At 44.0% G+C, this 72,089-nt stretch overlaps 1 protein-coding gene across 1 annotated transcript; it reads left to right on the plus strand.

Annotated features, from left to right (window-relative positions):
* Positions 1 to 16,206: 16,206 nt before the first annotated feature.
* On the plus strand, positions 16,207 to 30,488 carry SKP1 (S-phase kinase associated protein 1). The gene is made up of 6 exons (XM_075856338.1): positions 16,207 to 16,449; positions 23,851 to 23,947; positions 24,972 to 25,045; positions 27,884 to 28,027; positions 28,231 to 28,371; positions 29,397 to 30,488. Exons 2-6 carry the CDS (start codon positions 23,851 to 23,853, stop codon positions 29,430 to 29,432), a joined length of 492 nt encoding a protein of 163 aa, XP_075712453.1. The 5' UTR covers positions 16,207 to 16,449; the 3' UTR covers positions 29,433 to 30,488.
* The last annotated feature ends 41,601 nt before the right edge of the window (positions 30,489 to 72,089 follow it).

The following is a 72,089-nucleotide window of genomic DNA, read 5'->3' on the forward strand; positions in this document are numbered from 1 at the left end:
ATCACCAGCGTGGGAAGGGCCACGTTTTTTTATCCCTTCCCAGCCTGGTAAAACCAGCCTGTGACCGCCCTGCTGCCTTACCGTCGCTTCAGATGGTCGGGTACTGGATCGTACTCCCCTCGCGGCAGTGAGAACCGGGGTAATAATAGGGGTTCGTGATAGCCTTTTTACTGGCTAAGGGTATGTTCACACGGCCTATTTACGGACGTAATTCGGGCGTTTTTGCCCCGAATTACGTCTGAAAATAGCGCCTCAATAGCGCTGACAAACATCTGCCCATTGAAAGCAATGGGCAGACGTTTGTCTGTTCACACGAGGCGTATATTTACGCGCCGCTGTCAAATGACGGCGTGTAAATAGACGCCCGCGTAGAAGAAGTGACCTGTCACTTCTTTGGCCATAATTGGAGCCGCTATTCATTGACTCCAATGAATAGCAGCGCTAATTACGGCCGTAATTGACGCGGCGTTCAAGCGCCTGCACATGCCGGTACGGCTGAAATTACGGGGATGTTTTCAGGCTGAAACATCCCCGTAATTTCAGCCGTTACGGACCCCCGCAGTGTGAACATACCCTAACACTAAGCCCCTTAGTAATGGACGCTCTCAATCAGACAGCAGCCATTACTAAGGCCATAATAAAGTATTAAAAAAAACAGACAAGAAAAACTTTTATTGAAATCTAAACTCCCCCATGCAATCCTCTTTCACCATTTTATTTTATTTTTTAAAAAGTAGGTCATCGGAGTAGTCCAATGAATCTACGACGTAGTCCAAACGCTCCAGCGGAACCTACCAAAAAAAAGGAGTATAAAAATTTTAAAAACTTAAAAATTTGCCACAATAGTCACTCAATATAACTGTAATCACTTATATGGTTTGCAGATATCTTGTGTATAACTGGCATCTACCTCTATAAGGTCACTATATGGTGGTAATATTGGTCTATATATAGTGTGATTTATTCACTAACAGTGTGGTGGGTTTTTTCTGACACAATGTTGTAGTAATATGTGATCATGGTTTGGTAGTTTTATTCAGTAACCGTATGGAGGTATTATTCAGTAACAGTATGGGGGTATTATTCAGTAAAAGTATGGAGGTATTATTCAGTAATAGTATGGGGATATTATTCAGTAACAGTATGGGGGTATTATTCAGTAACAGTATGGGGGTATTATTCAGTAACAGTATGGGGGTATTATTCAGTAACAGTATGGAGGGATTATTCAGTAACAGTATAAATGCATTATTCAGTAACTGTATGGAGGTATTATTCAGTAACCGTATGGAAGTATTATTCAGTAACAGTATGGGGGTATTATTCAGTAACAGTATGGGGGTATTATTCAGTAACAGTATGGGGGTATTATTCAGTAACTGTATGGGGGTATTATTCAGTAACTGTATGGGGGTATTATTCAGTAACAGTATGGAGGTATTATTCAGTAACTGTATGGAGGTATTATTCAGTAACAGTATGGGGGTATTATTCAGTAACTGTATGGGGGTATTATTCAGTAACTGTATGGGGGTATTATTCAGTAACAGTAAGGAGGTATTATTCAGTAACAGTATGAAGGTATTATTCAGTAACTTTATGGAGGTATTATTCAGTAACGGTATGGAGGTATTATTCAGTAACGGTATGGAGGTATTATTCAGTAATGGTATGGAGGTATTATTCAGTAACGATATGGGGGTATTATTCAGTAACGGTATGGAGGTATTATTCAGTAACAGTATGGGGGTATTATTCAGTAACTTTATGGAGGTATTATTCAGTAACAGTATGGAGGTATTATTCAGTAACAGTATGGAGGTATTATTCAGTAACAGTATGGAGGTATTATTCAGTAACAGTATGGAGGTATTATTCAGTAACAGTATGGGGGTATTATTCAGTAACAGTATGGGGGTATTATTCAGTAACAGTATGGAGGTATTATTCAGTAACAGTATGTGGATATTATTCAGTCACTGTGGTTATGGTGTGGCGGTATTATTCAGTAACAGTATGGGGGTATTATTCAGTAACAGTATGGGGGTATTATTCAGTAACAGTATGGGGGTATTATTCAGTAACAGTATGGGGTATTATTCAGTAACAGTATGGAGGTATTATTCAGTAACAGTATGTGGATATTATTCAGTCACTGTGGTTATGGTGTGGCGGAATTATTCAGTAACAGTATGGGGTATTATTCAGTAACAGTATGGAGGTATTATTCAGTAACAGTATGTGGATATTATTCAGTCACTGTGGTTATGGTGTGGCGGTATTATTCAGTAACAGTATGGGGTATTATTCAGTAACAGTATGGGGGTATTATTCTGTAACGGTATGGGGGTATTATTCAGTAACAGTATGTGGATATTATTCAGTCACTGTGGTTATGGTGTGGGGGTATTATTCAGTAACAGTATGGGGTATTATTCAGTAACAGTATGGGGTATTATTCAGTAACAGTATGGGGGTATTATTCAGTAACAGTATGGGGGTATTATTCAGTAACAGTATGGGGGTATTATTCAGTAACAGTATGGAGGTATTATTCAGTAACAGTATGGGGGTATTATTCAGTAACAGTATGGAAGTATTATTCAGTAACAGTATGTGGATATTATTCAGTAACAGTATGGGGTATTATTCAGTAACAGTATGGGGGTATTATTCAGTAACAGTATGGGGGTATTATTCAGTAACAGTATGGGGGTATTATTCAGTAACAGTATGGAGGTATTATTCAGTAACAGTATGGGGGTATTATTCAGTAACAGTATGGAAGTATTATTCAGTAACAGTATGTGGATATTATTCAGTCACTGTGGTTATGGTGTGGGGGTATTATTCAGTAACAGTATGGAGGTATTATTCAGTAACAGTATGGGGGTATTATTCAGTATCAGTATGGAGGTATTATTCAGTAACAGTATGGTGCTATTATTCAGTATCAGTATGGGGGTATTATTCAGTAACAGTATGGGGTATTATTCAGTAACAGTATGGGGTATTATTGGTAATGTTGGTCTTACAATCTATGTACATTACTGTGGTGGGGGCTGTGGGGAAGTGTGAGTGTGGCAGCAGATGATCAGGCTAAGAGACAGTCTGCAGAGTGGCATGTGATGTACTTTGCCATGTAGGTGATACTTATGTGTAGGATGTGGGCCCATAAATTATGTACAGCCCAGGGCCAAAGATCATATTAATCCACCACTGGCATCGAGCCAGCCCAGGCAGACCACTACAATACAGCAGGTAGAGCAAAGAAACCAGCCCAGGATGTGCCGCTTCAAAACAGCGCTAAGCGCGATCCGTCCTGGACTGGCCTGAATGTAATTGCAGAGAGTGACGACGCAAATGAGTCTGGCTGCCGAGGAAAGATATGGGGCAGTGCAGGGCAGACTGTACTATTTGCACTGCACTGATTGGCAGTAAGAATAATTCTTTAAATATTTTCCATACTTCAAACAGCACTTTAAGGCTATGTTCACACGGAGTATTTTGCTGGAGGAATATCTGCCTCAAAATTCCGTTTGGAAGTTTGAGGCAGATTTTCCTCTCCCTGCACGCCGATTTTCGCAGAGTTTTTCGCAGCATTTTTCGCCCGTGGGCATTGAGCGCCGATGGCATAAAACACAGTGAAATATGCTTTCTCTGCCTCCCATTGAAGTCAATGGGAGGTCAGAGGCGGAAGCTCCCGAAGATAGGGCATGTCGCTTCTTTTTCCCGCGAGGCAGTTTTACTGCTCGCGGGAAAAAGACGACGACGCCTCCCATTGAAATCAATGGGAGGCATTTTCGGGCCGTTTTTGTCGAGTTTTGCGGAGCGGTTTCCGTGCCCAAAAACTCGTCAAAATACTCTGGTGAACAGGGCCTAACAAATAAACATCAAATGTTTTCCTATTTAAAAAATGTATATATTGCGTGTTTGATGTGTACAGCTAGGAATGAGAAAACTCTGATAGATTTTGGGGGGGGGGGGGGGCGCCTTTTTATAGTTCGCCTCAGGCGGCAGACGGGCTAGGTTCACCCCTGCCTCAGTCTATCAAACCACTGCAACCTGAAAAAAGAAAGGTTAGAAACATACATTCCAAGGGACATACCGTCATTATAATGGTAGCTTCTAGATAGGGGAAGCAAACAAGCCAGTCAGGGAGCCTCAGAAACACTGTCATCACTTAAGAACTAAGAGTCCAGCACCAAACACCAGCACTCTCAAAGCGTCACACACACACACACACACACACACACACACAGGCTCTATTGAAAAAAAAAACACAGTGAAACAAAAAGACCCCTGCTGAAGAAATACAAGCATCACTGATGGGCTAAAAGGAAGGATACTTTAACGCTCCCCTCGTCCCGGAGGAGATGATCTTTGCCTCCATCGTTGTCTCTGCGGCAGCGGAGATCTGGACCTGTCCCTCCGTCTAGATCTGATCCTCCCGATGTACGACGGTCCAGGCAGATGATCCACTTGGAAGGACTCCCAATTCGGTAATGATACATCGGGCAGGCCCAAAGCCCATAGAAAAGCCGGAAGATTAGCATAAGCAGACAACGAAACAGTTTTGTCCTCCATTCTCACATGTAGCGCAAAGGGAAATCCCCAACGATAGGGAATACCACGTTGTTGCAAAATGGATAAGAGGGGTCGCATCAAACCTCTCTTCCAAAGTGTTCTTCTCGCCAAATCCGGGAACAGAAGTAGATTTGCTCCGTCAAAATCTATCTCATTCTGCAATCTCGCTTTCTGCATAATATTCTCCTTCAAGCCGTAATAGTGGATCTGACAGATGACGTCACGCGGTCTCGAAGAATCAGCGCTTTTTGACCTCAAGGCCCTGTGTGCTCTATCAATCTCAATGTGGGTATCCACAGGTCGATGTAGCAAGGTGTTGAAGATCCCCGTCAGTGTAGGAATCAGATCTGAAGTACGCTTTGCTTCCAGCAAGCCTCGAATTAGTATATTATTGAGACAATTTCTGTTCTCTAAATCATCCAACTGCGACTGAAGCTGGACGTGCTGCGAAGCGTACACCTTCTGAGCCTCCTGTAGTAAGTGAATGGAAGCAGACATAGACTCTTGCAGGGATTCCAGCTTCACTACTTTAGATTGCAGAGTAAGTCACGTCTCCACGCCATTTTCAAGTCATTGGCCAGAGTGTCCATATCCCGTTTTGAGGGAAAGAGCGCCAATAGTGCCTGCAGCTCCAGGTGACCTCTGAGAGTCTGGGCAGCGATGTCTGGCGTCGGCAAATCCGCCATCGGATTTCCCTGGGAAGAAGGCAATGGAGACAACACCTCTACCGCAACTGCCCGAGATCTCTGAGGTAAGCATGTCACTGGGGGTACACCCCCATCATCCGAGGACGAGGTCTCCATATCCAGCATAGCAGCAACTGGTGTTGAAGGGGACAGAGATGGCGCTGGTAGAAACAACCTCCATGGCACCGAAGCATAGTGTAACATAGACTCCTCTCCCAGCTCCTGCATTAGCACATGATCCGCCTCCACACCATCTCCCTCCACGCTCTCCTGTCTCACCTCCTCCGCTCTCAGCACAGAGCGGCCGCCATCTTGACTCTGCCTCGTGGGACCTCCGTCATTCCGAGGTAAGTGTCTCCCCAGCTCTCCAATCGGCCCCTCACTTGCCGTGTCTGTCGGGATCCCACCCAGCCACTCTCCAGTCCCAGGGGACCCGGTCTGCACCTCCAGTCGTGCAATCCATGCAGGGTTCTGCTCAGAACACATTGCCGGAGTGTGCAGTAATGGCGGCATCGCTGGTCTGTCCGACCCGGAATCGCTCCTGCCCATGTCGCCGAGCGGCTAGAAAAAGTTAGAAACCGATCCCCCTGTCACCTGGGACCCTCTGGTAGTCTTTTTGGAGTGGGTCTTCCCCATTTTGCTACGGGTTTGTCCCTGGAAAGCCGAGGCCTAAGCGGAGCTCACCTCACACACGTCTGCTCTCCAGCCCGCCTAGCCACGCCCTTTAACGGTTTAATTTTGTTCCTATAATAAAATACTTTTTTTTAATTTTTATATTTTTTTTATTTATAACTTTTATTTTTATACTTTTGTACAACATTTTTATTAACTTTATTGACCTCTTTTTTTTTTTTGACCCACTAGGGGAAGGCCTGCACCTCCGATCTTTATCCTAATACATTGCACCACCCACGTAGTGGAATGTATTAGAGCGGTTAGTCGTACACTGACAACAAGCCTATTAGGCTCCGCCTCCGGACAGGGCCTAATGAGCTTCCATACGTCGCAGACCAGGGGGCCATTATTAGGCCTCCGGTTGCCACAGCAACCACCGGCACCCCCGCGATCATATTGCAGCGATGCCGATCAGCCACAAACCACCAAGATGCCGCGATCGCTTTTGATTGTGGCATCTAAGGGGTTAATGGCAGGTATTGGAGCTAGCTCTGTTCGCTGCTGCTACAGCAGGGTGTCAGCTGTAACATACAGCTGACACCCGCGGCTGATGTCGCAAGGCTCAGCTTCTGAGCCCGCACCATCTTCTTCTTGCGGCCGGAGCACACTCCCGCTCGTTTAACTAGTTAAATGCTGCGGTCAATAGCGACCGCAGCATTTAAATAGTTAGAAAGAGGGGGGCGACCCCCTCTAACAGATTGTCGCGCCCCCCGCAACGCAATTTTCTGGGTGGCAATGGTTGCTATAGCTGCCTGGGTGCCTTATGAAGGCCCCCAGATCCGCCATCTTTGTGCACCTATTAAGGGCTTAATAGATGCCTGTCAGAATCACGATATACTGCAATACATTAATATTGCAGTATGTCGTGCAAACAATCTAATGATCGCTGGTTGAAGTCCCCTAGGTGGACTAATAAAAAAAAGTATAAATTAGTTAAATAAAGGGTTTTTTTATGTAAAAAAAAATAATTTCAATGAAATGTTCAAAAAACCCTCCTTTTCCCATTTTCCACCTAGAGCATAGTAAAAAAAAAATAAAAAATAAACATTATTGGTATCACCGCATCCGTAAAAGTCTGAACTTTTACAATATATCCTTATTTAACCCGCACGGTGAACGCCGTAAAAAAAAAATTGTAAACGCCAGAATCTCTATTTTTTGGTCACCTCATCTCTTACAAAAAATGAAATAAAAAGTGATCAAAACGTCGCATGTACACCAAAATGGTATTATTAAAAACTACAGTTTATCCCGCAAAAAATAAGCCCTCATACCACTTAATCGACGGAAAAAGAAAAAAGTTATAGCTCTTGGAATTTGGTGACACAAAATAAATTTTCTTTTTTACACTTAGGTTTTTACTTGTAAAAGTAGTAAAATATAGAAAAAACTATACATATTTGGTATCACCATAATCGTATTGACCCACAGATTAAATTTAACATGTTGTTTTAATTGCACAGTGAATTCCGTAAAAACGACGAGCAAAAAACAATGGAGGAATCGCTGTTTTTTTCATTTTCTACCCCACATATCATTTTTTTTCCGTTTCCTAGTACATTATATGGCACAATAAATGGTGCTACGAAAAACTACAACTCGTCCTGCAAAAAATCAAGCCCTCATATGACTATATTGATGGAAAAATAAATAAGTTATGGCTTTTGGAAGGTGGGGAGGAAAAAACGAAACTGAAAATCTGAAAAAGGGCTGCGGCGGGAAGGGGTTAAGGCGCAAAAGTTATGTTTGTGATGTGTTTCTCTTTATTACAGGTGTTAATATAACATCATATATCCACGTGAAAATCCAGATCCGCAATATCATCTTAGTTGTTGGTTCCCATGGTCTTAAGCCTGACACCCTGGAAGTTATGCCCATACATCATACCCCCTCCACCCCAATTCTCCAGCCTGCAGCCCCTCTTCCGTCCCGCTTTCTGCAAGCTGTGGTTTCGGTGAGAGAATGAAACCTATAAGTTGCTTCAGATATAAAGCATGTGTGTGTTTGTGTGTACACATAGTGTTTAGTCTTTAACCCCTTCCCGTCTCAGTCACTTTTGGACTAAATGATAGAGCTCCATTTTTAAAATCCGATATGTGTCACTTTATGTGGTAATAACTTTGGAATGCTTCACCTAGCCAAGCGATTCTGAGATTGTACTTTATGTCAGGGGTAAAATTTAATCGATAAATTCATTGCTTATTTGTGAAAAACACCCAAATTTTGAGAAAAATTGCAAAAATTTGCATTTTTCTAAATTTTAATGTATCTGCTTGTAAAACAGATTAGTAATACCACACAAAATAGTTACTAATTAACATTTCCCATATGTCTACTTTATGTTTGCATCATTTTTTGAACATCATTTTATTTTTCTAGGACGTTACAAGGCTTATAAGTTTTGCAGCAATTTCTCACATTTTCAAGAAAATTTCAAAAGCCTATTTTTATAGGGACCAGTTCAGTTCTGAAGTAGCTTGAGGGGCCTATATTTTGGGAAACCCCTATCAATCACCCCATTTTAAAAACTGCACCCTCATAGTATTCAAAACAACATTTAGAAATTTAGAAAGTTTCTTAACCCTTTAGGCAGAGGCGTAGCTAGGTTCTCCAGCACCCGGGGCAAAGATTCAGTTTACCCCCCCCCCCCACCAACCTCTTTCCCGACATCTCCTTCCCCCTCGCCGTGTTTGTTTTCTCTACCAATCGACGTGTCATTTATTTTTATGTAACGCGAGCATAAAAACATTTGTACATTTTACAAGCAATATGGTTCTATACACAACACCAGAACCAAGCTCAGTACATATATACAGCCCCAGAAGCAAGCTCACTACATATATACAAAACCAGCACAAATACAGCTCAATTTAGTGCAACCCCTGCCGTATAGGTGTGTACGGCGTAAAACTACAGCTCCCAGCATGGCCCAAACAATGATAAGGATATGCTGGGAGATGCCGTTTCACAAAAAATAAATTCTATCATAATCATACCACCCATCATCTCACTGCAGATCATACAGTGACTACAGTGTTGATTAGAGGCAGAATAAACATTTACATTAAGTGACTCACCGGTGACGTCTCAGATTCTAGTTCTTTTTCTCCATCCGGTCCAGACCTCTATGGTGGCTTCTCCCGGTCACAGACCATTTCTGCAGTTTGCCGCTCAGATGTCTTCAGCTTTTCACTTTTCCAACATTTCTGCACCTATAAATAAATATAAAGTTATCAGTATACCACACACTACGCCCCTAAATATAATAGCGCCATACACTGCACCTCTAATTATAATAGCACCATACACCGTGTCACACACACACACACACACACACACACGCACGCACACACACACACACACACACTTTGCCCCCTGTAGATAGTGCCTGTCATAGAGCCCCCTGTAGATAGTGCCTGCCATAGAGCCCCTGTAGATAGTGCCCCCATATAGACCACCCCTGTATATAGTGTCCCACAAATAACTCTCCCTATAGTGCTCTACAGATAGCCCACCCCTGTATATAGCCCCCTGTAGATATAGCCCACCCCTGTATATAGTGCTCTACAGATAGTCCAACCATGTATGTAGCCCCCCTGTAGATATAGCCCACCCCTGTATATAGCCCCCCTTTAGATATAGTCCACCCCTGTATATAGTGCTCCACTAGATAGTCCACCCCTGTATATAGTGCTCCACAGATAGCCCACCCCTGTATATACTATATACAAGGGTGGGCTATCTGTGGAGCACTATATACAGGGGTGGACTATATGTACAAGGGGGCTATATACAGGGGTGGGCTTTCTGTGGAGCACTATAGGGGGAGCTATTTGTGGGATACTATATACAGGGGTGGGCTATATCTACAGGGGGACTATATACAGGGGTGGGCTATATCTACAGGGGGACTATATGTACAGGGGGACTATATACAGGGGTGGGCTATCTACAGGGGGACCATATCTAATTATAATAGCACCATACACCGTGTCACACACACACACACACACACACACACACTTTGCCCACTGTAGATAGTGCCTGCCATAGAGCCCCCTGTAGATAGTGCCTGCCATAGAGCCCCTGTAGATAGTGCCCCCATATAGACCACCCCTGTATATAGTGTCCCACAAATAACTCCCCCTATAGTGCTCTACAGATAGCCCACCCCTGTATATAGCCCCCTGTAGATATAGCCCACCCCTGTATATAGTGCTCTACAGATAGCCCAACCATGTATGTAGCCCCCCTGTAGATATAGCCCACCCCTGTATATAGTGCTCCACATATAGTCCACCCCTGTATATAGTGTTTAACAGATAGCCCACCCCTGTATATAGCCCCCCTTTAGATATAGTCCACCCCTGTATATAGTGCTCCACTAGATAGTTCACCCCTGTATATAGTGCTCCAAAGATAGCCCACCCTGTATATACTATATACAAGGGTGGGCTATCTGTGGAGCACTATATACAGGGGTGGACTATATGTACAAGGGGGCTATATACAGGGGTGGGCTTTCTGTGGAGCACTATAGGGGGAGCTATTTGTGGGATACTATATACAGGGGTGGGCTATATCTACAGGGGGACTATATACAGGGGTGGGCTATATCTACAGAGGGACTATATCTACAGGGGGACTATATACAGGGGTGGGCTATCTACAGGGGGACCATATCTACAAGGGACCATATCTACAGGGGGACCATATCTACAGGGAGACCATATCTACAGGGCTGGGCTATACACAGGGCTGGGCTATACACAGGGCTGGGCTATACACAGGGCTGGGCTATACACAGGGGGACTATATCTACAGGGGTGGGCTATATCTACAGGGGTGGGCTATATCTACAGGGCTGAGCTATATCTACAGGGCTGGGCTATATACAGGGCTGGGCTATATACAGGGGTGGGCTATATACAGGGGTGGGCTATATCTACAGGGGTGGGCTATATCTACAGGGGTGGGCTATATCTACAGGGGTGGGCTATATCTACAGGGGTGGGCTATATCTACAGGGCTGGGCTATATACAGGGCTGGGCTATATACAGGGCTGGGCTATATACAGGGGGACTATATCTACAGGGGGGGCTATATACTGGGGTAGGCTATCTATGGAGCACCATATACAGGGGTGGGCTATATCTACAGGGGTGAGCTATATCTACAGAGATGGGCTATATCTACAGGGGGCTATATACTGGGGTGGGCTATCTATGGAGCACCATATACAGGGGTGGGCTATATCTACAGGGGTGGGCTATATCTACAGGGGTGGGCTATATCTACAGGGCTGGGCTATATACAGGGCTGGGCTATATACAGGGGTGGGCTATATATACAGGGGGGCTATATCTACAGGGGGGCTATATACTGGGGTGGGCTATCTATGGAGCACCATATACAGGGGTGGGCTATATCTACATGGGCTATATACTATATAGCCCCCCCTGTAGCTATAGCCCACCCCTGTATATGGTGCTCCATAGATAGCCCACCCCAGTATATAGCCCCCCTGTAGATATAGTCCCCCTGTATATAGCCCACCCCCTGTAGATATAGTCCCCCTGTAGATATAGTCCCCCTGTAGATAGACACCCCCCATAGATAAAGTCCCCCTTGTAGATAAAGGCCCCCCCCGTGTAGACAAAGTCCCGTCCCGTCCGTCCCCCCCCCCCTCCGTCCCCCGCAGATGCAGCCACACACTTCTATTACAATTTAAAAAAAAAAAAAATATTCAAACTCACCTTATTCCCGCTCCCATGCCTTCCGGCAGCCATGGAGACCTGCTCCCTTCTGCGCAGGTCTCCAGGGGGTTGAACACAGCGTCTATGAAAGGCGCTGATTGGCTGGGCAGGATGACTTTCCCTGTCAGTCAGTCAGCGTCTTTCATCGACGGAAGCTTCACTGGTACAAAAGGTACCAGTTGCTTCATTCGTGGAAAGGCGCTGAATGGCCGGGCACGGAACGTGCCCAGTCATTCATTGCTTCTAATTGTACCTGTGTCCTTGCGACACACGTACAATTATAGTGCAGGAGGAGGTGGGGCTGGCGCCCCCCTCTGAGCTGCGCCCGGGGCACATGCCCCGCCTGCCCCCCCCCCTAGCTACGCCCCTGCTTTAGGCGTTTCACAGGAATTGAAGCAAAGTGGAGGTGAAATTTTCTTTTGCAGAAATTCAATTTGAATCCAGTTTTTCTATAACACAGAAGGTTTTACCAGAGAAACACAACTGAATATTTATTGCCTAGATTCTGCAGTTTTTAGAAATATCCCAGACGTTGCCCTAGTGTGCTAATCGGCTGAAACGCAGGCCTCAGAAGCAAAAGAGCACCTAGTGGATTTTGAGGCCTTCTTTTTATTAGATTATATTTTAGGCACCATGTCAGGTTAGAAGAGGTTTTGTGATGGCAACTACACCCCTCAAGGAATTCATCTAGGGGTGTAGTGAGCATTTTGACCTCACAGGTGTTCCATAGATTTTATTAGAATTGGGCAGTGAAAATGAAAAATAATCTTTTTTTTCTACTAAGACGTAGCATTAGCTCAAAATGTTTCATTTTCTCATCAAATAAAGGAGAAAAAGCACCGTAACATTTATAAAGCATTTTCTCCAGAGTACAGAAATACCCCATATGTGGTAATAAACTACTGTATGAATACACATCCGGGCTCAGAAGGGGAGGAGCGTCATTTGGCATTTGGAGTGCAGATTTTGCTGGATTGATTCCTGGGCGCCATGTTGCATTTATAGGGCCCCTAGGGTACCAGTACAGTAAAAATCCCTGAAATGTGACTCCATTTGGTAAACTACACCCCTTGAGGAATTAATCTAGGGGTGTAGTAAGCATTTTGAACCCACGGGTTTTTGCAGAATTTATTACAATTGGGATGTGAAAATAAAAAAAGTTCAATTTTTCTCCAATAAGATGTAGTTCTTGCTCAAAATTGTGCATTTTCACAAGGTCTATAAGAGAAAAGCACTTCAATGTTCGTAAAGCATTCTCTCCAGAGTAAGGCAATACCCCACATGTGGTCGTAAACTGCTATTTGGACACACAGCAAGGCTCTAAAGGGAAGGAGCGCCATTTAGTACTTGGAGTGGAGATTTAACAAGATTCGTTTTTTGACACCATGTTGCATTGACCTAACTTAAAAGTACAGTGGAAACCCCTGAAAAATGACCCCATTTTGGAAACTAGATCCCTCAAGGAATTCATTTATAAGTGTAGTGAGCATTTTGACCCCACAAGTGTTTTGCAAAAATTAGTACACAATAGATGTTGCAGATTGAAAATTGCCATTTTGCACTGATATGCCATTTCAGAGCCCAATGTGTTGTACCCAGCTTGTACCACTGGAGACACACACCCCATATTTTGTTAAGCGGGTTCTCCAGAATGCAGTAATACCCCACATGTGGTCATAAATTGCAGTTTGGGCACATTGCCAGGCTAAGTAGTAGGGCCATTTTAATTTGAAGCGCAGATTTTGCTTGGGGTTTTACTGGTATTTCAGCTTATAATGTCGGGGCATATGTAAACTGTGGGGAGTACATCAGGGTATATGAAAGCTGGGCGGAGTACATCAGGGTATATGTAAGCTAGGCGGAGTACATCAGGGTATATGTAAGCTGGGCGGAGTACATCAGGGTATATGTAAACTGTGCGGAGTACGTCGGGGTATACGTAAGCTAGGCGGAGTACATCAGGGTAAATGTAAGCTGGGCGGAGTACATCAGGGTATATGTAAGCTGGGCGGAGTACATCAGGGTATATGTAATCTGGGCGGAGTACATCAGGGTATATGTAAACTGGGCGGAGTACATCAGGGTATATGTAAACTGGGCGGAGTACATCAGGGTATATGTAATCTGGACGGAGTACATCAGGGTATATGTAAACTGGGCGGAGTATGTGTAAGCTGTGCGGAGTACGTCGGGGTATATGTAAGCTGGGTGGAGTAAATAAGGGTATATGTAAGCTGGGCGGAGTACATCAGGGCATAATAGGATGATGTAATAATGAATACTCCATGGATTGGTGTGGTACTCTTTGAACCAATCCTTTATGCACAGGCCGGGTATTTTGGGTATTATACAAAATATCTGCGCTCCAGTATTGCCTAATCTTTGACTTCTTCACTAGCTCTGTAAGCAGCAGAAGGCCCTAAGGTTGAGTTTTTTGCAGGAGGAAAATCTGCCTCAAAATTCCATTTGGAATTTTGAGGCAGATTTTCCTCTGCCTGCATGCCGATTTTCACTGTGTTTTTCGCCCGCGGTCATTGGGCGCCGCGGGAATAAAACACAGCGAAATACGCTTTTTCTGCCTCCCATTGATATCAATGGGAGGTCAGAGGCGTAAACGCCCTAAGATAGGGCATATCCCTTCTTTTTCCTGTGAGACGGTTTTTCCGCTCATGGGAAAAAATCGCCTCCGCCTCCCATTGAAATCAATCGGAGGCATTTTCGGACGGTTTTTTTTATGCGTTTTGCGGTGCTTTTCTGCGTTAAGAAACTCTGTGTGAACTCCCCCTAAAGTTTCTTCATCTCTGCTGCATCTATGGGCTCTAGCAAATGATGAATTTAGTAAAAAACGACTGGACCTAAAAAATGAGTCTGGGCTGTCATTTAGCATAAATTTGCTTCATTGCGTTCTGAGAGTCATAACGTGTTATTTTTCCGTTGACGGAGCTGTGTGAGGGCGCGTTTTTTGTGGAACGAGCTGTAATTTTTATTGTTCCATTCTGGCGCACATGCGATTTTTTTTCAGCACTATTTATTCAATTTTTTGGGACATGAGGAAACAGAAAAACAGCAATTCTAGCCCATCCCCGTGCCGTCCGGTGGCATTGCAGATCTGCTCTCTTCCGAGCAGGTCTTCTGGAGCTGAACGACGCAAGCATCGTGTCGTTGAAAGGCGCTGATTGGCAGGGCAGAATGACTTGCCCCATCAATTAGTGCCTTTCAAGCAAGGAAGCGGCGCTAGTATCGTTGAAAGGCGCTGATTGGTGGGGCAAGTAATTTTGCCCCGCCAATCAGCGTCATTGTAAGGCGCTGAATGGTCGGGCACGGAACGTGCCCGACCATTTAGCGCTAATGCATGTATTTGTACTTGCGTGCTATAGACGCATGTACAATTACTGCAAGAGGGGGTGGCTGTCGCTAGCATCGGGGGCCCCCTCCGGTGCAAGCGACGCCTCCGGGCATGAGATGGCCCGTGCCGCCCAACCCATAAATGTTAGAGGCTCGGCGGCGCGGGCCACGTAGTAGCGTCACTACCGCTGTAGCAGCCATAACGGCTGCTACCAGCGCCACCGGGCATATGAGGGGAGGGCGTGTTGGCGGGTGGCACGGGCCCCCTCAAGCCGCAGGCCCCGTAGCAGCCGCTATGGCTGCTACAGCAGTAGTTACGCAACTGCACCAGGATGCACTGACTATGGGAAGCAGGCGGAGGAGGTATAATGCTCTGGGCAATGTTCTGCTGGGAAACCTTGGGTCATGGCATTCATGTGAATGTTACTTTGACCCGTACCACCATATTGTTGCGGACTAAGTAAACCCCTTTATGGCAATGACATTCCCTACTGGTAGTGGCCTCTTTCAGCAGGATAATGCACCGTGCCACACTGCAAAAAAATGCTCAGGAATGGTTGGAGGAACACGACAAAGTGGTGAAGGTGTTGACAATGAATCCAGGTGTATTTGTGGGAATTTTGTGACATTTATGGTAGGCATGTGACAGACGCTCTATATGGGGGCTGGCACTCACATGAACACATTTTTACATGTTGGGGTATGTGTTCCATATAATTAAGGACACTGGAAAATTACATATATAGTGATTATATGTTATATATCATAATTTATGAGCTAATTCACTGCAGTACGCCAATGGACTCCGGATACGGTGCCGTTATTAACCTATTTTAGTAAGTTTTGCGCGGCATTTTGAGAAATTTGTCCACTGAGGGCACAAAGAAAACTATTACACAATACTCCTTCTTTTCTATTGTGAGTGACAATGCACAAACGCCATACTCTTAACGACTGTTGCCAGGCCAGAACCCAGCTGCTCCCCTGGATACTATCCGGTGCCTCGCCTTAATTGGCTACAGTTCCGTTACGTAAAGGCTGTTCTGTTACCTTATTGGTTGTGCACCGGCAGTATCAACCCTGTGATTGGCCAAAAATGTCTATGACGCATGAGGTACCCGCCTTATATTCAGAACAAGCATTAATTCCCTGTATCCGGTTTCGTCACCATTTTCTTAGAGACCAATATTGCGATCGTTTATCTAGAAACGCACTCGTTTTTGGAGACATATTTTGTACCCTTGTTTAAGATCTAGCATACAGGACGTTTTAAGAGTCCCGCCTATTATTGCCTCTTGGCTTAGGTGACGCAGCTCCCTAGGAGGTGGAGTAGTGTGGCCGGTAGGCAGCGGAAGAGTTAAGGCCTTGTGTTTTCTATCTGTGGACGAGGTGAAGCACGGTGAGTTTATGGCCGGGTACAGAATCTCGTCCTTCAGTCAGTAACGTCGGTTTCTTTTTCCTTCTCCGGGGCCTAGCCATTTATGGATGCGGGCCTGCTTCACCCACAGAAGCCTGAGTTGGTGTTGCTTCCCTGGTTGTATTGGGTAGAGAACACTAGAAAAAAATGTCCTATACATGTTATAAATTACACTTAGTTTGTGCTGTAGTCCATAAATAGTAATTAGAGGAGCACTCTTTACTAGCCAGGTCTCTGCATTTATAAGCCCAGGGTTCAGTTATGACTGTTGCTGTCAGCCAGACCTTCCTAGTTGAGTTATGGCCCATAATAACTAATAGCCTTTAGATAGCGATACAGGATGTGCTGGGGAAGCGGGAAACCTACAAAATGATATAAAAAAAACCCATCCATACATTTGACGATGAAGGTCCATGTCATAAGAGCTTACAATCTAAACACTGGCAACAAACTGGTAGAGGACACCTGACCCGGCAATGTTAACCCTTTCAGGACTGAGCTGTTTTGTTTTTTTTCTTACTCCCTGTCTACCAAGAGCGATAACTTATTTATTTATTTTTTTCCGTCAATAGAGCGGTGTGAGGGCTTGTTTTTTGCGGGAGGCGTTGTAGTTTCTAATGGCACAACTTAAAGTACCGTATAATGTACCTTTTTATGTATTTTATTACTTCTACAAAGAGGAAATTATTTGTTGAAAGATACTTTTGTTTCACTACATTCTGAGAGCCGTAACTTTTTTTTTATTTTTTTTTTTCATTGAGCGGTGTCCAAAAACATTTTTTCTTTATTTTTTTTGCATATATATATATTTTTTTTTAAAGAGGCTCTGTCACCACATTATAAGTGCCCTGTCTTCTACATAAAGAGATCGGCGCTGTAATGTAGGTGACAGTAATGCTTTTTATTTAGAAAAACGATCTATTTTAAACCACATTATTAGCGATTTTTTTTTTTATTTTTTTCCCCCAGCTTTATGCTAATGAGTTTCTTAATATCCAAGTGGGCGTGTTTTTACTTTAGACCAAGTGGGCGTTGTACAGAGGAGTGTATGACGCGGACCAATCGGCATCATGCACTCTCCATTCATTTACACTGCAGCATCGCGTTCTTACTAGAACACGATGTGCAGCCACATACACAGACATTAACGTTAATCAAGTGTCCTGATAATGAATATACATGACCTCCAGCCTGGACGTCATGTGTATTCAGAATCCTGACACTTCTGAATCTTTTCTGTGAGATTTTCAGCAAGTGAAACGAAATCTTGTTTACATCGTAATCTCGTGAGTTTACGCGTGGCTTGCTGGAATCTCACAGAAAAGATTAAGAAGTGTCAGGATTCTGAATACACATGACGTCCAGGCTGGAGGTCATGTATATTCATTATCAGGACACTTGATTAACGTTAATGTCTGTGTATGTGGCTGCACATCGTGTTCTAGTAAGAACGCGATGCTGCAGTGTAAATGAATGGAGAGGAGTGCATGATGCCGATTGGTCCGCGTCATACACTCCTCTGTACAACGCCCACTTGGTCTAAAGTAAAAACACGCCCACTTGGGTATTAAGAAACTCATTAGCATAAAGCTAAAAATCGCTGAAAGTGGTTTTAAAATAGATAATTTTTCTAAATAAAAAGCATTACTGTCACCTACATTATAGTGCTGATGTCCTTATGTAGGAGACAGGGCACTTATAATGTGGTGACAGAGCCTCTTTAAGGTGTTCGCCATGTGTTAAATCTTATATTGTAACTGTTCTGACTTTTACAGACGCAGCGATACTAATTTTGTTTATTTGATATTTTTTCCACTACTAGAAACGTAAGCTTTTTTTTTTTTTTTTTACATTTTATTAGTCCCTCCTAGGGGACTCGAACCAGCAATAATTAGATCGCTGGTTCAATGCACTGCAATACTACACCGCGTTCCAAATTATTATGCAAATGTTATTTTTCGCTAATTTTCCTAAATAGTCGATGCAAATGACAGTCAGTATAATCTTCAAGCCATCAACCGTTTGAGTATAATGCGAATTTTATTGAGCAAATCTCCTAATAACAGATTTTTGAAAAAATGCACTGTTTCACATTATTATGCACCACAGAGATCAAAACATTTTAAAGGGAATGTGTTGGCAACAAAACATGTTTGTTTTTTTTAGTTAGAGGCTCTGTCACCAGATTTTGCAACCCCTATCTGTTATTGCAGCAGATCGGCGCTGCAATGTAGATTACAGTAACGTTTTTATTTTTAAAAAACGAGCATTTTTGGCCAAGTTATGATCGGCACCAGAGGCTTCAGTTGATTCTGCAGCAGCATCGGCGTTAGCAGGTAAGTCGATGTAGCTACTTACCTGCAAACGCTGATGCTGCTGCAGAATCAACTGTAGCCTCTGGTGCCGATGTGTCCTCGCTCGTCTGACACGATGCAGGACCTGTGAGTGACGTCACAGCGTGATCTGGCAGAAGCTGGGCGTTCTGAAGAGAAGTGGATGATACTTCTCGTCAGAACGCCCAGCTAGTAAAAGTATTAAAAACGCCCCGATGTACGCACATAATACACACCCACTTGGACTTTTGCAAGCCTCATTTGCATAACTACAAAAATGATCATAACTTGGTCAAAAATGCTCGTTTTTTAAAAATAAAAACGTTACTGTAATCTACATTGCAGCGCCTATCTGCTGCAATAGCAGATAGGGGTTGCAAAATCTGGTGACAGAGCCTCTTTAAACAATTAGTGTGTAGGTGATTAAACATTGTTCTAAATTATTTTTTTTTGTTTTCACGAGTCAGGAAATATTATAAATTGGATTCAATTTATAATATTTCCCAGCACTGGTCACTAGATGGAGCCATTCCCAAAATTGCAGCATTGCATGTGGTAAAGCAACCACATTGCTTTATGCTGCAAAATTGGGTAAAAATCGCTCGCTCTAGTGAGCTCTCAGCATCCCCCCCTCCTTTATCCTGGCTAGTGCCGGGAGAAACGAGGGGTTTGAACGGTCTAACCTCCTACACTGTGTGTCGCCATTTTTTGAGCTAACACACAGTGTAGAAGGTTAACATACAGCAGTAAACACACTGAAACACGAACATACATAGAAATAACTTACCTGCTCCAGTCGCCGCCGCTCCCTCCGGTCCATCCGCTCCGTCTGCTGCCGCTGCTCCATGTGCTCAAGTCCGGAAGCCGCGACCGGAAGTAGTAATCTTACTGTCCGGCCGCGACTTCCGGTCCACAGGAAAATGGCGCCGGACGGCGCACATTTCAAATTGAACTGTGTGGGAGCGGCGAATGCGCCGTTCCCACACAGCTGCGTACACGATAGTGGATGGAACGGGCCCCGTTCGCAGTCCCTATGGGACTGGAGCTGCCGTATTCCATGTCTGTATGTGTCGTTAATCGACACATACAGAAATGGAAAAAAAAATGGCAGCCCCCAGAAAAAGTGTAAAAATAAAAAAAAGTAACACACAAATTAATCCAAACGTTTTTAATAAAGCACTAACATCTTTAACATATTGAAAAAATTTTTGGGGTGACACTGTTCCTTTAAAGGTTGTAAAGAGAACTAAAATCTTAATTTGTTGCATTTGCAGCATCAGGAGGTCATATTTACAGAAATCAAAAGCTTTTAGTAAAAAAAAAAACATAGCAGGCCCTTCTCTGATATCACCTTCACAATTCTTGAATCCATTGAATTTGTGAGTATTTGGACAGTTTCTGCTTGAATATCTTTGCAGGATGTCAGAATAGCCTCCCAGAGCTTCTGTTTTTATGTGAACTGCCTCCCACCCTCATAGATATTTTGCTTGAGGATGCTCCAAAGGTTCTCAATAGGGTTGAGGTCTTGGGAACATGGGGGCCTCACCATGAGTTTCTCTCCCTTTATGCCCATAGCAGCCAATGACACAGAGGTATTCTTTGCAGCATGAGATGGTGCATTGTCATGCATGAAGATAATTTTGCTACGGAAGGCACGGTTCTTCTTTTTGTACCACGGAAGAAAGAGGTCAGTCATAAACTCTGCTTACTTTGCAGAGGTCATTTTCACACCGTCAGGGGCTCTCTCCCCATGATTCCAGCCCAAAACATGACTCCGCCACCTCCTTGCTGACGTCGCAGCCTTGTTGGGACATGGTGGCCATTCACCATCCATCTGGACCATCCAGGGTTGCACGGCACTCATCAGTAAACAACACGGTTTGAAAATTTGTCTTCATGTATTTCTGAGCCCACTGCAACCGTTTCTGCTTGTGAGCATTGTTTAGGGGTGGCCGAATAATAGCTTTATGCACACTTGCAAACCTCTGGAGGATCCTACACCTTGAGGTTTGCGGGACTTCAGAGGCACCAGTGGCTTCAAATACCTGTTTGCTGCTTTGCAATGGCATTTTAGCAGCTGCTCTCCTAATCCTATTAATTTGTCTGGCAGAAACCTTCCTCATTATGCCTTTATCTGGACGAATCCGTCTGTGCTCTGTATCAGCCACAAATCTTTTCACAGTACGATGATCACGCCTAAGTTTTCTTGAAATATCCAATGTTTTCATACCTTGGACACTTTCCCGCTTTTCAGCAGCAGAGAGATCCTTTTTCTTTCCCATATTGCTTGAAACATGTGGCCTGCTTAATAATGTCTAACGTCCTTCTTAAGTAGTTTTCCTTTGATTGAGCACACCTGGCAAACGAATTATCACAGGTGTCTGAGATTGATTATAATGATCCAAAGAGCCCTAAGACACAATACCATCCATGAGTTTCATTGAAAAACCTAATAATTAAATGTTTGACACTTAAAGGAACAGTGTCATCACAAATTATTTTTTTATATGTTAAAGATGTTAGTGCTTTATTAAAAACGTTTATATTCATTTGTGTGTTTGTGTTTTACTTTTTCTTATTTTTACACTTTTTCTTCCCTATGGGGGCTGCCATTTTTTGTTCCATTTCTGTCTGTGTCGATTAACGACACATACAGACATGGAATACGGCAGCCACAGTCCCATAGGGACTGTGAACGGCTCCCGTCCCATTGACTTCCGTGTACGGCGTCTGTGTCGGAACTGCGCATGCGCCGCTCCCACACAGTCCAATTCGAAATTGGCGCCGTCCGGCGCCATTTTCCTGTGGACCGGAAGTCGCGGCCGGACAGTAATATTACTACTTCCGGTCGCGGCTTCCGGATTTGTGCACTTGGACCAGCGGCAGCAAACGGAGCGGACGAGCAGGTAAGAGCTTTCAATGTATGTACGTGTTTGTGTGTTTACTACTGTATGTAAACCTTCTACACTGTGTGTTAGCTCAAAAAATGGCGACACACAGTGTAGGAGGTTACACCGTTCAAACCCCTCGTTTATCCCGGCACTAGCCAGTATAAAGGAGGGGGGGATGCTGAGAGCTCACTAGAGCGAGGGCTTTTAACCCAATGTTGCAATGCTGCAATTTTGGGAACAGCTCCATCTAGTGACCAAAAATGGGTAGTATTATAAATTAGAAATAACTTATAATATTTCCTGACTCGCGAAAAAAATAAAAAAAATTTGAACAATGTTTAATCACCCACACACTAAATGTTTAATTTTTTTTTAAAAAACATGTTTTTCTGGCAACACATTCCCTTTAAATCCAATGTGCATAATAATTTGGAACACGGTGTAATGTATTGTGGTATATTGTCATTTTTACGGTCTTCTACTAAGCCTTGTCAGAGGTACAGCTTAACAGGGGCAGAGTGAAGGCAGACCTGGGAGGCACCCACGATCGCCTCTGGGGGGGGTAAGCTTGTGGAAGGGGGCCCCCCTTTTTTAACGCCTCAGATGCGTCCCCGGTGTCAGCTGTAATACACGCGTGAGCCCGCTCCATACCTCATCCCTCACACGCATGCACACAGGAAACGTAAAGTAGTTGCCCATAGCCAACCTATCTGGTCACTGATTTAATTTTCCGGATGCCCTTAAGGTGGAATCTGATTGGTTCCTATAGGTAACTACTCCACTTTTCCTTTGCAGCAGTTTTGATAAATCTTTGCTTATGTCTTGCAGTTTTCTGCCTCTATTAGTTTTCTTGGCATCACGGGAGTGTAAATCCTCCTATCTTAGGGCTCGTTCACGGCGTTCGCTTTCCGTTGATCGGTTCTGTCGGAGCTTTCCTTCTGAGGAACCCATCAACGGAAAGGCAAAAGGAAACCATAGCTTCCATTTGCATTACCGCTGATTTCAATGGTTATTGCTAATGGTTTCCGTTTGTCTCCGTTCTGTTTTGAGGGAATCAATAGCGCAGTCGACTGCGTTATTGATTCAATCAAAAGAACGGAGACAAACGGAAACCATTAGCAACAGAAGCATTACCATTGAAATCAACGGTAATGCAAATGGAAGCTATGGCTTCCATTTGCCTTTCCATTGATGGGTTCCTCTGACGGAAGAAATCAACGGAAAGCGGATGTGAACGGGCCCTTTTAACGCTTGTAAAGGGGAAAGTTACAACAATGAGTCTTAAGGAATCGCTGCACTTGCATCAGATATTTATCACATAAGAGGCTCACCAAATAGGGTGACTGTTAATGATAAGCAGGATTAATAGTGTTAGCTGAAGTTACACTGGCATCTTAGAGGGCACTGCTAGTACAGCTAACTGTAGTGCCCAATACTGGGATTTCATATCTAAATGCATGTATAACTGATCAGATAAATGGGCATTTGGTTTTAGACATTTGGCTACTACATTTGGTGTAGATCCCCCCCCCCCCCCCCTGACTCTGTCTTTGTGTCTTTTGGCACCTGCATTCTGTATGTGTTTAGTAGTACAGAAGTAACATTCACTTTGAACTTCAGATTATTGGCCTGGCATTCTGATCATGACTTGCACAAAGCTTTGTGGGTGTCAGTTTATTGCTTCACCTTCCACACTGTAGTATAGGGAGATGCCTGTACTGTGCTGCCAGTCAACCTGTATTAAGTTTAATGTACACTTCCCCTTTTTCCTGAAACATTTGTTTTAGAGCCCTGGTTATCCTGTTTATTAACAAATTATTACAAAAGAGGGGTAAATTATTGTCTAAAGTGGTCGGGCTTTCAGTCATTTTTAAAGATGTACTCTGATACATGTATGTGATTGCTGTACTACAGCTTGTACATACAGCACAGCGGGGCCGGTCACATGACGAAGAGTCTTGTCGTTATGAAGGAAGACTGCAACTAGACTTCCGGTCCAACTCCGCAGCGCTATTAAAAATCTATTAAAACCTCATAATCAGTGCGACGGGGGACAGGAATGTATATTAGCAGTGTACTCTCATACTGCGGTGCGTACACTGCTAATACTCTTTTGTCCCCACGTAACCCCTTCAACTGTCCTGATTCTTGTTCCGCAGATGCCTTCAATAAAGTTGCAGAGCTCTGATGGAGAGATCTTTGAAGTAGATGTAGAAATTGCAAAGCAATCTGTCACCATCAAGACCATGTTGGAAGGTGAGTACATAACTTCATGTCCAGTCTCCCTGAATTCTACCTCTGCTTACAACTCGTAACTGCAAGCTATTTGCCATGTACCGCTTAATATTGGATTGTAGGTGGCTTTCCAGTCAAATATAATATACTGACATATGGTTAGCACTAATCTGTATTCGGTAGAGCACCCAATTGCAGTGAATAAATTCCAGCAATCCACTTAGATATAAATATATAAAGATTCTATTCAATGGAACTACACACTGTATATTCCGGATAAATATTCCACACACTGTCTCCAGGAAAAGTTCATCACCATCCCCAATATCAAGGAGGTTCGATGTGGTAGGTGAAGTGTCAGAACACACTTGATTTTTCTACTGCCGGGTCTCCAAGCCTTCACATAAAGTGGTTCTTTGCAGAATAATTTTGCACATAATTTTTATATATGTATTTCCAGTAAAAGAGCAGGGAAAGGAGACTTGCAATTGTTTATCAGCCCGTGACTGCTGCACCATAGACAAAATACAAAGTCCTGAGTTCTGCGGACATATGAGTGTTGAGCAGCCCTAATATATATATATATATATATATATATAGCAGATATAAAATAAAAAAATGGCGACAGCACCCTGCAACACTAATGCCACCTAAACCACTAAATATAAATAGATATGCACTAAAGCTCAATCTACCTACAAATAGGGAGGTTCTTGGTGCACATTTTGATCAAAAAGTGTTAGCCCACCTGCCACGACAAGGCGACCTCTGTAAGGTGGGAACCTACGCTGCACATACACCCAGAACTGGGACTAAGCCTACATATATACCTGGGGATGGTAGGATCCAGCATTGAACTGATTAAAATCACCCAGGGCAGAGTGGGAGGAGTGCAAGAACAACAAGTGGAGGCAGTCACTAACCCCACATATATGGATACCATAAACACAACAAAAATTGAACAGCACATTCCAACTAAATGATACAAAATACGCAGGTGCATATATATATATATATATATATATATTATTATTTTTTTCTCTAGACTTGGGCATGGATGATGAAGGAGATGATGACCCTGTGCCTCTTCCTAATGTTAATGCAGCAATTCTTAAAAAGGTAAAACTTGATATTTTTATTTTGAATACCGGTAAAATACCTTTTCCAATTACTTTACATTTATGAAAATGATTGTATACATCTATTGGGCACCTAGTACAACAGTCCATCGTACCATGGTAACTTGAAAGACCTTGTAGTGATTACTTTGTTTGTAGGCCAGGAATTTACTCTGACTTTTGCGTAGGTATAAAGATATAGTTAGGCTTTACTTTTGCACTTTTTTTAAATATCTCAAATATGTTAAATTTCATATTTCGGCCTGTTAGCACATTGTCTTCTGTTATGTGTGATCAGCTTCTGATGACTCCTGCCATACACACATCCATTCACAGATAGTGTGTAGCAGTACATCTGCATGTCCTGTCGGATACAGGTCCTGTCGGTGTTTTAGTGATAAGTGAGCCACGACTACGCGTTTCACACAGCCACTTGCTCTAGCACAGTTTCTGTGCACTTGCCCTGTTGAACGCTAGAAGAGGCCGCTGTGTGACGGAGGATGTGTAGGGGGTAGTTATATATTGTTCTGTCGGGCTCCCCTAAAAAAAAAAAAAGAAAAGAATCTAGGGTAAGGTGTTTTTTTTTTTAGTTTTTTTGGGGAAGCTTTCCAGAACTAAAGATGTCCATAGGCTTTATATGGTGGTCTGCTGAACAATTGTTTGACAGACCGCTATTACTCCCAACTCCCCTGCTCAGACACATGCATGCTCAGACGAATACTGATGTGATTTAAATAGGAAGAAGGGAAAAATGTTTTATAAAAAAATGCTGCCAGATTCTTCTGACATCGGCTTATCTACTAACGAACAAAATAAGTAGGCATGTTAAAATTCAACATGCCCAACACTTCTTTCCCTGACCTCTGCTATTCACATTAGATGGTTGGCTGGTCCCAGCAATATTAGTGGACTCGGCTGACATACAGTGAAGGAAAGAAGTATTTGATCCCTTGCTGATTTTGTAAGTTTGCCCACTGTCAAAGACATGAACAGTCTAGAATTTTTAGGCTAGGTTAATTTTACCAGTGAGAGAGAGATTATATTTAAAAAAAAAAAAAAAGAAAATCACTGTCAAAATATTATAAATTTATTTGCATTGTGCACAGAGAAATAAGTATTTGATCCCCTAACAACCATTAAGAGTTCAGCCTCCTCCAGACCAGTTACACGCTCCAAATCAACTTGGTGCCTGCATTAAAGACAGCTGTCTTAAATGGTCACCTGTATAAAAGACTCCTGTCCACAGACTCAATTAATCAGTCTGACTCTAACCTCTACAACATGGGCAAGACCAAAGAGCTTTCTAAGGATGTCAGGGACAAGATCATAGACCTGCACAAGGCTGGAATGGGCTACAAAACCATAAGTAAGACGCTGGGTGAGAAGGAGACAACTGTTGGTGCAATAGTAAGAAAATGGAAGACATACAAAATGACTGTCAATCGACATCGGTGGTCAGATGAGACTAAAATTGAGCTCTTTGGCATTAACTCAACTCGCCGTGTTTGGAGGAAGAGAAATGCTGCCTATGACCCAAGTAACACCGTCCCCACTGTCAAGCATGGAGGTGGAAACATTATGTTTTGGGGGTGTTTCTCTGCTAAGGGCACAGGACTACTTCACCGCATCAATGGGAAATGGATGGAGCCATGTACCGTCAAATCCTGAGTGACAACCTCCTTCCCTCCACCAGGACATTAAAAATGGCTCATGGCTGGGTCTTCCAGCACGACAATGACCCGAAACATACAGCCAAGGCAACAAAGGAGTGGCTCAAAAAGAAGCACATTAAGGTCATGGAGTGGCCTAGCCAGTCTCCAGACCTTAATCCCATCGAAAACTTATGGAGGGAGCTGAAGATCCGAGTTGCCAAGCGACAGCTTCGAAATCTTAATGATTTACAGATCTGCAAAGAGGAGTGGGCCAAAATTCCATCTAACATGTGTGCAAACCTCATCAACTACAAAAAACGTCTGACTGCTGTGCTTGCCAACAAGGGTTTTGCCACCAAGTATTAAGTCAAGTTAGGGATCAAATACTTATTTCTCTGTGCACAATGCAAATAAATAGATATAATTTTGACAATGTGATTTTCTTTTTTTTTTTTAGTTTTTTTTTTTTAAATATAATCTATCTCTCACTGGTAAAATTAACCTATCCTAAAAATTCTAGACTGTTCATGTCTTTGACAGTGGGCAAACTTACAAAATCAGCAAGGGATCAAATACTTCTTTCCTTCACTGTACATCTTATGTGTTTGTAACCACCAGAGTCTAATGAAGAATGGCTTCGCTTGTGTCAACATCTTCGTCTAGACTGTGGACACCTTTACTAAAGTGAATCCTGCTATCAGCTTGCAGTAATTTTGTGCTAATTTATTATAAATCTAAATTACGAAAGGTTTTGTATACTTGCAACATTTACATTGTTTTTTTAGAGCACATGTTGTTTAACTGCGATCAAATCCACTTCTGTTATCAAAGCTTCTGTCTGCAAGGATTGAGTGTTTGTGTGCCCTTTGCTTTTGGTAAAGAATTTACCACCTGCAAAATGTGAGAACTATAGGGTAGATTCAAAATTGGCAGTATGGGAGGTAAAACCCAGTCCTGAGAATAACAACTAATCAAATTACTCCTTTCACTTTCTATTCTGCATGGATGGATTTCTGCTCTTGGATTTTTGTTTGCACTAGTTTTTCATAGTGTGTGGGGGGGGGGGGGGGTGGGCTCTTCTGTTTTGAGAGTGGGGGTTCTGGTCTTTTTAGGTCACTGGGGTACAAAACTACCACGACATAGCTTCCTTTTTTATTTGCTATCATACATTTTGTGTGGTTTTCCAGGTGATCCAATGGTGCACTCACCACAAAGATGACCCTCCCCCACCTGAGGATGATGAGAATAAGGAGAAAAGGACAGATGATATTCCTGTATGGGACCAGGAGTTTCTTAAAGTAGATCAAGGAACTCTATTTGAGCTTATCCTGGTGAGTTAGCTTTGCCTGATTTGATATATGCAGTTGTCTTTTTGTTATTCCTTGCTAAAGATTAAAAAAAACAAATGTCTTGGATACCAACTACAATAAAAGAAAACAAACTCTACAGCAGTGAAGTGTTGGGTAGAGGAAGAATTTGCTAAAGTTTTTGCCTAACAATTGTACTGATACCGTATTACATTTGACCTATCCAGGCTGCCAACTATCTGGATATTAAAGGATTGCTTGATGTAACCTGCAAAACCGTGGCAAACATGATTAAAGGCAAAACGCCAGAAGAAATTCGGAAGACATTTAATATAAAAAACGACTTTACTGAAGAGGAAGAGGCACAGGTAATTTGCTTGGAAACATGCTCCTGCTTTTATCTTCTGTATTGTTGACCTTTACAATTCAGCAACTGTTAAAGGCGAAAGGCAGTTATACATGCAGGTCAGTCAAATTAATGGCGGACCATGTAATACAAGGATGGGCTCGAGCCGCCTGAGCAGGAGCTGCTCTCACTTGATATGACACTTTGCTGTGGTTCATAGAGGGGGTTTCCCAGTGGGGCATATCCCTCTATGATGTCTATATTTTCTAATAGACTGGAGGTTAAAGATAAACTAAAGATGATGTCTGTCTTTTCCCAGACCCCACCAGTAGAGCCTTTTTCACAAAGTGCAGAACCAGGTTCGAAACCCAAAACAGATAAAATGTTTAACTCAAAGACTTTTACTTCTAGTCTTAAATTCACTACTGGTTAAAAATTTAAATATTAGTAACAAGCCTGAGCTAATATTTTAATAGAGGAAGGGTAACCCCCTATATGGGTGCCAGAAAGTTCTGGAGCTTCTTGTCACAGGAGGGAGCAAAGAATTAGACTGGGTGATCTGTTAGGAGCAGCAAGCACTTTAGTCGATGCCTTCGTTCTCAGGATTGGTTGACACGTGGCAATTTTTGCTGCATTTGTAGTATAAAGGACAGGAAAATATTATACAAATGCCAGATGTGAACGTGCACTTAAGATATTACTGATAATATGGTGAGGTTTGTCACTGTGATCCTCTGAAGGTGAAGGCCGTTTTGTTGTAGCGCCATATACAGGTTGTCTGAATCCTGCACGTTCTAACTGAGCATCCAGAAACGAAGATGATAAAATGATATACATCTCTTATTGTGTATGAGGTGTAACAAGTCAGACTAAACACAGATGATCCGTTTTCTTTAAATGTGTCACTTGTATTATTACTAATTGCTGACGCTTGTCATGATGATCTGATAGGCAGAGTTCCTTAACTGGAAACACTAGCTTTTTACATTGCCTTTCCAAAGTTCACATTGTATCCCATTAAACGTCGGTTGTTTTTGTCTATTCTAGGTACGCAAAGAGAATCAGTGGTGTGAAGAGAAATGAAATGCTATGCCTCCTGTCACTAAAACACTGTAAGAATCGTCCCCAATAGTTGCACTGCTCTGTTTATAATAGACAATTCAGCAGCTTCTCATATTCGCAGCAGGTCCTTTTGCTGCATGTTGTGTCCTATATAAATATATATAGTTTTTCTTTTTTTTGGAACAATCTTTCCCCCAATTTTTTATTTTTTTTTTAACCATTGTAATCTAGTGTGACTTACTATAAAACTATAATAAATCTATGATGTGTGTGCTGTGAAGACAGAAGATGCCATTCAAGTTGACCCTTCCTAATGCTTTCAGGCCAGTGATGTGAATGCACTGTTCTACGTCACATCTCATGAACATGTGGTTGTGATGTAAGGGTTAGAGCAGACAGAATCTGCAGGACTACACACCGCAGAACAAACTCGCACAACAGTCTAATGCGTGGCTTCTTTAGATCTCATATCACCCAGATTTATACGGTGTTGGCATAAGCGCTGCAGTTTCTTCTTCAATGTTAATGCTCAGTTTTCGTAAATCCGCTAAGGAGACACGCCAGCATGTCAAACGATCACTTCAGCCACATACCTTTTTAACTTTATTTATTTTACGTTTTGCTGGTGCTTTTGGAAAAATAAAACCGAGCCTGGACTGACTTATTTTACTCATTGGAGTGAACTGTAATCCTATAGCTTGCTGTAATTGAACTGTAATCCTATTCTGGTATATCACAAATGTTCCCATAGACTGCAATAGCAGGACAAATTCAGATCATATTTCACATCCACTAACCTTTCTGCACATTCTTGGATGGTTGTGAATAGGAATGTTTAACCCTAGATTTTGGAAATTATGACACTTCGGGACATATTAAAGTACTTAATTTGCTCTTGAGCTCCCAGAGAACACACGAGATGCTGATCAAGTTCTGCATTTCAACTGAACAGATCTGTGCAACTTTCCCCTCTAGCTTCTATATATCTGTGTTGTGTGGTGTTCAGTGTTCATTATACTTTTTATTCTGTATTGAAGAGCAGGTTTAAACTTTCCTAATAAATTGAATTTAAAGGAATTTGTTGCCAGATGTTTTACTATACAAGTTCTCGTATTAACCTAAAATGACATTCTGACAAGATCTTGTTCACTTTTTGCATTTTACAAAATAAGGGGAAAAAAGTGTTGGGGTCACTTTCATTTTTATTTTGTAGTGGGATCATTTCTTTTGCAGTGTAGAGTGCTTTCAGCTTCTGCATTATTGCAAGTAGGCACTTGACAGACTATGACAGTAGGTTTACACCATATTTTAATCTCCTGATGAAAGATACTGGTTTTCATTTGTTTTCCGTGTCGTATTCATTGTGAAAACAGGATGCGACAGGACATACAAATGAAGCTGGCTGCTTATTTTTATTTTTTTTTCCTGTATTAAAGGGTTATTCCCATCTTCAGTTTTAAAAATTGCCTTCCCCAAAACTAATTTTCTATTAAAATAAACTTGTTATACCCCTTAATAATGTTTTTGTACCTCTCCTTCCTGGTTCGCTGGCTTTTCTGACTTAGTGGGCGGTACTAAGCCCCTTTTCTGTACAAATCCAGCAAGTGGCGCTGTGATATCACAGCACTGCTTGTAGGTGTGTGCATGCGCTCCCGACACTGCTGCCATGAATATTACTACATGTAGCGTCATGGGGTACAATTCTGTGCCACTATATGTTCTAACAGGAATGGTGAATGAGGTTTCCCATTCCCCTCGTTACTATCTCCTGTTTCAGTGTAATCATGTCAGTAATAAACATTGGTGGAGTGGACTTCCCGGTCAGCAGCTGATCTCTGCATGTCTGTACATGAGGAGATGACTGTAGCAGATCCTGTTATCAGGGCTGTCACCATGAGCTTACTTCACTTTGCAAAGTTCACACTGTTATCTCTATATTTGCATATAGATAAGTGGATTCAGCAGCACCGGTATGGTGTGGGTGCAAGCCCAAAGGGATAGACCAAAATCCCAATTACGTATAGAGACAACAGTTCTTCAGAGCGTTGTAACAGCCTTGGTAAGGACTCTGCTACATCTTAGCTGGGATGTGCAGACATTAGCTGAACTTCTGTATAGGACGTCTCTGAGTACTGCGCATGTCTGCGAGCTGTCCTATGCACTTCGATAGCGCAGCAGAGAGGTGGCCGGGTCAGGTGCTATTGCGCGTGCTCTTCAAATGCTCACTCCTGAGAATCCAGCCATACTCAAACAGTTCAGTAGCATCTGCGCAATCGTGGCCACCGCATCAGAAACTCTGGTGGTCGTATCCATAGGAAACAGGTTGTAAACTCACAAAGGGACCTGGGATCCAACCGAAACAATATCTCAAGAATGGAACAAAAAGAAAAAAAATATATTGGCAGGTATTCAGAACTTCACATAAGGAACAGATTTAAATATGATCTTTGAGATGGGAATACCCCTTTTAAGAACAGGATCTAGACAGGAATGCACAAACTGATTTTTTGCATGCAAAATAAATTGTGGGAGATATTATTTCTCATCCTCCTAGATGACTAACTATAACCCTAATCAGTAATCGCAAATCCCTAAACCTTAACTAATGACTTTCTTTTTTTTGTAAATAAAAACAAATGTTTTCTGCCAGCACTTCATTAGACTACCTTCTCTAGTGATAATGGTTATTTCTATGACTGTAACGGGTATCACTAGAGAAGCGGTCAGAGCTTTCTACACTAAAGATTGGTGCGGCCTTCTTGATGCCACGTCCTGGACACTGGTATACATCCAGGTTGTAGAGTCAATAAATAACCCAGTTAGGTGCAGAGGGGTGATTTTTAGATGAGCTACTGCTCCTCACATAACCTTCATCAAGACTCCTATTTGTGACAGAGAGCAAATATGCAATTTGATTGGTAAAGGAGGAAGAGAACATGACACCTCCCCCACTGCCACCATGGTCATGTCAACTGCCGGCCCCCCTCTGCTCCTTTTTAGAAGCTGCCACTTAAAGGAACAGTGTCATCACAAATTATTTTTTTTATATGTTAAAGATGTTAGTGCTTTATTAAAAACGTTTATATTCATTTGTGTGTGTGTTTTACTTTTTCTTATTTTTACACTTTTTCTTCCCTATGGGGGCTGCCATTTTTTGTTCCATTTCTGTCTGTGTCGATTAACGACACATACAGACATGGAATACGGCAGCCACAGTCCCATAGGGACTGCGAACGGCTCCCGTCCCATTGACTTCAGTGTACGGCGTCTGTGTGGGAACTGCGCATGCGCCGCTCCCACACAGTCCAATTCGAAATTGGCGCCGTCCGGCGCCATTTTCCTGTGGACCGGAAGTCGCGGCCGGACAGTAATATTACTACTTCAGGTCGTGGCTTCCGGATTTGTGCACTTGGACCAGCGGCAGCAAACGGAGCGGACGGGCCGGAGGGAGCCGCGGCGGCAGGAGCAGGTAAGAGATTTCTATGTGTGTTTGTGTGTTTTTACTACTGTATGTAAACCTACTACACTGTGTGTTAGCTCAAAAAATGGCGACACACAGTGTAGGAGGTTACACCGTTCAAACCCCTCGTTTATCCCGGCACTAGCCAGGATAAAGGAGGGGGGGATGCTGAGAGCTCACTAGAGCGAGGGCTTTTTACCCAATTTTGCAGCAGAAAAGCTATGTGGTTGCTTTACCACATATTTTTGGGAATGGCTCCATCTAGTGACCAGAAATGGTAAATACTATAAATTTGAATCCAATTTATAATATTTCCTGACTCGTGAAAAAAATAAAAAAAATTTGAACAATGTTTAATCACCCACACACTAAATGTTTAATTTAAAAAAAACAAAACATGTTTTTCTGGCAACACATTGCCTTTAAGCTCAGAATAGTTTGTGGCTAGAGCTGCGATCCTGGTCTTGTTTGTGTCTAGCCACGATCAGCCCGCACTAGAGCAAATTGTAGCAAGGCGGTATCTTGGCTACTGAAGTGCTAACCTGCCCGGATGTATGAAATAGGGTTAAAGGTATTGTTTTTTTTTGTTTTTTTTTAATCTTTCTTTTAAAACCTTTTAAAAGGACCAGTACTTTTTCAACTAGGTACAAAAACAGTGTGAACCTAGTTTTACGTAGAAAGTAGATATACGTGAATAGGTAGGAATATTGTGTGTAGTATGCACCCTGGGTGACTAACGATGGTGGACAGGTTCTACAATGGCCAAATATAGTCAATATATAAGCTCCAAAAGCATTTATAATCAGGGCTGGGTACAGATTGCTACACAAACGTCCCGTCCCCCCCCCCCCCACAATTTACCACACAGGCAGCTCTGTGGAAAGGTCAGGATCCTGTTTCTTTTAAATGCTGCTGGGGAACCCGCTCGATCCACTATATAAGGCTGCGCTACAGTGCAGCATTTAAAAGAAACAGGATCCTGACCTGTCCACAGAGTTTAAGGCAGCACAGAGTATTTCAGGAGATGAGTGTGCGGATCTTGTGCGGATCTTGTGCGGGGTGGTGACTTGCCAATCATGTAAAGGTGTTATTGAGGACAGGAGTGGAGGAGAGGTAACAGACTGAGATGAAGCAGAGCTACTAAACTCCTTCTTTGAATGGCTCTGCAGAAGTTTCGGGATGAGGGAGATTGTCAATTTTTTGGAACTCCACTTCCTATTATATAATCTGCTTAGTGTTTTTATTTAAAGAGAGCGACCTATCTGCCAGTACTGTCAAGGTAAGGCCCCATGCACACGAACGTAAAAACACCCGTAATTACGGGCCCATAGATTTCTATTGGCCACGGGTACCTCCCCGTATTCTTACGGGAAGGTGTCCGTGCCGTTGAAAAATATAGAACATGTCCTATTTCAGGCCGTAATTACGGCACGGGCAGGCCCATAGAAGTCTATGGGGCTCCCGTAATTACGGGTGACTACGTGTGTGGACCCGTAATTACGGGAGCGTTGCTAGGCGACGTTAGGGGATAGTCACTGTTCAGGGTGCTGAAAGAGTTAAACGATCAGCAGTAACTCTTTCAGCACCCTGGACAGTGGCTACCGATCACAATATAGATCAACGTGTAAAAAAAATAGAAGTTCATACTTACCCAGAACTCCCTACTTCTTCCTCCAGTCCAGCCTCCCGGGATGACGTTTCAGCCCATGTGACCGCTGCAGCCAATCACAGGCTGCAGCGGTCACATGGACTGCCGCGTCATCCAGGGAGGTCGGGCTGGATGTCGAAAGAGGAGCGCATCACCAAGACAACGGCCGGGTAAGTATGAATTTATTTTACTTTTAATATGGAAAGGGCTGCCCCTTCTCTTTATCCTGCATTGATAGAGAAAAGGGGCTGCCGATTAGTGCAGTGCAATTTTGCAGCGAAAAAGTTCCCGTAAATACGGGTGGAATACTGGTGACTCCGGACCCGTATTTACGGGCACGGGTCCATAAATACTGGTGCAATACGGGTCGAATACGTGTGACCAAGGACCCGTATTTATGCCAGTATTTACATGAGGAAAAAAATACATTCTTGTGCATGAGGCCTTAGTCTGGCAAAGTGGTTTCTGCTAAAGGCTTTCAATCAGTCAGTAAAAAATATACAAGAAAAATTGGTCCGCTCACCACTCATTCGAAGTAAAGACGCCACATTCCATAATTATTCGGTGCACGGGCAAGAGAGCTGCGTCGGGAGTAAGTAGAAATCCAATGAAAAAAATTTAGAGGTCCATCACACAATATGATGTGAAAAAATACAGAACTGTTTAAGTCAAAATTAAAACAAGAAATTAAAAAATCCCGGGACGGAACGCCTACGCGTTTCAAACTTTTCAGTTCTTAATCATAGCTACTCTGATGTATAGAGTCTGCTGTTATGGATCAAATATTGGGAAAAACAAGGAAGTGGGAGAGCTTAGAATTAACCCCTTCAAGTTCATTGGCTATTGGGTACACCGTTTCTTTGCACATTTTTAGCAGCATACTAAACAGAATCACAGAAAAGGAGACAAAGTACAATGCAAACAATTGAATAAACAGTATAAGTGAAGCATTCTATTATATTAGATGCATATATATTCACCTCCTTAGATTAAGAGATACAAAGAATACAATCTATTTATCTGTCTCCTGGAAAGTTGTCTTTTCACAAATTAGTCCATTTATAAATCGGGTGATTGGATAGTGAGGCAAAGGGTGATTGTGCTGCCAAATCAAGCAATCAACCCTTTATGGTAAACAAACTTATTATTATATGGGCAGTATCATTAAGGTTTTTTTTTAAACCACGTTTAAGGTATCTGTGAATTGGAATAATAGGGAAAGGGAAGTTCATTAGATGAACGAATGTAAAAAGCTATAAATGGTAATATTAGTTTGATTTGTATCTATTTCCAATGAACTATAAGGTTAGGGAGTTGATTAATTTGTTTTTATATGGAAAGTGTGAATACAACCCTATGGAAAGAAAGTTGCGACGGGCGTATAATTACCTAGGAAAGATATATTAAACAAAAATACCAAACCGTTTCTCCACACTGTCCAAACACATCCCTATATGTGAATAAAGCACAGAAGATCCAGATACAAGTATACAAAGACATATATACACCACCAATTTGTACACATGCAGCACTAATAGGCTATCTCATTGAATGATAGTAAGGGTATCTATACCAGCAACTAATAACTAAAAGTAAGTACCAATTGTAAAGGCAACAATTAAGGCCTCATGCACACGACCGTAGTGTTTTTCTGGTCCGCAAATTCCAGGACCGTGTTCCGTGAAATGACCTCCGCAGTTCATCCGTATGTAATCCGCAAAATGCGGATTTAAAAAAAAAAAAAAAAAAAAGGTTAAACAGGATGTCAAAAGCTTGTCCCAACCCCTTTAGAAGGTCACATGATCGCTCAGGAGCCATTTCTTTGTGCATTTTTCCTGATCTTTGCTTTGTGCGAGTTCGGTCAGATTGCGCTGCTGATATAGCTGTGGTTTTTGGCAGTTCCTCACTGCGAAGATGTCTTCTGATGATGTGGATGATGTACTCCTGTACTGGCTCCTCTCCAGGCGATTTGGACAGCAACCACCAATGCTGGACGAAGAACCGAGGAGGAGGAGGAGATATTGGGTTCACCCCATTGTCTCCCAACAGCTTAGGAAGGGGCATTTTAACATGCTGTACTCAGACCTGCGGCAGCACCCGGACAAGTCCGTTCAAACTTTTGACTGTCTGCTGGCGGACCTTCGTCCTGGGCTCATCTTCCAGGACACCACCATGAGACGTTGCATTTCTCCAGAGGAACGCCTGATCGTCACTCTGAGGTAAGAAAACCTAAATCCCCTTCTACGCCATGTCTCTACCCTGCAAACAATATTAGTATACTTGTCCCCTGTGCATATTGCCGCCATGTCACCGTGCTGCAGATATTTTTCCTGTATGTGCATATTTTTATATATATATATTTTTTTTTTACAGATTTCTTGCAACCAGCAACTCCTTTGCATCGCTACATTTCCATTTTCTGCTGGGGTGCTCCACTATTTCTAAGATTGTCAAGCTTACCTGCGAAGTCATCTGGCAGCAACTTCGAGCAGCAGTGATGCCTAAACCCAAGCCTGAGGACTGGATTCGGATTGCCGATGGCTTCTTACAATCAGCGCAGTTTCCCAACTGTGTTGGTGCGCTGGATGGTAAGCACATCCGCGTTAAAAAGCCTGCTCACTCAGGGTCACAGTATTTCAATTATAAACAGTTTTTCTCGGTGGTGCTGTTGGCCTTGGCTGACAGTGACTATCGGTTTATAATTGTCGATATTGGGGCCTATGGAAGCTCTGCGGATGCTGGCATCTTCAGGGCTTCCAGAATGGGTGAACGGCTAGCATCTAACCAGCTCGACCTTCCGGAACATAGACAGCTTCCAGGATCTACAGGACCACCAGCACCCTTTGTCATTGTTGGTGATGAAGGTTTCGGACTGTCCCCTCACCTGATGCATCCATTCCCTAGGCGTGGCTTAGATGAACGGAGGCGCATTTTTAACTACCGCCTTACCCGTGCGAGACGGTATCTGGAGTGCGCCTTCGGAATTCTAAGCAGCAAGTGGCGTGTGTTCCAGAGCTCCATTCAGATGAATCCTGAAAATGTGATAAAGGTTATCCAAGCCTGTGTTGTCCTCCACAATTTTCTGAGGATTCATGAGTCGGCAGTGGACGCAGAGCTGAACCATTTTTCAACAAATTCCATCGCTTTGGACTACACACAACATGGAAGACCTGGAGTGTCTGGACTGGCAGTCCGTAATTTGTATACAGACTATTTTGTATCACCTGAGGGAGCAGTTCCTTGGCAAAGGGATGTGCTTCGTCTGCCAAATTAAAATTTAATAGGGACTGTTGTATTTCCTGTTTATGTTACAAATGTTAGTTTTAGTTTAAAGTTGCAGTATGTAGAGTAGGGACTCGCAAGAGAATGAGGACCCTTGACGCGGGTTGCGAGCTAATGTATTTCTGTCGTATTTTTTAAAAATTATTTATTAATTTAAAAAAAAAAATTTGATTCTTTGCATTCGGCAGAAATGCAAACCAATACCTCATTATGTTTTTCAATAATAAAAAATACAAACACATAATTAACTATTAAACTTCTTTTAATCTTTACACAAAACAGTGTCATGAAACAAAAACAAAACAATATAATATTACAAAATTATAAATCATAAAATGATTGAGAAGGTGCAGGGTCGTGATGGGGTCGTTGAACAGCCTCCCCCTGCTGCATGTGCCGATATTGCTGTGGCAAAGGTCCAGGCCATACCCTGGACGATCTTGACTGAATAATGGCATTGAGGCTTCATATGGTGGCTGCTAGCTGGCTTGAGCGGTTGCTGCAGGTGCTGGAGGGACACAGCGGAAGTTGCTTCCATCACACCCCTGCCTATGATACTCTATGGCTTGATAGATTTCACGTGGGTCTGGATGTGTTGCAAAAATTTCAACAACTTCGATTGGGGCTGTTTGGCACCTCATCTGCCTCTCAATTGGCACTCTTTTTAGCAGATTTGAAAGAGAGCGACAGAAGGTGCCCTCTTCCGTTTCTGTCGCTCTTTTTTCAAGGTGTTCTAAAACACGCAAGTCGACCTCCTGCCTTGGCTCTGTACGTGTGGTACCTTGATTGGCAGAACGTCGGCGTTTAGCTCGGGGTAGAATTTGGACTTCCGGTTCCGTGGCACAGACACAAACTGGTGTGTTTTCCACAGGCACAGGAGTGGAAGTGGACCTAGCACTCCCCAAACCTACATCAGCCTCTTCTATTAGAGTTGGCATCTGAATCGTCTTCCATCTCCAGATTATCCTTGGTTCTGTTGGAAAATTAAAACATAATGTTAGGGAATTTAGTAATTTAACGTCATGTCTACAGCAGGGCAAATACACTATGTAAACATATGCAGCTTATCTGATGGGCTGCCTAGAGGGAATTATGTGCTTGAATAGACCGTATAATTGGCCACACCAATACGTACTCATTTAACATACTCACATGCATCACTACATGCAGGGGCGTAAGTAGGAAAGACTGGGCCCCATAGCAAACTTTTGACTGGGGCCCACCCTCCACTGGGTGTCACACAACCCCCCCCCCCTTGTTGATAGTGCCTTTTTTACAGCCCCACCCCCTGTAGATCACGCCATACAGTCCCCCCTGTAGATAACGCCATACAGCGCCCCACTGTAGACTGTATGGCGTTATCTACAGGGGGACTGTATTGCGTTATCTAGAGAAGGGGACTGTATGTCGTTATCTACAGGGGGGACTGTGTGGCGTTATCTACAGGGGGACTGTATGGCGTTATCTACAGAGGGGGCTGTATGGCGCTAACGCCATACAGCCCCCACTGTAGACTGTATGGCGTTATCTACAGGGGGACTGTATGGCGTTCTCTACAGAGGGGGCTGTATGGCGCTAACGCCATACAGCCCCCACTGTAGAGAACGCCATACAGCCCCCACTGTAGATAATGCCATACAGCCCCCCCTGTAGATAACGCCATACAGTCCCCCCTGTAGATAACGCCATACAGCCCCCTCTGTAGATAACGCCATGTGTGATCGCTGGCAGCGATAGGGAGAACGGGGGACCGAAAGTCCCCTGAAGTTCTCCATGACTAACCTCTGACTTCCGGCGTCTGCGCAGCTCAATAAAAGTGAAAGGAGCGCTGGTCACGCATGCGCACAAGCGCGACCGGCGCTCCATTCATTTCTACGGAGCTGCCGACACAGAGCCCGGAAGTCAGAGGTTTGTGATGGAGAACTTCAGGGGACTTTCAGTCCCCCGTTCTCCCTGTCAATGCCAGCGATCACACATGTATCCCCTATCCTGTGGATAGGTGATACATGTCTTTTGTTTAATGGCAGAGTGGGGAGATACCTCCCTGCTCTGCCATAGTGTTCAGTGGCGTCCCGCTGTAGCAGCCATAGCGGCTGCTAGCGGAGCCTCCGGCCATGGTGGAGCCCCCTCATGCCGCGGTCCCCATAGCAGTCGCTACGGCTGCTACGGCGGTAGTTACGCCACTGACTACATGCCCAGACTACAATGATCAAAGTATATAAGCAATACTTAAGGGCCAACCTGCATGACATCCAGCAGGAACGACAGCTGTTTTGTTTATAGGTATGGTCTTTTTTTCTGCCGTCCGTCTCCGCTCCTCCCCTTGTCATTTTGCTCACGCTTGAATTGGTCACGGCACGTGTTCCAGCGTGTTTTCACGTAGTCAACTATGATATAAAATAAAACAATCACAGATCAACATATTTGAAGTGTACATTACTAGAACTTAGGAAATGTCGTTTTTTCTCTGAAAATGTTGGTGCAGATTTGGGGCGTTTACGCAACAAATCTGCACCAACATTTGCATATTTGACAGGTAATTCAGACGTTGCAGAAACGACAGCGGACTTGCCACAGTTTTCTGTTTTCTCATTGAATTCAACATCAATTCCACCACGTCTGCCCGTGCCCACACGACAGCGTCCGTAACGGCTGAAATTACGTTGATGTTTTCAGGAGAAAACATCCCCGTAATATCAGCCGTGACGGCATGTGCAGGCTCTTGAACGCCGCGTCCATTACGGACGTAATTGGCGCTGCTTTTCATTGGAGTCAATGAATAACGGCTCCAATTACGGCCCAAGAAGTGACAGGTCACTTCTTTGACGCAGGCGTCTATTTACGCGCCGTCATTTGACAGCGGCGTGTAAATATACACCTTGTGTGAACAGACAAACGTCAGCCCATTGCTTTCAATGGGCAGATGTTTGTCCACGCTATTGCAGCACATTTAGCGGACGTAATTCAGGGCAAAAACCCCCGAATTACGTCCGTAATTAGTGTGTGTGAACATTCCCTCATAGTGACATGTCACGTTTTGATTGGTGGTGGTCCGAACCATGAGACCCCCACAATCTCACGTGCACTTCTGCAGCTTCATTTCAGCGATTGGTGGGTGTTTCAGTGATCCAACCCTCACCAATCAAAACTTCTGGCATGTCATTATGACATGACAGGAGTACTCTTTAAAAAATAAGAAACCGCATCAAGGTGTGAAACTTACCCATGCGTTTCTTTTGCGCTCTCGTTGCCTTCTCCCACTCTGAAAGATGCAGCTCACCGCAGACCTCCTGCCAGGCAAGATCTTTGAGATTCCTGTCAGCATAGTCTTCCATGCGCTTATCCCATAGACAGGGCTTGTGCTGGACCAGGATGATTAGCTTCTCCATGCTGATCATTGAAGCCATGCTGCTCTCTGCTGCTTTCCTGCACTGTCTCCAGCCTTCACGACGGCAGAACTCATTCCCTGTCGTCGCCTAGCAACACTTCCGCAAATCCGCAAACTGCGGTTGACACACGGAGGTGTATCCGCAATTTCCACGGGCCCATTGACTTCTATGTGCATGTCCGCATCTAATTTGCGGGCCGTAATAAGACATGTCCTGAGTTTATGCGGCACGGATTTGCGGACATGCGGAGAACCGTGAAAACACGGATAGTGTGTATGGGCCCATAGAAATGAATGGGTCCGCAATTCTCCCGTGGATTTGCGGGGGAATTGCGGACGCAAAAACACGTTCATGTGCATGGGGCCTTAGAGATAGCCGTATATAAACCAAGTATAGCTTGGTGCTTTGACCAAAAACATACAGAGAAACCGATAGAAAAAATGGTCAAATATTAACCCAGACGTAATAGAAATACATTTTATTAACAGACAGATACAAATACAATTAAAAATTGAGTCATGCAATGTATAAAAGGCGTCAACCTATGCAGGATATATTTGTAGTACTAACAAGGTATGAACAGATGTACTAGAGACATATGGGGTAAAGACATCAAAATGTATGCTCACTAAGCCTGACATGCAAAGATTATACAGTGCAGATATATAAAGTGCTATGTGCAATATAAGGTGCTTCCCTATGTATAGAACACCAATTATGATGTGTAAGAATGTAGCATGCATGCAGGAAACGAGCAACAAGTAAACTGAGCTTTGAAACAAAAATGCAACCTAGCCCTGGAGAGATTAGACCAAATGTCTAGATATATACAAGTACATACCCAGGTTCATAATCCCACATAGAGGAGACGCGGGACCCTCCCTTTTGTATTGAGTGAGTTGGAATGTAAACCAATCATGCGGGGCCAACAAGAGATGGATAATCGGCGACAGGCCGGGGGTACAAAGATGGCTGATGCCCCACTTCCGGGACCGCGTCATCAGAAAGGATGTGAGCCGGCGATGTCTGACAGCGCCGCCCACATCCAACCCCGATGGAAGACAGCGGCCGAAAGGTGCGTAAGCCACTTCCCCGCTCTCACCAGCGCACCAATCCCTCTCGCGGGACCCACATGTGTACTTAGAGATACAGCACAAATTTTGACATATTTCAAAGTTTATAAATATATGGGTATGTGTTATTAGAACTGCTGGAGATATATAAAATGCAGTGTATTGTTGGTAGATGATGGCAACGGAAAATATATGGAAAAACGTATTGATGTATATTGTGATAAAAAGAAGTGATGAATGAATAAATAAATAAAAGTGGGCTTAGTGAGCATACATTTTGATATGTCTTTACCCCATACACTACCGTTCAAAAGTTTAGGGTCACTTTGAAATTTCCTTATTTTTGAAAGAAAATCACAGTTTTTTTCAATGAAGATAACATTAAATTAATCAGAAATACACTCTATACAGTGTTAATGTGCTAACTGACTATTCTAGCTGCAAACGTCTGGTTTTTAATGCAATATCTACATAGGTGTATAGAAGCCCATTTCCAGCAACCATCACTCCAGTGTTCTAATGGTACATTGTGTTAGAAGGCTAATGGATGATTAGAAAACACTTGAAAACCCTTGTGCAATTATGTTAGCCACCGCTGTAAACAGTTTTGCTGTTTAGAGGAGCTATAAAACTGACCTTCCTTTGAGCTAGTTGAGAATCTGGAGCATTATATTTGTGGGTTCGATTAAACTCTCAAAATGGCTAGAAAAAGAGAGCTTTCTTGTTCTTAGAAATGAAGGCTATTCCATTGCGAGAAATTGACAAGAAACTGAAGATTTCCTACAACGGTGTGTACTACTCCCTTCAGAGGACAGCACAAACAGGCTCTAACCAGAGTAGAAAGAGAAGTGGGAGGCCCCGCTGCACAACTGAGCAACAAGACAAGTACATTAGAGTCTCTTGTTTGACAAATAGACGCCTCACAGGTCCTCAACTGGCGGCTTCATTAAATAGTACCCGCAAAACGCCAGTGTCAACATCTACAGTGAAGAGGCGACTCTGGGATGCTGGCCTTCAGGGCAGAGTGGCAAAGAAAAAGCCATATCTGAGACTGGCTAATAAAAGGAAAAGATTAATATGGGCAAAAGCACACAGACATTGGACAGAGGAAGATTGGAAAAAAGAGTTATGGACAGACGAATCGAAGTTTGAGGTGTTTGGATCACACAGAAGAACATTTGTGAGACGCAGAACAACTGAAAAGATGCTGGAAGAGTGCCTGACGCCATCTGTCAAGCATGGTGGAGGTAATGTGATGGTCTGGGGTTGCTTTGGTGCTGGTAAAGTGGGAGATTTGTACAAGGTAAAAGGGATTTTGAATAAGGAAGGCTATCACTCCATTTTGCAACGCCATGCCATACCCTGTGGACAGCGCTTGATTGGAGCCAATTTCATCCTACAACAGGACAATGACCCAAAGCACACCTCCAAATTATGCAAGAACTATTTAGGGAAGAAGCAGGCAGCTGGTATTCTATCTGTAATGGAGTGGCCAGCGCAGTCACCAGATCTCAACCCAATAGAGCTGTTGTGGGAGCAGCTTGACCGTATGGTACGCAAGAAGTGCCCATCAAGCCAATCCAACTTGTGGGAGGGGCTTCTGGAAGCATGGGGGGAAATTTCTCCCGATTACCTCAGCAAATTAACAGCTAGAATGCCAAAAGTCTTCAATGCTGTAATTGCTGCAAATGGAGCATTCTTTGACGAAAGCAAAGTTTGAAGGAGAAAATTATTATTTCAAATAAAAATCATTATTTCTAACCTTGTCAATGTCTTGACAATATTTTCTAGTCATTTTGCAACTCATTTGATAAATATAAGTGTGAGTTTTCATGGAAAACACAAAATTGTCTGGGTGACCCCAAACTTTTGAACGGTAGTGTATATATATCAGAGCTTGGTTCTGGAGCTGTAATTATATAGGATATATTTATAATAACAAAATTGCAGGGCAGATGGAATTGTTTCAAATCATTGTATATTTAATAGGAATCTGTCAGGTAGTTGTAACCCCTTGAACCGCCACCATGGGGTAATACATGACCTGACATGAATATTTTCAAACATCGTCTTGTATGTTTTTTTTCAGATGCAGCAAAATCTATAAAATCAACTTTTAAAACGGCGGACACTATATGCTAATTACTCATTAAAGGGTTATGGGGCGGTGCCGCTATCCTGAAGAGTCACATAGTCCTGCCTCCAAATCCACCTTTCCATGAATGATTAACAGCCCCCTGTCGTTTGCACCAAACTTGTGAAAGGAGCAGTTTTTCGCCTGGAATTACCTGCAGCCACCGGGGCGGATACGCAGTGTAACCTTACGCAGCGTATCCGCCCCGTGTGAACTCAGCCTTAAAGTGGATAAGGTATCTTTAATCCTTTTATCTCTGGACAGGAAATTGAATCTAGAGAAATCAGGGTTACTGCCCTAATATCAACAGTCTTTCCGGGGATACTTATTTTTCCCCCATTTGCTTTCTGAATGTTGGTTTACTATTTGGAAAAAATACTTTATAATGAAATCTTTTTTTTTTTTTTTGCATGGCATCAGATACTGTATGTGCTATTTGTTAGTAGAAGTTTGTAAGGAGCACACAATTGTTATTAATACCCTGATAAATAAAATACTGTTTACCTTCCGATATACGTAATGGCATCTGCCTGGCGGACAAACACGCTGATATGCTGTTTTACTGTAAATCGGCACGGTTTTTAAATGTTTGTAATGTTCGCACATTTTTTCAGGTAAAACCTGCAAACAAAAAACAGAAACACGAGTACAATTACAATCATTTGGGAACAATGCCGATTTGTGTCGTTGCAGTGTTCAGTTGCACCTAAGTCAGAAAAAGGCTGCTACATTTGTCTGTATCTTAACCCCTTAATAACGCAGCCTAGTTTTGGCCTTAAGGCTCAGAGCCCATTTTTCAAATGTGACATATTTCACTTTATGTGGTAATAACGTCGGAATGCTTAACCCTATCCAAGCGATTCTGAGATTGTTTTCTCGTGGCACATTGGGCTTCATGTACGTGGTAAAATTTGGTCGATATATTCAGTGTTTATTGGTGAAAAATTGCAAAATTTAGAGAAAATTTTGAAAAAATAGCATTTTTCAGAATTTAAATGCATCTGCTTGTAAAACAGACGGTTATACCACCCAAAATAGTTACTAGTTCACATTTCCCATATGTCTACTTTAGATGGGCATTGTTTTTTGAACATTCTTTTATTTTTCTTGGACGTTACAAGGCTTAGAACATAAACAGCAATTTCTCATATTTTTAAGAACATTTCAAAAGCCTTTTTTTTAAGGTACCTCTTCAGTTCTGAAGTGGCTTTGAGGGGCCTATGTATTAGAAACCCTGATAAAACACCCCATTTTAAAGACTAGACCCCTCAAAGTAGTCAAAACAGCATTTAGAAAGTTTTTTAACCCTTCAGGCATTTCACAGGAATTAAAGCAAAGTGGAGGTGAAATTTGCAAATTTAATTTTTCTTGCTGAATTTCAATTTTATTCAATTTCTTTTCTGTAACACAGAAGGTTTTTCCAGAGAAACACTACTAAATATGTATTGTCCAGGCATCTTTTTTATTAGAATATATTTTAGGCAGCATGCCAGGTTTGAAAAGGTGTTGAGGTGCCAAAACAGTAGGAATCCCCCAATATTGACCCCATTTTGGAAACTACACCCCTCAAGGAATTCATTTATGGTTGTTGTTACCATTTTGACCGCACAGTTTTTTCACAGACCTATTTGAATTGGGCTGTGAAATTAAAAAAGTCATTTTTTCCAATAAAATGTCATTTGTGATCAAAATGTCTTATTTTCACAAGGAACAAAATACCCCATTTTGTTGCCCAATTTATCCTTAGTGCGGCAATACCCAATTTGTGGTGATAAATTGCCGTTTGGGCCCATGGGAGGGCTCAGAAGGAAAGGAGCGCTATGTGTTTGTTGGAGTCCAGATTAGCTGGATTGGTTTTCGGGTGCCATGTCGCATTTGCAGAGTCCCAGTGGTATCAAAGCAATGGAAACCTACCATAAGTGACCCCATTTTGGAAACTACACCCCTCAAGGAATTCAAACATGGTTGTTGTTACAATTTTGACAGAACAGTTTTTTCACAGCACCTATTTGAATTGGGCTGTGAAATTAAACAAAATTAAATTTTTTCCAATAAGATATCATTTTTTATCACAATTTCTTATTTTCACAGGGAACAAAATACCCCATTTTGTTGCCCAATTTCTCCTGAGTACAGCAATACCCCATTTCTGGCGATAAACTGCCGTTTGGGCCCATGGGAAGCCTCAGAAGGGAAGGAGCGCTGTGTGTTCTTTGGAGTGCAGATTTTGCTGGTTTGGTTTTCGGGTGCCATGTCGCATTTGCAGAGCCCCAGAGGTATCAAAGCAATGGAAACCCACCAGAAGTGACCCCATTTTGGAAACTACACCCCACAAGGAATTCATTTATGGGTAATGTGACTATTTAGACCCCATAGTTTCTTCACAGAACTTATTTGAATTGGGCTGGGAATTAAGAAAAAATATTTTTTCCAATAATATGTCGTTTTATCTAAAAAATTCTTATTTTCACAAGAAATAAAATACTCCATTTTGTTGCCCAATTTGTCCTGAGTGCGGCAATACCCCATTTGTGGTAATAAACGGCCGTTTGGGCCCATGGGAGGGCTCAGAAGGAAAGGAGCGTTATTTGTTCTTTGGAGTCCAGATTTTGCTGGATTGGTTTTTAGGTGCCATGTCGCATTTGCAGAGCCCCAGAGGTATCAAAGCAATGGAAACCAACCAGAAATGACCCCATTTTGGAAACTACACCCCTCAAGGAATTCATTTATGGGTGTTGTGACCATTTTGACCCCATAGTTTTTTCACAGAACTTATTTGAATTGGGCTGGGAATTAAAACAAAATTAATTTTTTCCAATAATATGTAGTTTTGGCTGAAAATTTCTTATTTTCACAAGAAACAAAATACCCCATTCTGTTGCGCAAATTGTTCTGAATGCCGCAATACCCCATTTGTGGTGATAAACTGCCGTTTGGGCCCATGGGAGGGCTCAGAAGGAAAGGACCACCATTTGGCCTACTGGGGATTTTCTGGTGCGAAGTCATGTATGCAGAAGCCCCTGAGGTACCAGTACAGTTGAAACCCGCAAGAAGTGACCCCATTTTAAAAACTTCACCCTTAAGGCATTCATCTAGAGGTGTAGTGAGCATTTTGACCGGAGACATACAACCCATAAACTGTAATGTGGGTTCTCTTGGGTACGGCAATACCCTACATGTGGCTGTTATCCGCACACAGCAGGGCCCAGAGGGGAAAGACGAGGGGGGATAAGCTGTGCGGAGTACATCAGGGTAAGTAAAATTGGGGTAAATTATAAACCAAGGGATGTATGATAAATTTTAAAACACTCTTTCATACAGAGCTCTGGTTTTTCGGGACACGTGTCACATTGATATATTGTGTCCTCCCTTATCCCCCTCTTATAGCAGACTTTGCACCTCTTTTGACTTTTTCCCTTCTTGCCAGTTTGGGGAACTTCTCCTGGAAAGTGTTGCCCTGGTATGATGCGTGTGGCCTCGCTTCCAGAAGTACTGGGTGCCCCCCCCCTTCCTGGTCCCTAAAGATTAGGTTCTTAATAATCACCTCTTGAAATTCCAGGAAAGTTCCCGTCTGGCCTGTACATCGGCGTAGCACGTACACTTTGTACAAAGCCATCGGTATGATGTGCAAGGCCAGCTTCTTATACCACAGGACATCTCTCTTGTCTTGTACTTGACACACAATATGTTGCTGCTAGATTGTGCCCTGCTCTCACCCCTTCTGAGTGTTTGCCCAAGCAGAGTCGTAGGGAGGCCTCTCAGGTATCTTCTAGCAGTGCCGCATGCCGCAGGACTTCTGGAAGCGAGGCAGTTGAAGAGTGGGACACTGGTATAAAAATGATCCAGGTAGAGGTGGTAACCCTGGTCCAGCAGTGGGTGCACCAAATCCCACACAATTTTTGCATTAACTCCCAGTAAGGGGGGGCATTCTGAGGGCTGAATACTGCTGTCCTTCCCTTCATATATCCTAAATCTGTAGGTATACCCTGATGCACTCTCGCACAGCTTATACATCTTCACGCCATACCTTGCCCTCTTACCCGGCAGGTACTCGCGGAATTGAAGCCTCCCTTTAAAATGTACCAAGGACTCATCAATAGAAATACACTTCTCGGGGGTGTATACTTGGGGAAACCGGGCACTGAAATTGTCTAATAGGGGTCTCCGTTTATAGAAACGGTCAAAACTGGGGTCATCTCGGGGTGGGCACGGCTCATTATCAGTATAATGTAAGAAGCGAAGTATTGCCTAATTTATTTATTTTTTTAGGTTAGAGTTCAGTTCTGAAGTTGCTTTGAGGGGCCCATATATTAGAAACCCCTATGAAACACCCCATTTTAGAAACTAGACCCCTCAAAGTATTCACAACAGCATTTAGAAAGTTTATGAACCCTTTAGGTGTTTCACAGAAATTTAGAGCAAAGTAGAGGTGAAATGTACATATTTTTTTTTGTCAGAAAATCCTCTTTATACCATTTTTTTTATAACACAAAAGGTTTTATCAGAGAAACGCAACTCAATACATATTGCCCAGATTCTGCAGTTTTGAGAAATATCCCACATGGGGCCCTAGTGCGGTAATGGACTGAAGCACCGGCCTCCGAAGCAAAGGAGCACTTAGAGGATTTTGAGGCCTCTTTTTTATTAGGCACCATGTCCGGTTTGAAGAGGTCTTGTGGTGCCAAAACAGTGGAAACCCCCTAAAAGTGACCCTATTTTGGAAACTAGATCCCTTGAGGAATTCATTGTAGTTTTTTTGGGGTGCATGCGGCTTTTTGATCAGTTTTTATTCTATTTTTAGGTGGCGTGGTGACTAAAAAACAGCAATTCTACTATTGTTTTTTTATTCAATTTTTTTTACAGCGTTCACCGTGCGCTATAAATGACATATTCACGTTATTCTGCGGGGTGATACGATTACGGCGATACCATATGTTTATAGTTTTTTTAAATGTTTTTTTATGTTTTTTTTATGTTTTGTAAAAAATCATTCACTTTTTGTGTTACCTTATTCTAAGAGCCAGAACTTTTTTATTTTTCCATCAATAAAGCCGAGCGAGGACTTATTTTTTGCGTAACGAACTGTAGTTTCGATCAGTAACATTTTTAGGTACATGCGACTTTTTGATCTCTTTTTATTCAATTTTTTGGGAGTTGAAGTGACCAAACAATTGTGATTCTAGTACGGTTTATTATTATTTTCTTTTACGGCGTTCACCGTGCGGGATAAATAACGAAATAATTTAATAGTTCAGGCTGTTACGGACGCGGCGATACCAATTATGTATAGTTTATTTGTTTGTTTGTTTATATATTTTTTATTAATAATAAAGGACTGATAAGGTAAAAAGGGGGATTTTTACTTTTAATACTTTTATTTTCTTATTTTTACACATCTTTTTTTTTACTTATTTTTTACTTTATTACTTTGTCCCATTAGGGGACTTGAGGGCAGGAGGCCCTGATCGCTATTCTAATACACTGCACTACAGGCGTAGTGCAGTGTATTAGAACTGTCAGCTACTCACTGACAGCAGGCATAGTGGGTCCTGACTTTGTCAGGACCCACTAGGCTTCCGTCGATGGCATAGCCGGACGCCATTGTTTGGTGTCCGGTTGCCATAGTCACCATAGTCGGCCGCTATCGTGTAGCAGGCCGGCGATGGCAGCTTAACCCCTAAAAAGCCGCGATCTCTATTGAACGCGGCTTTTCAGGGGTTAATCAGCGGGGACACAGCGATCGGTCCCCGCTGTAGGAGCTGTGACAGCTGCTGTACGAAACAGCAGCTGTCACAGCTCCTGTATGTGTCGGGAGGACGGCCGAAATGGCCGTTACTCCGGAGACCAGGGCCACCATCAGGAATTTCAGGGCCCCCTACAGCTAAATTTTCTGGGCCCCCCTACCGTGGCACCGCCTGTTAACGGTACTCCGTCCAGCACTATATCATGGTACCCAGGGCCGCCATCAGGGGGAGTATTATGGGTACTGATGTGAGAGGCCCGGCCAAACCTAACTGAAAGGGGGGCCCGGCAATGGGGCCAGTTTTTTTCACCAAAAGAATGTCGTGAGCTGCGGGCCCCCCTTTCAATTAGGTTTGGCCGGGCCTCTCACATCAGTACCCATAATACCCCCCCTGATGCGGGCCCTGGGTAGCATGGGGGTCGTCATGGGGGCTGTCAAACACTGCCGCCCGTGCGACCGATTGCACGCACCCGCAAACTCCCGCGCATGCGCACCCGCGACCGCCTGGAACCGCGCACCGAATTTTGAGGCAGATTTTGACCTGCCCACACTATCTTGCCGCGTTTTTTGCCCGCGGCGATTGAGGACAGCAGACAAAAAACGCAGGGAAAAATGCATTTTCTGCCTCCCATTGATTTCGATGGGAGGTCAGAGGCGGAACCGCGGCAAGAAAGGACGTGCTGCTTTTTCTTTTTTCCGCGACTGGCTCCCATTGATTTCAGATTAAATCAATGGGAAGCGGTTTTGGAAGTTTTTTGGTGCTGATTCTGACGCAGTGTCCGAGTCAATATCAAGGCCCAAAAACTCTGTGAACTGGGCCTTATTGTTAGGGCTTATTCAGACAAACGTGTAATACAACCGTGCAACGCGCGTGATTTTCACGCGCCTCGCACGGACCTATGTTAGTCTATGGGGCCGTTCAGACTGTCAGTGATTTTCACGCAGCGTGTGTCCGTGTGTCTGCTGCGTAAAATTCACGACATGTCCGATATTTGTGCATTGTTCGCGCATCACGCACCCATTGAAGTCAATGGGTATGTGAAAATCACGCCCAGCACTTCCGCAGCAGTATAAACTATGAATGAAAACAGAAATGCACCACGTGCTACAAACATACAAACAGAGTGTCATAATGATGGAGGCTGCGCGAAAATCACGCAGCCGCGCATCATACGCTGCTGACACCCGGAGCTGTTATGGACCTTTTGCATGCGCAAAACGCCACGTTTTTGCGCACACAAAAAGCACACGCTTGTGTAAATCCAGCCTTAGGGTAGGAACACACTAGGCATGAACACTGCGGATTTTATGCAACACATTTTATTGTGGAAAATCCGCAGCGTATTACAGTCGCAGCAGAGTGGATGAGATTTGAACAAATCTCATCCACACGCTGCAAAAAAAATGGACCTGCAGTGTGGCTTTTTAAGCTGCAGCATGTCAATGTATTCTGTGGAATCGCTGCTCCTCTGTTGCGGAAATGCTGCGGTTCTGCCGCAAAAATCACACATGAGAAAAAAAAAAAGGTACTTTTTTACATTTATAAAAAAGTTTAGACTTGCCCCGGCCGTAGTCCTGGTGACGCGATCCTCTATTCTTAGCGCAGCCCGGCCTCCTGTCATGACGTTTCATCCCATGTGACTGCTGCAGCGGTCACATGGTCTACAGCGTCATCCCAGGAGGCGGGGCTAAGTTCAGAAGAGAGAGATGCGTCACCTAAACTACGGCCGGGGCAAGTCTAAACTTTTTTTTCCCTGCAGGATTCCCGCAGCGGACATGCCTCACGAAACCTGCGCCACTATTTGGTGCGGTTTTGCTGGCGGAATTCCCTGCGGCTACCGGGGGCGGATAAGCTGTGTAGTTTTACTCCGCATATCCGCCTAGTGTGTCCCTTATGATGTCGCTCCTGGAGCTGCTGCCGGTCTCTAAATAGGCAGTTGGTCCAGTAGAATTTGGAATTATTTTTTTTTGTGAACCAGCTTAAAAAAATACAAAACTTTTGTGTTAGGGCCTGTTCACATCACCGTTCGCTTCCGTTCCGGGGTTCCGTCTGAGGTTTCCGTCGGGTGAACCCCGCAACGGAAAGTGAAAGTGACAGCACAGCTTCCATTTCCGTCACCATTAGCGCAGTCGACTACGCTATTGATTCCGTCCAAAAACCTGCCGGAATGGTGACAAACGGAAACCATTAGCGATGTTTCCGTCACCATTGAGATCAATCGTGACTGAAACGGAAGCTGTGCTGTCACTTTCACTTTCCGTTGCGGGGTTCACCCGACAGAAACCTCAGACGGAACCCCGGAGCGGAAGCGAACGGTGATGTGAACAGGCCCTAACACAAAAGTTTTGTGTTTTTTAAGCTGGTTCACAAAAAAAAATAATTCCAAATTCTACTGAACCAATTGCCTATTTAGAGACCGGCAGCAGCTCCAGGAGCGACATCATAAGGGACACACTAGGCGGATATGCTGAGTAAAACTACACAGTTTATCCGCCCTGGTAGCCGCAGGGAATTCTGCCAGCAAAACCGCACCAAATAGTGGCGCAGGTTTCGTGAGGCATGTCCACTGCGGGAATCCTGCAGGGAAAAAAAAGTTTAGACTTGCCCCGGCCGTAGTTTAGATAACGCATCTCTCTCTTCTGAACGTAGCCCCGCCTCCTGGGATGACGCTGTAGACCATGTGACCGCTGCAGCAGTCACATGGGATGAAACGTCATGACAGGAGGCGGGGCTGCGCTAAGAATAGAGGATCGCGTCGCCAGGACTACGACCGGGGCAAGTCTAAACTTTTTTATAAATGTAAAAAAGTACCTTTTTTTTTTCTCATGTGTGATTTTTGCGGCAGAACCGCAGCATTTCCGCAACAGAGGAGCAGCGATTCTGCAGCATAAATTGACATGCTGCGGCTTAAAAAGCCACACTGCAGGTCAATTTTGTTTGCAGCGTGTTGATGAGATTTGTTCAAATCTCATCCACTCTGCTGCGACTGTGATACGCTGCAGATTTTCCACAATAAAATGTGTTGCATAAAATCCGCAGTGTTCATGCCTAGTGTGTTCCTACCCTAAGGCCGGATTCACACAAGCGTGTGCTTTTTGTGTGCGCAAAAACGTGGCGTTTTGCGCATGCAAAAGGTCCATAACAGCTAAGTGTGTCAGCAGCGTATGATGCGCGGCTGCGTGATTTTCGCGCAGCCGCCATCATTATGACACTCTGTTTGTATATTTGTAGCACGTGGTGCTTTTCTGTTTTCATTCATAGTTTATACTGCTGCGGGAGTGCTGGGCGTGACTTTCACGCACCCATTGACTTCAATGGGTGCGTGATGCGCCAACAATGCACAAATATCGGACATGTCGTGAGTTTTACGCAGCGGACACACGGACACACGCTGCATGAAAATCACTGACAGTCTGCACGACCCCATGAGTAACATAGGTCCGTGCGAGGCGCGTGAAAATCACGCACGTTGCACGGACGTATTACACGTTCGTCTGAATAAGCCCTAACAATAAGGCCCAGTTCACAGAGTTTTTGGGCCTTGATATTGACTCGGGCATTGCGTCAGAATCAGCACCAAACAACTTCCAAAACCGCCTCCCATTGATTTAATCTGAAATCAATGGGAGCCAGTCGCAGAAAAAAGAAAAAGCAGCACGTCCTTTCTTGCCGCGGTTCCGCCTCTGACCTCCCATCGAAATCAATGGGAGGCAGAAAGTGCATTTTTCGCTGCGTTTTTTGTCTGCTGTCCTCAATCGCAGCGGGCAAAAAACGCCGCAAAAAACGCGGCAAGATAGTGTGGGCAGGTCAAAATCTGCCTCAAAATTCTTTAAGGAATTTTGAGGCAGATTTTTCGGCCTGCAAAATACTCTGTGTGAACAGGGCCATACTTAAACAGCACTTTGAGACACTTTACTCACTGTCAGAAGAGCTGCTCCCACTCCAGTCCTCTTCAGGCGATGTCTTCGGTCCAGATGTCGTCCTTCACCTCCAGGCTCCAGAAAATGGCGGGGATCGTAGAACTGCCGCCGCGCAACAACTAGACTCCTCCCCCTCTCCTTACGCAGCCACGCTCTGGAGAAGAAGGAGGAGGAGGAGGCGGAGTCGGATGAGGAGGACGAGGAGGCGGAGTCGGTGGCGGACGAGGAAGACGAGGAGGACGAGTCGGAGGCGGGCCAGCAGGTAAGTAGACTGCGCCGCTGTCCAGTGTGGCTCTCCTTCCCCCTAGATCTTGTGTTGCGGGCGCACCGCCTCCCTCTCGGCGGCGCGCCTGGTCGTTCGCTCCCGCGAGGTCGCGCGCTCGCTCGTACGCGCGCAAGCGGGCGGTGTTTCGCGGCGGTGATGAGAGGGGGGCCAGCAGCTCACGGCGGTGTTTCACGAGAGGGGGGCCCGCAGCTCACGACATTGTTTTGGTGAAAAAAACAGGCCCCATTGCAGGGGCCTGTTTTTTTCTACCAAAGGCAAGTCGCGGCAGTTGCCAGGCCCCCCTTTCAATTAAGTTTGGCCGGGCCCCCTACAGTAGTACCCCTAATACCCCCCTGATGGCGGCCCTGCCCTAGACATTCTATTAGGTCATGGATCGCGAATGATACAGCTGCCATGACCTAATAGTACGTCCAGGAGTGGGAAGGGGTCAAAGAAGATTTGTCACTAGTTTATTAATTCCCCATCTTCTAACAAATCTAATAGAGGCTGTGATGCTGATAACTACAGTGTAATTTTTTTTCAAAAACTTTTATTATTTGCAGTTATGAGCATTTTTTAAATATGCTAATCCGGCAATAATTGCCAAATGGGAGGTGACTTTCTTTTCACTCCGGGCGGTGTAATGTTTTCTGTATGATGCTGTTCAATCAGCTTACAGCTTCTCCCTCTTCCCTGCCCAGCAACACAGCGTGATCATATAGTATACAGCTTCCATTCCCAACTGTATTTTCAACTGGTGATACCTCAAGTTGTTTCACAGCTAGAACTGCGATCCTGGTGCCATATGAAAGTTTAGAACCTCATCTTTCATATGCCACCAGAACCACTGTCCCACTGAACCACAGCCAGAGATATGGCTTTTTGAAGTGATCCCCCTTCCCTCCAGCCTCAGTCTCTCACAGTGTGTAAAGCAGCTTCATGCTGATAGGACAGCGTCAAAGGCTGAGGTAGCTCCACCTCAGGAGAATCGCTGGTGTTGACACCCACTTGTCTAGTATAGCCGCATTTGTATATTTAGAAAAAAGCTTATAAATTTTAAAATAATACATTTTTGGGGACACAATTTTCCCTTGCATTATCAGTGTGACAGCGCCTCAGATTAGCTAGGAGATTGGGCATTACTAAACTAGTGACAGATCCTCTTTTAAGGAACGCTAGTTTAGCCACCAGCTAGATCTCCCAAAAAATGCATGCTTGAATACGCTGATCCAACGGCATATTCATAGAGGGATAAGCTGCTGCCAGACTTCCCTGGGGTGACAAATAATCAAGCATGTTTAAAACCAACAGTGGGTCAAGCCCCATACATATTTGTCATTTGCATCCTCTAACACAGGGGTCTCAAGCACGCGGCCCGCGGGCCGCATGCGGCCCCTGGGGCTGTCATCTGCGGCCCGCAGGACACAGAGCCGCTAGTATCGGCTCTGCTCCGAGACTCTGGAATTCCCTGACATCGCTGTCCACATATGAACAGCGATGTCTGGGGCTTCCCCAGAGCCGGAGTCCTGGGCAGAGCGCTAGTACAGGCTCTGCTCCGGGACTCCGTGGAATTCCCTGACATCGCTGCCCATATATGGACAGTGTGTCAGGGTCTTGCCCAGAGCGGAGCAGAGCGCTGGTGTCGGCTCTGCTCCTGGACTCTGTGGAATTCCCTGACATCGCTGTCCACATATGAACAGCGATGTCTGGGGCTTCCCCAGAGCCGGAGTCCCGAGCAGAGCGCTGGTGTCGGCTCTGCTCCGGGACTCTGTGGAATTCCCTGACATCGCTGCCCATATATGGACAGTGTGTCAGGGTCTTGCCCAGAGCGGAGCAGAGCGCTGGTGTCGGCTCTGCTCCTGGACTCTGTGGAATTCCCTGACATCGCTGTTCACATATGAACAGCGATGTCTGGGGCTTCCCTAGAGCCGGAGTCCCGAGCAGAGCGCTGGTGTCGGCTCTGCTCCGGGACTCTGTGGAATTCCCTCACATCGCTGCCCATATATGGACAGTGTGTCAGGGTCTTGCCCAGAGCGGAGCAGAGCGCTGGTGTCGGCTCTGCTCCTGGACTCTGTGGAATTCCCTGACATCGCTGTCCACATATGAACAGCGATGTCTGGGGCTTCCCCAGAGCCGGTGTCTCGAGCAGAGCGCTGGTGTCGGCTCTGCTTCGGGACTCTGTGGAATTCCCTGACATCGCTGCCCATATATGGACAGTATGTCAGGGTCTTCCCCAGAGCGGAGTCCCGGGCACAGCGCTATTATCGGCTCTGCTCCGGGACTCTGGGGAAGCCTCTGACATCGCTGTTCATACATCGACAATGATGTCAGGGGCTTCCCCAGAGCAGGAGTCCCAGTGATGTCAGGAGCACAGCTGGAGTCCCAGGAAGAGCCTACTAGCGCTCTGCCTGGGACTCCAGCTCTGGGCAAGCCCCTGACATCACTGGGGCAGCCTCTACAGAGGGCACTGGGGCAGCCTCTACAGAGGGCACTGGGGCAGCCTCTACAGAGGGCACTATGGCAGCCTCTACAGAGGGCACTTTGACAGCCTCTACAGAGGGCACTTTGGCAGCCTCTACAGAGAGCACTGTGGTAGCCTCTACAGAGGGCACTGTGGCAGCCTCTACAGAGGGCACTGTGGCGTTATCTACAAGTGGGTGGGTGACAGTATCTGAAGAGGACACTGGCATTATCTAGGGGTGTGTTGCATTATCTACAGAGGGCACTGTGGCCTTATCTACAGAGGGCACTGTGGCCTTATCTACAGAGGGCACTGTGGCCTTATCTACAGAGGGCACTGTGGCCTTATCTACAGAGGGCACTGTGGCCTTATCTACACAGGGCACTGTGGCCTTATCTACACAGGGCACTGTGGCCTTATCTACAGAGGGCACTGTGGCCTTATCTACAGAGGGCACTGTGGCCTTATCTACAGAGGGCACTGTGGCCTTATCTAGGGGTGTGTTGCATTATCCACAGAGGGCACTGCGGCAGCATCCACAGAGGGCACTGCGGCAGCATCCACAGAGGGCACTGCGGCACTATCTAAAAAGGGGCTGCCCAATCTTGACATGTGTGCTAACTGAGCCGCCGGACTGCATTTAGCGACACTTAAACTGGAAAGCTGGGGGGGGCGTGGCCAGGCACGGATGTGAGCGGTCGCACTGAACCTTAGCTCCGTGTGCTGAACCCTGTATTTCATCCTGTGGAGAAAGTATTTCAGCCAAAATTCCTTACCTGTTGAGAAAGAAGGGTAGGAAACCCACTCGGCATAATATGGGACCCTCCAAGACTTCGGGAGCAGTGGAAAAACTGAGAGAGTTCGCCAGGAACTCGGGACAAGATGGCGCCCGGGGGGAGAAGTCCTCGTCGGCACATGTTCAGGAGGGACAGCCTGCTATACTCACCGCTGCAGGGGAGGCGGTGCCCCCCGAGTTAACGCTGAAGCAGGTGACAGAGACACTCCTGGCGGCGATCCTGGAGACACGTACCTCGGTTACAACGAAGGTGGAGGAGGTGAAGGTGGATGTCGGCCTGATGCGGCAGGACCTCCATAATCTGAGGGATCGGGTAACTCAGGTTGAGACAAGGGTCTCGGACCTGGAGGACGTAACGGCAGCAGTGCCGCGCACGCTGAGGGACCTGTCGGGGAAAGTGGAGCTGTGGCGCCAAAAAGCAGACGATCTGGAGAATCGGCTGAGAAGAAATAATCTGAGGATCACAGGCCTCCCTGAAAAGTCGGAAGGACCCAGGCCAGATGAATTTGTGGAGAAGTGGCTGAAAGACCTATTCTCGGATATAGTATTTTCAATGGCTTTTGCTGTGGAAAGGGCGCACAGAGTGCCGGCGAAACCACCACCACCCGGGGCGAATCCCAGGCCATTGCTGGCGAGATTGCTAAATTGCAAGGACCGAGATATTGTGCTGCAGGCGGCGAGGCGCAAAGGAGAGATCAGAGTGGAGAACGCGACGGTGTCCATTTTCCCGGATTTCTCCCCGGAGTTACAACGACAGAGGGCCTCGTACATGCACGTCAAGAGACGACTTCGGGAGCATCAGATCCCATATTCTATGGCGTACCCCGCGCGACTGAGAGTAGTGGATGGAGAGAGATCCGTGTTTTTCACTACCCCGGAGGCGGCAGATGAGTGGCTCACCAGACATGGACGATCTCCTCGACGCTGACTTGAAGACCATGTTTTATATGCAGGGGACAGTGAGTTTACATGATTGTAATGTGCATTCTATGAGGGGTCCCTATGCAGTTGATATTTGTCCATGCACAAACATGGGTTATACACTCGGAAGTATTCCTGATGTACTGAGTATATGTATGTACTAAGCCGTGAAGAAGATAAGGGGAGAGGGGCAAACATATTGATGTGTCATGGGAGTTAAAGTGTTATCGTTTAAATAAGTGGATTAACCGCCCTCACTTTATGCAAGCTATGAGTAAGGGAACATGGAATCTTATATGGCTGAAATACAGCTTAAAGAGGCTCTGTCACCAGATTTTGCAACCCCTATCTGCTATTGCAGCAGATAGGCGCTGCAATGTAGATTACAGTAACGTTTTTATTTTTAAAAAACGAGCATTTTTGGCCAAGTTATGACCATTTTCGTATTTATGCAAATGAGGCTTGCAAAAGTACAACTGGGCGTGTTGAAAAGTAAAAGTACAACTGGGCGTGTATTATGTGTGTTACATCTGGGCGTGTTTACTACTTTTACTAGCTGGGCGTTCTGATGAGAAGTATCATCCACTTCTCTTCACAACGCCCAGCTTCTGGCAGTGCAGATCTGTGACGTCACTCACAGGTCCTGCATCGTGTCGGCACCAGAGGCTACAGTTGATTCTGCAGCAGCATCAGCATTTGTAGGTAAGTAGCTACATCGACTTACCTGCAAACGCTGATGCTGCTGCAGAATCATCTGTAGCCTCTGGTGCCGATGTGTCCTCGCTCGTCTGACACGATGCAGGACCTGTGAGTGACGACACAGCGTGATCTCTTGAGAACACGGCTGTGTCTGCACTGCCAGAAGCTGGGCGTTGTGAAGAGAAGTGGATGATACTTCTCATCAGAACGCCCAGCTAGTAAAAGTAGTAAACACGCCCCGATGTACGCACATAATACACGCCCAGTTGTACTTTTACTTTTCAACACGCCCAGTTGTACTTTTGCAAGCCTCATTTGCATAAATACGAAAATGGCCATAACTTGGCCAAAAATGCTCGTTTTTTAAAAATAAAAACGTTACTGTAATCTACATTGCAGCGCCTATCTGCTGCAATAGCAGATAGGGGTTGCAAAATCTGGTGACAGAGCCTCTTTAACAAAGGGTGAAGCCATTGAAAAGGTACTATTGTCTATCTTGATTGCTCTGTGTTACTAACCCTAACAGTGGAAACTTCCCCCTTTTTGTTTGCAACCTTTTATGCCTTGTAGGCTTAAAGGAACAGTGTCACCCAAAAAATTGTTTTAATATCAGTTTGATGTTAGTGTTTTATTAAAAACGTTTGTATTAATTTGTGTGTTTGTGTGTTACTTTTTTTTATTTTTACACTTTTTCTTCCCTATGGGGGCTGCCATTTTTTTTCCCATTTCTGTATGTGTCGATTAACGACACATACAGACATGGAATACGGCAGCTCAGTCCATAGGAGTCAATGAACGGGACCCGTCCCATTGACTTTGCACTATGGCTCTGTCCTGCGCAGACGCAGGTCAGAGTCAGACAGAGCAGCTGTTTGCAGGGAGAGAGCAGGCGCCATCTTGAAGACCAGCTGCACTGCAGGTAAGATGTGTGTCTCTGCATGTCCCACTCTCTACCTCACAGACCCCCGCTCTCGTGACCCCCGACGGGCACCCCCACCCGACGCCCCCCTCCCCCGAAACGGCCCCCCCCCCCCGACGGCCCCCCCCTCCCACGTAAATGCAGTTAGCGTGTGCACATACCCTAGGGGTATGTTCACACACAATGTTTTCAGCTGAAAAATCGGAAGCAGAACGCCTACAAGCATCTGCCCATTGGTTTCAATGGGAAATACGGCGTTCTGTTCCGACAGGGCGTTTTTTACGTGGTAGTTTTCCAAAAACGGCACGTAAAAAGACGCCCGACCAAAATGAAGTGCACATCACTTCTTGGGACGTTTTTGGAGCCGTTTTTCATTGACTTTATAGAAAAACAGCTCCAAAAACGGCCGTTAAAAAACGCGAGTTTGATTAAAAAATGGCTGAAAATCAGGAGCTGTTTTCCCTTTGTTTAGTAAGCGTGTGAACATACACTTAGCCTTTTGGTGTGTCCTATAAGGCCTCATTCACACGAGCGTGGCGTTTTTGCGCACGCAAAAACACGGCGTTTTGTGTGCGCAAAAGCCACTTAACCACTCCGTGGGGCAGCAGCATATGATGCGCGGCTGCGTGCTTTTCGCGCAGCCGCCATCATTATGACACTCCATTTGGATGTTTGTAAACAGAAAAGCACGTGGTGCTTTTCTGTTTTCATTCATCCTTTTGACAGCTGTTGCGCGAATCACGCTGTTCGCACGGAAGTGCTTCCGTGCGACATGCGTGGTTTTCACGCACCCATTGACTTCAATGGGTGCGTGATGCGCGAAAAACGCCCAAAGAACGGACATGTTGTGACTTTTTTTCAGCGCACTCACGCTGAGTAAAAATCACGGACATGTCAGCACGGCCCCATAGACTAATATAGGTCCGTGCAACTCGCGTGCAAATCACGCGCGTTGCACGGACGTAATTCACGTTCGTCTGAATAAAGCCTAACTTCTTCCAGCTGCAGAATCACACCCAATATGGCTGCCAGACACTGCTTAGCAATTTGAAGACACCTTTACCTGGCTTGTGAGAGGGGGGGGGGTGAGGTTCCCTCCCACATTTACAGCAGCTGTGAGTCAGGTTGCTTTGCCTTATTCACCTTGCTGTAATTCTGGGAAGTGCTCCCTCTGGTGGCCAACATTGGAAAACATGTCAAATTATTATTTAATTTTTAATACTTTCCACCATACGGAAAAAAAAAAAAATACAGCAAAAAACTTAAAAAATGTAATAGAAATAAGTAACGACACAAAAAAAAAAGGTTTCATTTGCGACACATTCCCTTTAAGCAGCTCCTGATGAGCTTAATTGTTCAAAGTTACTGGTTTAGGGTTCGATACGGTTTTTCATGCCTGCTACATGATCACATGGGAACAGGGCCCCATTATCACTGCTCACTGATTGTGGGGGGATGGTGCCTCCATATAGAGATATGGTATAGAAAGGAATATGGCGACACTTAAATTTATGTCCTGGAATGTGAGGGGGATGGGGACGCCGGGTAAGAGAAATATGATCTTTTCTGTACTGCGGAGTCACATGCCTCATATTATATGCCTTCAGGAAACGCATCTTACGGCAGATAGGGTGCATATGCTGAGTAAATCTTGGATTCAATGGGGGCGGCATGCCACTAGATCCTCAGCATCACGGGGAGTGTCACTGCTAGTACATAGGAATCTGCGCTGGGAGGCATTACATACAAGAGTAGATGCTGATGGCAGATATGTGCTAGTTCATGCTAATGTAAACTCTATCCCTTATGTCATAATTGGTATCTACAACCCGCCACAGGGCTCAATAAATATAATCAGTGAGGCCATCTCATTTGCATCCACTTACCAGGAGGTGCGAGTTATATTAATGGGGGACCTGAACCTCACCATAGACCCTCTGTTGGATCGCTTCACTGTCAGGGCTGGCCCCCGGGAGCCCATGAGTCCCACGCCGCTAGCATCTCTGATAGATGAGATGGGATGGTTGGATCTATGGAGAGTGAGCCACCCAGGAATAAGTGAATACACGTGCCATACTCCGCAGTTTAACGCATTGTCTCGCATTGACTACTTGTTCGGATCTCCCGCCATTTTCTCAAGCATGAATTCTATAGAGCACCTGCCCAGGGGGGTGTCAGATCATAGCCCGATTCTTTTACAGTTAAATCAGCGGGCAGAGGGAATGAGGGGAACTTTTAAAATACACCCATTTTGGTTGCAATTGTTTACGGGGAGTGACAGAATACCTGACCAACTAGATGTCTTTTTAGGAGCTCATTCACAAGAACAAAATAGTGCATTGGTATGGGATACACTAAAGGCATACCTGAGAGGGTGCTTGAGATCCTCTATATCCTATGTTAAACCTCAGCCAGACAAGAAGTGGATTTAGCACAACAATGCAGGGATTTAGAGGATACTTTTGTGCGGGACCCTACCCAGGTTAATAGAGAAGCTTGGCTGGCAGCGGGTAGACAATATTTGCTTCTAGTCAAGGAAAAGGCAGCGTGAAGGATATTCTTCTCTAAACAATCCTTTTTTGAGCACGGTAACCAGTCGAGTAAGCTGCTTGCACAAATAGCGAAACAGAATACCATGTCCCCCCCAGTTCTACGTATATCCCAACCAAATCAGGGTACGGCTACTACGCCATTAGACATACTGAACAGATTCGCAGATTTTTATGGAGAGCTTTACACTTCACAGGCACATTATTCTATGGAGGAATTGCACACCTATTTAGATGGGGTAAACTTTCCAGAGTTGTCAGAGGAGAATAGAATAAAGTTAGAGGCCCCTTTCTCGATACAGGAGATTGAGGAATGCTTATCTTCCATGACAAAAGGGAAGGCGTCGGGTCCGGATGGACTCCCCCTAGAGGTGTATGTTAAATATGCTGATGTTCTAAATCCCCAGTTGTTAACGGTATTTGAGGACGCCTTTCAGAGGGGTGAGCTACCTGTCTCGATGAAAGATGCCACTATAGTTGTCATTTTGAAACCAGGGAAAAGTTCAGAGGAATGTGGGTCGTACCGCCCGATATCCCTACTCAATGTGGACTATAAAATTCTAACCAAACTTTTAGCTAATAGACTCAGTGGCGCTATCACAGACATTATCCATCCAGATCAATCCGGTTTTATCCCAGTCAAATCAACATCGGATAATATCCGCAGAGCTCAGGTGGTGACCCAGATAGGGTTGTGGGAGCAGCAGGACTGGGCGTTGGCCTCGTTGGACGCGGCTAAGGCCTTTGATTCAGTGGAGTGGCCTTATTTGTTTGAGGTCCTCCGCAGATTTGGATTTGGAGAGAGCTTCCTTAAATGGATTAAAATCCTATACAAAGATCCAAGAGCATCGGTGTTGGTCAATGGGATTTTGTCCCCCTCCTTTTGTCTCCATAGAGGCACGAGGCAGGGATGTCCTCTGTCCCATCTTCTGTTTGCAGTGGCCATCGAGCCCCTGGCTATCCGCATCCGTCGGGATGCGGCTTTTCAGGGTATCCGCATAGGACCACGGGAGGATCGGATTGGTCTCTATGCTGATGACATGATTTTGTATATGGCTAATCCAAACGCCTCCTTACCCAGAGCAATGACAATACTGGAAGAGTTTGGACGGTTCTCAGGCCTATATATTAATTGGAGTAAGTCATTTCTTATGCCCCTTAGACCCGATAACTGTGGGTGGGACACAGACTTCCAGGGCCTGCAGGTGGTCTCCTGTTTTAAATACTTAGGGGTCTTTATAGTTAGGGATAGTGTCAATTCATACGATCTTAATATATATCCCCTGTTGACATATCTGAGAGATAAATTTGCTGTCTGGAAGGCGCTCCCTATATCGACCGCAGGAAGAATAAATTTAATTAAAATGATAGTGCTGCCCAAAATGTTATATCTCCTAGAACACGCGGACTCCCTGGTCCCTAAACGATTTTTCAGCCTGGTGAGCTCTTTATTTTCCTCATTTGTATGGGGGGAGAGTCGCCCCAAGCTTAAACTTAGCACGCTCCAACGCCCCAAGGAACAGGCGGGGGCCGCTCTACCTGATGTGTTCCTATACTACTTGGCAGGCCAGCTAAGATATATTAAGGCATGGGTGGCTGAGGAACCAATGCCTAATGCAGAACTCCACTTAGCCGATTTTCTTCGGATCCCTTCTTTGTGGCCCATACTTGAGCCGCATGGATATAGCCCTAGGCATTCCTTGCCAATAATCAAACTAGCCAGGCAGGTCTGGTCACATGTTAAGAAAGTTCTGGAATGGGAGGACATAGTTGCAGAACTGCCACTTTGGTCTCATCAGGGTCTGTCTCACTTTAGGGGGATGCAGGATTCTGATTTTTGGATTGAATTAGGCATTACAGAGGTGCAAAACCTGATAGATGATGAGGGACATATGATATCAGCCAGAGAGATACAGGATACATTCAGGATACCTGAAAGAGATACATTCCGATGTGTTCAGATTAGACATGCTTTACAATCCCAGTTCAGGGAAGATCAGAGATCCATTTCTTCACTTCCGCTCATTGGTATTCTGAGAACACAGGGGCCAAGGGGGATGGTATCGGCCCTTTATACTTACCTTCTGTCGCAGAGGGTCGCTCACGCTGAGATGTCGGTTGAGGTTGGATGGAGGGGTCTTATTCCCACATTGTCCAGTGAGGACTGGGGGGAGGCCATGGGGTCGCATCTCTTGGTCTCGCCTGCAGCGAACAATAAATTGACGCAATTGTACATCGTACACAGGTGTTATATTACCCCTATCAGATTATATCGGATGGGAAGGGCACCCAGCACACGATGCCCTAGATGCTCTCAAGACCAGGCTGGCTTTGATCACATGATGTGGTTATGCCCAGTCATAGCCAACTTTTGGAAAGAAGTAACGCAAATAATGTCCTCAATTATGACCAATCCAGTCCCGTGTGAACCAGGTCTCTGCTTATTGGGGCTGTTGGGAGAGGGGACGTGGACACACTATGAAGGTATCTTCCTGCGAGAAGCCCTGTTCTTAGCCAGAAAAGCGATAGCCATCCGATGGATGGGGGACACTTTCCCGGATGCATCACAATGGAAAAGCCTGGTCAATGCCATTCTCCCATATGAAAACATAGTATATAAGCATAGAGGATGTCAATATAAATTCTTGAAAATTTGGGGAGAGTGGAGTTCCTCGCCTCTTACTTCCTTCAGCGTGGGCGACCTTAGAGAATCCTTACCACTTCACGTAGGAGGGAATTGAGATTTATTTGGCTAGGTATTAACTACCTTAGGGGTGATAATGGAGCATAGATCAGGTAAATAATGGTGACTTGTATGTTTGCAGGTTCACAAATAAGTGGGACACTGACCTGCCTGCGTGCAGTGAATATTCGGAGTCTCCTGTGACTCATCTTCATGTATAAATGTATAATGCAAACTACTGTTTCTAATGTGCATTCATGATATGCAGGAACGTTAATGTTACCGTTTTGTTGTTTTTTACTGATGATTTCTGTATGTACTATTACAATAAACCGAGTTTAAAAAAAAAAACTGGAAAGCTGGATTGTTGAAATAAGCACGTGGAGAAATATCTCAAATTTTAAACCTAGCGCTATTATTATAGTAATGTAGTATTATTATTATAGTAATATAGTGTTATAGTAGTTCAAATAACGAATTGATTAACAATAATTTTGTATTGTATCAAATTTGAAAGTAATGCGGCCCGTCAACTTCCCATTTTTTCTATATGCGACCCACTTACCCGGCCGAGTTTGAGACCCCTGCTCTAACATTTAATTAATGTGTATGGTCCCCTTAACCCTTTAACGACCGATGGCGAAAATGAACGTCACGGTCGGCTGCTAGATCGCGCACCATGACGTTCATTTTCGTCAGTATTTCAAACTGTCACTCTGTGTAAACACAGAGTGACAGGCCCGCGCTGACAGCTGTCCTAGACAGCTAACACATCAGTCTCGCCGGACAGCGGACCATCGCCGCTGCTTTCGGCAATTAACCCCTTAAGTGCGGCGACGGATTGCCGTCACCGCATTTAACTGGTTTGAAGCACATCGGCAGCCCCCAGAACGTAATTGTGGGGGCTGCCGATGCTTCTTGTGGCATTCGGTGGCTAGACAATAGCCTCCGGGTTGCCATGTACGGAAGCCTCGGAGGAACAGCCTCTGGCCGGTCCTCCTCGGCTTCCTGTCAGAGTGACAGTTACGTCACAATGACAGTTAGAGTACATTACATTACGTGTGTTGTGTAATGTACTCTAGCAGCGATCAAAGCTGCAAGTCTAAATGTCCCCTAGTGGGACAAGTAAAAAAAAGTAATAAAAATGTTTTAAAAAAAGTGTAAAAATAAAAGTTATATAAACACAAAATGCTTTTTTTTCCTATAATAAGACTTTTATTATAGAAAAAAAATGAACACGTTAAAAAGGTACACATATTTGGTATCACCGCGTTCGTAACGACTGCAACTATAAAACTATAATGTTATTTTTCCCGCACGATGAACACCCCAAAAAAATCAATAAAAAACTACGACAGAATCGCAATTTTTTTGGTCACCACCGCTCCCAAAATAAAGAATAAAAAGTGATCAAAAAGTCGCATGTACCCAAAAAAAGTACCAATAAAATATTCAATCCGTCCCGCAAAAAACAAGCCCTTACACAGCTTTTTTGACTAAAAAATAAAAAAATTATGGCTCTCAGAATATGGTGACACAGAAAATAATTTTTTTTTATAAATAAGTGATTTTATTGTGCAAACGCTAAAAAAAAAGGAAAAAAACCTATATACATATGGTATCGCCGTAATCGTACCAACCCGCAGAATAAAGTAAAAATGTCATTTATAGCGTACGGTGAACGCCGCAAAAAGAAAACCTAAAAAACGTTGTCAGAATTCCTGTTTTTTGGTCAGGATTGCAAAAAAATGTAACAAAAAGTGATCAAAAAAAAAAAATCGCATGTACCCCAAAATGGTACCAATGAAAACTACAGATTGTCCTGCAACAAATAAACCCTCACACGGGTCCGGTGGTGAGAAAATACTAAAGTTCCGGCTTTCAGAATAGGGCGATGCAAAATGTGTAGAGTGTTCCAAAAGCGGATAAGATTGGGGGCCATTTATCAGTGCGACACCGGCCACATATCTATGAATTATTATTTATTTACTGCATTATTATACCCTCTTATTATGCCCTGATGTTCTCTGCCCAGCTTACATATGCCCCCTCATTATAAACTGAAATACCAGTAATACCTCAAACAGAACTACTACCAAGCAAAATCTGCGCTCCAAAAGCAAAATGGCGCTCCCTCCATTCCGAGCCCTGCAGCGTGCCAAAGCAGCAGTTTGCGCCCACACATATGGCATCCCCATACCCGAGAGAATCCGCTTAACGTTTTATGAGGTATTTGTCTTCTGTGGCACAAACTGGGCACAACATATTATGCACTAAAATGGCATATCAGTGGAAAATTGCAATTTTCACTTTGAACCATCCGCTGTGCATTAACCCCTTTGCGCACTATGACTTAATTGCCCGTCATGGTGCGGGGGTTGATGTATGGAGCCGGCTCACGTGCTGAGCCCGCTCCATACGCTCTGGGTGTCAGCTGTGTATTACAGCTGACACTCGGGACTAACGGACAGGTACAGCGATCGCTCTGTTACAGAAGGCTGTAAGAATAACAATAAGGGTATGTGCACACGCTAGCCTGCATTTACGTCTGAAAAGACAGACTGTTTTCAGGAGAAAACAGCTGCCTAGTTTCAGACGTAAATGCTCCTCCTCGCATTTTGCGAGGCTTCTCTGACAGCTGTAAATTTTGAGCTGTGCTTCATTGAGTTCAATGAAGAACGGCTCAAATTACGTCTGAAAGAAGTGTCCTGCACTTCTTTTGACAAGGCTGTATTTTTACGCGTCGTCGTTTGACAGCTGTCAAACGACGACGCGTAAATGACAGGTTGTCTGCACAGTACGTCGGCAAACCCATTCAAATGAATGGGCAGATGTTTGCCGACGTATTATAGCCCTATTTTCAGGCGTAAAACGAGGCATAATACGCCTCGTTTACATCTGAAAATAGGTCGTGTGAACCCAGCCTATACTGCAATACATTAGTATTGCAGTGTATTGTACCAGTGATCCAATAATCGCTGGATCAAGTCCCCTAAGGGGATTAATAAAATGTGTAGAAGAATTATAGTTATTAGTAGTGAGAATTATTTTTTTTTTAAAGTTAAAAAAAAACACCTTTTCCCATTTTTATTCTAAAGTAATGTAAAAAAATTAACAAAATTGGTATCGCTACGTCCGTAAATATACCATTATTTAATTTGCACAGTGAACACCTTAAAAAAATGTTTTTTTTTTGTCACCTTAGCGCTAAAAAAAAAAATTTAATACAACCTTTTAATCACTTTTTATGTACCAAAAAATGGTACCAATTAAAAAACTGAAGCTCCTCCCGCAAGAAATAAGCCCTCACACCGCTCTATTGATGGAAAAATAAAAAAGTTATGGCTCTTGGAAGTTGGGGAGTGAAAATCTAAAATAAGAAAGCAAAAAATTGATCAGTCCTGAAAGGGTTAATTCATTTCTAATGAAAAAACGTATGACCACATGTGGGGTATTTCTGTACTCGGGAGAAATTGCTTTATAAAAAATGGTTGTTTTATTCCTCCTTTATCCCTTGTGAAAATGAGAAAATTCAAAATTTTAGTGTAAAATATTTTGATATTAATTTTCGTGCCCTAATTCTAATAAACTCTACTAAAGACCTGTGGGGTCTAAATGCTCACTTTACCCCGAGAAAAATTCCTTGAAGGTTTTTCCAAAATAGGGTCACTTTTGGTGGGTTTCCACAATTTTGGTTCCTCCAGTGCATTGCAAATGCAACATTGCACCGAAAACCATTCCGGCAAAAGCAGAAATCCAAATGGCGCTCCTTCCCTTCTGAGCCCTGCTGTGGGTCCAAACAGCAGTTTATTACCACATATTGTCGTAATCGGGAGACATTGCTTTACAAATGTTAGGGTGAATTTTCTTCGTTATTCCTTGTAAATATTAAAAATGTCTATGTTTCAGAAAAAAAGTAAATTTTAATTTGTACAGACTAATTCCAATATATTTAGCGAAAAACCTGTGTGCTCAAAATGCTAACTATACCCCTAGATAAATACCTTAAGTGGTCTAGTTTTCGAAATGGGGTCGTTTATGGGGAGATTCTATCGTTCTGGCAGCTCAAAGCTTCTCCAAATGTACAGTGGGGCCTTAAACATTTCCAAGCAAAATAGTCCTGAAAGCCTCCGGGTGCTCCCTTCCTTTGGGGCCCTGCCGTGTGTCCAAACAACGCATTATGGCCAGAATGTTGGTATTTTTGAAAACAGGAGAAACAGGGTGATAGATTTTGTGGTGTGTTTCTTCATTCTCATGGTCGTTTTACAAAGAAATCGGTCTTCAAACTGATACTTTTATGAAAAAAAGTGAAATTATAATTTTTTTCACCTGCTATGTATTCAATTTCGCACAAAACTGTGGGGTCAAAATACTTACTATACCCCTATATAAATACCTTAAGGGGTCTCGTTTTCTAAATGGGGTCATTTGTGGGGGTTTCCATCACTCTGAGACCTACGAGCCTCTGAAAACCTGGCTTGGTGCAGGAAAACAAAATGTACTTCAAAATTTATAAAATTATTATTCAATTTGTAAGTCCTCTAAATTGCTGAAAATGTATTTTATTTTTTCAAAAGTGCTGCCAAAATAGAGTAAAGAGATGGAAATATATATTTAATTAAAAAAATTGTACAGTATGTGTGTACAAATTTGACATATTGCAGTTAAAAATAGGGAAAAATTTTAATTTTTACAAAATTTCTTCCATTTTTCTATTTTTTAATTAATTTCCGCAAACTGTATCAGTCTACTTTTACCACTAAAATAAAGTACAACATGTGACGAAAAAACAATGGCAGAATTACTTGGATATTCAAGACTTTCACAGAGTTATTCTCTGATAAAGTCAGACATACCAGATTTGACAAATCTGGCTTGGTCATTAAGGTACAAACAGGCCCGGTCATTAAGGGGTTAAAGGGACTTTCCAGGGACACAACATTTTTGACCTAACATTCTATGTAACTATTTAATAAAGTTGCTAATACATAGTCTGTATTAAATATGAAGACTTTACTTCCTATTCTCCCTACCTCTGCCCTGCCGGAAGCTCTGATTTTCGTCTGTCTCTTTTTTTTCTCTCGACACAGGCTCGTGCCCGAGAGTTAGAATACACACAGCCCTGTATCGATACCTCACTGACCTACGTAATGACACAAGGCGGTTCTTTACTAATTATTCCGCCTCCTCTGTGTCTATTGGCCCCCCACTAGTTCTCCCTTCCCCTTTAGTTTATCCACCATCCTGCTTCATCTGAGGTCTGATTAATAATATATGTACCCGATATATATATAAAAATTGTGCTGCTATTGAAGTACAAGCAAAGAATGAACGGAGCAGACATTGAGGCGGCCATGGACCAATAGGATGCCTCAAAACCTGGGATTTCCGACGTACACCCGGGTTTGAGGCATCCTATTGGTCCACGGCCTCCTCAATGTCTGCTCCGTTCATTCTTTGCTTGTACTTGAATAGCAGCACCATTTTTTTGTGTGCATGCTATTCCCCAATTTTCACTGAGGAATAGCATGCACGCAAAGAAAATCGTGCTGCTATTCAAGTACAAGCAAAGAATGAACGGAGCGGACATTGAGGAGGTCGTGGACCAATAGGATGCCTCAAAAACCGGGACTTCTGACGTACACCCAGGTTTGAGGCATCCTATTGGTCCAAAGTCTCCTCAATGCCCCCCCCATTTGCCTCTTATTAGTAAAACTCCTCAGTGCTTGTGCGCTGCATGGCCTGAGAAATTTTTTTTACCTGGAAAACCCCTTTAACCCCTTGGCTCTGCAGCCATATTTCGTTTTTCCTTTTTGGTTTCACCTCTTTGCTTTTCAAAGGCCTTTTTTTTTTTTCCTTTTGTTAACATACAATGCATTTGAAAAGTCTTCAGACCCTTTACATTTTTTCACATTTTGTTATGTTAAGGCCTTGTGCTGAAATAAAAATAAAAAATAACGTTTTTTCCTCATTGTTCTGCGCTCAATACCCCATAATGACAAAGTGAAAACAGAATGTTAGTGATCTTTGTGAATGTATTGAAAAGGAAAAACTAAAATATTGCATTGACATATTTATTCAGACCCTTTACTTAGTTGAAGCACCTTTGGCAGCGAAAACAGTCTCCAGTCTTCTTGGGTATGATGCCACAAGGTTTGCACACCTGAATTGGGGATTTTCTGCCATTCCTCTCAAGCTCCATCAAGGTTGCATAGGGATCCACAGATGTTCGATTAGGTTCAAGTCAGGGCTTTGGCTGGGCCACTCAAGGACATTCACAGAGTTTGTCCATATGCCACTCCTGTGTTGTCTTGGTTGTGTGCTTAGGGTCATTAGTTTTGTTGGAAGGTGAATCTTCAACCCACTCTGAGGTCCAGAGCACTCTGGATCAGGTTTTCATTAATAATATCTCTTTACTTTGCTCCATTCATCTATCCTTCAACCCTGACCAGCCTCCCTGTCCCAGCTGCTGAAAAACACCCCCACAGAATGATGCTGCCACCATCATGCCTCACTGTAGGGATTGTATTGTGCAGGTGATGAGCAGTGCCTGGTTTCCTCCAGACATGACGCTTAGCGTACGTGCACATGACCTCTTTTCAGACGTAATGGAGGCGTTTTACGCCTCGAATTACGCCTGAAAAGACGGCTCCAATACGTCGGCAAACATCTGCCCATTGCTTGCAATGGGTCTTACGATGTTCTGTGCAGACGAGCTGTCATTTTACACGTCGC

This window comes from Rhinoderma darwinii, chromosome 3 (genome assembly GCF_050947455.1).
Source record: "Rhinoderma darwinii isolate aRhiDar2 chromosome 3, aRhiDar2.hap1, whole genome shotgun sequence".
Lineage (NCBI taxonomy): Eukaryota > Metazoa > Chordata > Amphibia > Anura > Rhinodermatidae > Rhinoderma > Rhinoderma darwinii.

Bases quoted from the DNA above. Each gene is read 5' to 3' on its own strand.
- SKP1 (XM_075856338.1), top strand. From the start codon at position 23,851: ATGCCTTCAATAAAGTTGCAGAGCTCTGATGGAGAGATCTTTGAAGTA. The intron at 23,948-24,971 runs GTGAGTACATAA...TTTTTTCTCTAG, and splicing joins CATCAAGACCATGTTGGAAG to ACTTGGGCATGGATGATGAA. The intron at 25,046-27,883 runs GTAAAACTTGAT...GTGGTTTTCCAG, and splicing joins ATGCAGCAATTCTTAAAAAG to GTGATCCAATGGTGCACTCA.